Source organism: Nothoprocta perdicaria, unplaced genomic scaffold (assembly GCF_003342845.1).
Source record: "Nothoprocta perdicaria isolate Ctin4 unplaced genomic scaffold, notPer1 scaffold_25, whole genome shotgun sequence".
NCBI lineage: Eukaryota > Metazoa > Chordata > Aves > Tinamiformes > Tinamidae > Nothoprocta > Nothoprocta perdicaria.
The window spans coordinates 2,455,769-2,506,803 of record NW_020455477.1 but is presented as its reverse complement, the minus strand read 5'-3'; the positions used below and the strand labels follow the sequence as shown (position 1 = coordinate 2,506,803).

Below are 51,035 nucleotides of genomic sequence, written 5' to 3'. Positions count from 1 at the left end.
AAGAGAAGAGAAGAGAAGAGAAGAGAAGAGAAGAGAAGAGAAGAGAAGAGAAGAGAAGAGAAGAGAAGAGAAGAGAAGAGAAGAGAAGAGAAGAGGAGAGGAGAGAAGAGAAGAGAAGAGAGAAGAGGAGACATTTTGATTTTGTCTTTGCAATATTTACAATACGTAGAGGTATTTCTTTAGGGACGTAAAGAGAGCTAGAGAAGGAGAGGTTAATGGTTCCCTCTGCATCTATATGACTTTACAGACAGCAGCTCCTGATCCAGGAGAGAATAAGGGTGAGAAAAGAAAAGAAAAAGCTTGAAAAACCCCAGGAGGCTCCCAGAACCTTTATGACAGAGCTACGTTTGGACTCTAATTCAAAGGTAACTTATATCCTGTCCTTTTCAAAACTAAAAATACAGGAAACACAACTTTGTCTTTAAGAGGAATTTGAGAATATCTGTAACTCGATATTTTTGGCTTCCTAGTTCCAGAACGGCAGGGTAGATGGTTCCCTGTGACGAGGGAAGGCGGGAGCCCCGCTCCGCGGTCCCGCTCGGCCGAACGCAGGGCTCTGCAGCAAGTCCCGCCAGGCGAAGGGAGGACGGGCTGTGTCCTCGGGAGAACACCAGGCCAGAACAAACAAGCCTGGAGACAAATATTTAGCGCTGCGCAGAGGAGCGGATGGCGGCAGCGAGCGCTCTCCCGGGGGCGGCGCGGGACGTCCCAACGGCCACCTGCACCGCGTGGCACCGCTGCCTGCCCAACACCCCAAATAGTGCCTAAACGCCTAGGACAAACATCTACTGCCAGCCCCCTACGCCAGGGCCGCGTGCAGCTGCTTTAGCTCCAGGATGCAGCATGCTCAGAGCGAGCCCCGCGTTATCCAGACAGTGCCCATCCGAGAGCGTCGCTTGGACCAGCCCCTAAAACCAGCGGGGACAGCACGCTTTGAAACTACCGAGACTTGAGCTGACTGGCCTGGGAAGCGGAGAGCCGAGTTCAGGGTCCGGCCCTGAGCAGGACTGAGCGGAGCGCCCTGCTGAGGCACCAGGGCTCCCAGGGGAGCTGCCCGGCGGGGCCTTCCCGCCGCTGCCTCCCGGCTCCGCTCGGCATCGCGCGCTCGGGAACGCCGCCGGCTCACGGCATGTGGCACCGGCCGCGCTCCCCGAGGGGTCCCGAGCAGCACCCCCAGCGCCCCGCCACCGGGGACTCGCAGCAAGGCCACCCGCACGCAGGGAAAACGGGAAACGCAGGGAATTCCTCTGGAAAAAGGTAAGGCAGGGAGAGGTGCCGTGCAATCTAGACTCCTCAGAGGGCTTGCTCTAAGTGCTCCTGGATGTTTTCTTCTACAATATTCTCCTGTTTTTTTCCCATGTCCTCAGCTATATGATGAATGTGGGATAATTACGCTTCTTCCAAGCAAATGCAAAGAACTGTTGTTCTTTAGTAAGTAATAATGAAACTAACGTTGCTTCATTATACCCGGCCGTTCCACATGTGCCTTGGAATGAGAAAGAAAACCATCAGGCAATTTCAGGACCTGTTGGCTCTAACAAGAGCTCTCGGCCGAGCTGCTGCTAAAGAACAGACCAGAGAAGAGAGGCTGCAGCTGAATCAGCCAGGAGCGCTGCAAGCTGCAAAGGAGGCACAAGCACCACGTAACAAGCGTGTTCCCACAGCTACGGGCATGGCTTGGATGGCAAACGCATCTGTAACGTTAAGAGCAGAACTTAAAGCTAATCTTTGATGGGTCCAGTCACAGGAGAGAAACCCATTAGCATGGTCTTACGTGAAGAAACAAAAGGAAAATATAAAGGAACAGCTAGATTAATGCAAAGAAGGTGTACAGAGCCTCCAAGTAGCATCACAACATCCAATGGACTTGAACTTGTTCCCCATGGGCTTTTTACCCTACGCAGCCCAAGGGAACCAAAGACAAGCAGGTCACTGGACACACGACTGCAGGAGCGCTCTGGTATTAAGGTTCATCATCTTCACCTGGTTAAAGAAAGTTCATCTTGAAAACTCCTGGAAATAAAATGTACCTCTCTGGAGAGCAAGATGCACGAGGTATAGTACAAGCTATACAATGTATTAATTCCAGCGATTATGCATAATGCTAGCGCTTAATTATGTTTTTAAACAGTACTGGTTTTGAATCTTTATAAAACACTGAGAGCCACAGCTTCTACTGAGCATACATAAAACCTATGACTTTCTTAACTAGAAATTAAGCAATTCGTAATATCCCGAGTTGTGTCTCGGTGTCCAAGGTGCCCCCAAGTGCCCCGACATGCATCCTCACCTACACGATTACCCCAATTGTCCATGCGCTTGGAGCACCTCGGCTGCTTCTTCCCTGCAGGAAGCGCAGCTGATGCAACGCATAGTTCTTCATACACCTTGGCAAACTCTTCCTTAAAAAGGCTCTGCCAGGTAGTGTGCCTTCCAGGACATTTCAGAACTGATAAGTCTGTATCTTCTGGAAATTCTACGGTTTCTCAAAAAAAAAAAAAATCAGGGCTGATCTAATCATTAAAAAATTGAATTGAAAGGCTTATTTTGGCATATTTTCTAATGTGGCATTTTCTCTTTTAGAAAGAAGAAAAAAGTCAGAGAACCTGTGAAAGGACAGGGAGATGGATTCCCACCAAACACAGATTGCTCACTGCAATTTAATAATTTAGCATTTTCCACCTACCTTAGGTTTTCCAGTTAGTCCAAGCCATGCTTCTGCAAGAGCCCCTCATATTACAGAAATTTAAATGAACTGGATCCATGTGACACCAGAGCCACCTATCCAGAGCATGGCAATTTTCTGTACGTACCATTTTGGGAAAGGAGAGCAATTTTTTTTAAAAAAATCGATATGGAAATGCAGCAATGCTGCTCATGTGGCGCACGTCAGCAACTCCTTCTTCCCAGCACGTGTGATTCACGGAGGAGCCTGCCTGGCTGCCAGACTCACCGTTCAGGCAGATGCTCTCGCTGCTGCCCACACCAGCACCACTGGTGGAGGGACGGGAGCTACTGGTGGAGAAGGGAAGGGGTTTCAACAAGTGAAGCCTTCCCATGTGAGCACCGCTCCTGGTCCATCACACACCCTGCAAAGGCTCCGTTTCCAGCGCACGGACTGTCCCTGCTTGCTACGGTGGGAAGCAAGTCAGGAAGGTGACTAAACTGGCAGCACATGTTGCCAGTGCAGTCCAGAAACTGCGGGAATGAGATCGAGTGCTGGTTGCTGCAGGAAAGAGGGAAAAGTCTTTGCATTTTCACACCAAAACTGCTCTTCCCAAGCCTGTGCTGGGAAAGAGTGAAGCAATCCTGCAGAATGCCCAAATTCAACAAACGGACTCAAAGTGATACAGTTAGACTGCCCTCTACTTGCTAGAAACCTAGTTACATATTTTAGAGCAAAACGCGGTGGCAAAGTCTGTGCAGGGAACGTGGGGTGAGGCAGATGCTCAGGGCAGATCATCAGCACGCTCCGCTCCTGCAACAAGGCCGGAGCTCCGCTCAGAAACGGGAAGCAGCATCGGAAAACGCCAAACAACTCGGCCTTGGAAATCTCCGCTTAAGGAGGCAGACGAGGCGGGGGAAAAAAGGAAGCAGATCAGTCCTGCACTCTAAGAGATTCTGAGAGCAATGGGAGCAAGGCTGGTCCCTAGGGGAAAAGCCACCAGCACAAAAAAAAAAAACCAACCCACACAGAAAGCTGCAAGCTGGGAACGTCAGCAGCGTCCGCGTCCACGATGGTTCCTTCGGTTTGGGATCTAGAGGGAGTTACTCATGGAAAAGCCACTGCCAACACCCTGCCGCGTGTGCCGTAATCTAATGATACTAGTAAGATTAGGGAGTCAGAGGGATAATTACACGGGAGATATTCCCAAAGAAAACCACATATCAGGGCTTCAGACAAAAAAAGAAGTCTCAGAGTGAAGTATCAAAAGTTTAATTCACAATAGACATTGTGCATAGATAGAGGTGGTCTCGGTCACTATACCAGTGGTCTCAGTCACCCATTTATCAGCCTATTTTAACCTGTTTTTTAATGTGGAAATTAGTCTTGACTTTTATTTATTTATTTTTGTACGTGACTCACATGCAACTCAAGGAGGAAAGGGGAAGACTTCTGAGCAGGCCAGATTGCTCGCTGGAGTTCTCAGGTCCTTATTTATTTATTTATGAGTCTTCCTGATATTTTTGTTACACAACTGCAGCTGGAACAGACTGGTTAAGCCACAAGTCGCAACAAAACAAAGCAAAAAGATTAAATCCCCAAGAGCGCTGGCAGCAGCGCTCAGTAAACCCGGGTGAGAATCAAGAGAAACCAAACCACTGGACATAAATTTCATTATGATTTTCAGCAACTGGTTCCTTTACATTTTGCTATTTGCTTTGGACTCTATTCTTTGCAAATCATTTTAGACCTTATCAGTTAAACACTTCAGCTAGGGGGGAAATAAATAAATAAATAGCATCAAAAATAAGAATTTTGCAGCAAGATCTCTGATGTCATTCTTATGCAGAAAAACACTGAACTGCATCTGATCAGCGTCGCTAAGGAAAGTCTCTAAAACAACGCCCATAGTAATGCAAGGTAAATGCAAGCTATGACCTCCCCTCTTCTTTCATCCACAACTTTGTACTGGAGTGGGATTCAGAACAAAATCTTTTTGTTTCACACGAATTACAGTCACTGTCTGTAGGGCCTTTTCCAACAAGCAGTTACTACGATCACAGCTCAGCAGAAAGAAATGTGAAGTTTTCTGTTAAATACATTTATAATAAAAAAAAAATGGCATTCCAAATACACAGAAATAACAATAGTGTTACACTTTTGGACAAAAACTAAACTTGCTAAACTTGTGTAAGGGTTGCTGCATTAACCCGGAGCCTTAAAAAAGCCAAACGTTATGGAGAGGTGAGGGCTGAGCAGGCTTTTCCACTTACAGGAGCAATTAAACCCTTAATTCAAAGCAATACATTATGAAATCTGGGGTTCAAATCTCACAGACCTTTCCTGCTGAAAATGACCGATATTTCCTCTAATTCCTCTCAAATGGTAAAGCAGATGTTTTTGATGCTCTTTGGAAAAGGGGCTACCTTAAAGCACCTTGCCTGCGGGCGCGGCGCGCGGAGGAGCACGTACACAGGCCCCTGCAGACCAAGGCTGCCCCAGAAAGCTGGTTTGAATTAGCCAAACGCTAAAGCCATTTCCTGGTAACGCTCAGTGCTTTACCAAAAAAGGCCTGCCAATACAGTCATCCTCAGCTCTCCACTTGTCATCTCTGACATTATCTCCGTAAGTCGCCAGCAAGATTTAGCAGACATTTCCCACTGAAGAAAACTGGACAGAAAACGAGGACAGTCGTCTTAAGATGCCTGAGCAGAAGAGTGACACAGGTTAGAAGGACAAAGTAATGACATAAATATCTAAGAAAAACGCTATATAGGTTAAAATACTGAGCTGTTATCAAACATACGATGTTGCAGGCATAGATGTTCGCCAGGCAACTATTTATTACACAGTCCTGGGAAAGGCAGCTCGTTTGATTAGCAGCCTCTCCCTGCATCTTGCTGCTTTATCCAAGGGGCTGTTTTAACGGAAGCCCAGCTCCCTGAGACCTGCCTTGCCTGCAGAAATCAAAAGCAGCAATTGCTACTCTCGCTTCCTCAAAGGGCTTCTCTCTTCCCCACCACAAATGATGCAGGAACAGCTGGGAGTTATTTTTCCTCCTTGGAGGGGGGTCTAGGCTGGAGATGCAAGAAGCTGGAAGTCTCAGAGATAAGACATAAGATCCTAAGAGCCACTCCTTGACTGAGGGGGAGCTCCCTTTCCAGCAGCTCCCTTCTGCCACCTGCTCCTTATGTTCAAGATAATATTTGCAAATCGGCTTCCAAGATGGTGCTGTAAAGAGGCAGCTGTGGAGGAGAGCAGGTGACCAAGGAAGAGCTGCTTTGCAAAGATCAGGCAAACTGCAGTTGTGTTCTCTAAAGCTCACAATTCCATCAACGTTTTCTCCCTTACTGTATTCCTCTCAAAACCAAAACAATAACAACAATCAAGAGAATTACGGAAGTTATTACTAGAAGATCCCTTCACAAGGATCCCAACTAGTCTTCCTCTAAGGTTAGTTTTGTTTTCCTTTTCCTGTTTTCTAAGCATAGACTTGTGGGAAAAAAAAGCAGCTGAGGCAGCTAGGAAAGGATCACATGGATTTCACACAGCCAACTTGCACTTTTTTTTTTTTTTTTTTTTTTTTTAAATGAGCAGGGAGAGAAAAAGCTCTGGGCTTCTTTCCTGCCCATGTTCTGCTTGTTCCCGACTTGTATTCCCTGCCCTCAAATAAACCTCTCCTCTCCTCGGGCAGGAGCGGGAGCGCACAATTATTAGCAGATGCTTCTCTTGGAGAAGGGCCAGCTCTAGGGCAAAATAGATGAGAAAACCCAGGCTTTAGGCTGCGCTCTAAACTTGCATTGCTTTGCTCTATGTAATTCTGAGAGCTAACTCTGTCAAGATTGAACTTCAGCAAGAAATTTAATTTCAGCAAGAAATATGCTGGAAGCAAACATTGGAAGGTTTCAACTGACAGGTCATCTAGAGTAAATCTGCCTATGTCCAGTTGGAATATCCCCAAGGATGGAGACACCACAACCTTTTGGTGGACCTTTTCCAGTAACCCTCACATTGTATTTGATGGAATAAATTGGATCTTTTCAGTCTTCATTAGTCTTTGCCTGGGACAAATCTCTTTTGCAAAGCCTGCTAAAACATCAGATTTAACACCATCATTCCACTTGATCTTTGATAGAAGTGAGCGCGCACACACACAGGCTAAGCTTTGTTTATAAAATTAAAGAGAGGACTTCAGATTTTTTGGTTTTGCTGCAAACACGGTCAAGTCTATTGTAAATTCCAGGCTTTATGCTGCAGAGCCCTGAGCTGGCTCCTTCCTGCTGCATCTATAACTTAGCTTTGTCTGGCTCCCCCTGGACTAGCACAACCCTTCAGAAACAGAACAAGGATCAGACTTTGGCGTCCCAGCGCTTTCTTCTCTATAGTTTGGGTTGTCAGTTATCCCTGGCACCCCAGAAGTTAGGTGGAAACTGCTCATTCCTTTCCTCCTGAACCCAAAGAATTCCATTCACTACTCCTCCAGCCCCCAGGAAAGGCTGAGCATCACCTATTCCCACAGTTTGCCACGTGCAGATTTACCCATCTATGCACAAGATGTCTGGGAGAAAACAGAAGTAACTTTCCACAGCAATTTCCAAATCACTAATATAGGTTTGGCATATAAAATACAGCAATAGTTCTAAACATATAATACATGTCTTTCCTAGTTTAATTTTTACTGCCATTGTATTTTGGTGTATAAACAATTTCTGTTAAGGCTTTCAGAAATACTCTTTTAAGAAACAAAGGTACTCACTGTTTTTCAGCTCCTTAGAGGAGACAGCAGGAAAAGGAAAAACCTCCATTCTTCAGGTGTTGATAACCACAGCTATGCAGGTCTTCAACATTTAGCCACAGTTTTCGTGCAGCTGCTATTCGGACCCAATCCGCAAAATCATTTTCTGAAAACTAACATTCCTAAAAGAGTTACATATTCATTCTGAAATTAGCACTGCAATAGTTTAGAACTTCTCTTTATTTTATCCAAAGTCTCCTAAAGGGAATTTAGGAGCCACCCAGCTGTGGGTGCCTTAGGACAAATCAAGTATAATGTGCCATATTATCCTAAAAGGATTCAAAAAAAAACCATTTTCAGACTTTGAAAATGATTTTCTTGCTTCTGTCTTAGAAGCAAGAAAATCGAGTAACTTTGGACCCAACCAAAGAACAGGAGGAAGCTGAAGCCTTCTCATGACTGGTTACGGATATAAAAATAAAGACCGGCTATTGAGCAGGGAAGGCAGCCAGCACTAAACTGTATGGATCCAGGGAGCTTGTAAATAAAAATAAAGGGGACATATCTAGTAAACAAGAGATGTCAGCAGGTTGGGTTGCTATGAACAAGTTTGTGGGTTTGTAACCACAACCTTGAATTGAAGTGCCCAAGATATTAAAAAGCCGAATTACACACATATAGCATTAGTTGAGATCTTACCTCTCGTCCTACAAGCTCCATGAAAATCTAATGCTGAATGCCTGCGGTAGTATACTCCGATAGATAAAAATAAATAAAAATTAAAAAAAAAAAAAAAAAACTTATAGCTTTAAGCAAGATGTTGCCATAGTCGGTACCTTTAAAAAGAGTAAATAGTAGGTTAAATATGAAAAAAATAAACAAAGGAAAAAAAACCATAAACTCTACTGTAGTTGAAAACTAGACCCATCATATATCAACTTTCCCACATTCATCCTTAAATTGGCACATTTATCTTGATTTGACAAGATTTGACATCATAATTTCCGAGAAATGTCAGAGAAATAAATTGATTAATTTCCCACTATACTAGACAATTTTTTCTCTTCTTAAAACATGTGAATTGAGGAGCCTTACATGCAAAGGTGACTATTATCTAATCTGAATATATGAACTCACTATCAACAGCATTAACATACAGAAGCAACATCCCCATAGCAGGATTGACATAACACAAGCGGCCAAGTGGCATGTTGAGGACCTGGATCACACAAACCATTATTATTACTATTAGCACTATTATTATTACTATTACTACTTATTACTATTTTATTACTACTTATTACTATTATTACTATTAGCATAGCTAATTGCCTTCAGACCTTTATTGCCTTTGTGTTTTGGTGCATCAGACACACACAGTGCAGGATTGGAGCCATTTGCAAAAAGTGTCCCAGTAAAGTGAGACAGAAAGCAACATAAGGGCAAGTTCTGCCAAAATGATTCCTATGATAACATAGTACCTTGAATAACATTAATCCATGATCATTCTTAAAAATGGAATCATACGAATAGCTACATATAAGTTCAAGTCTACAGAAACTTACTAATTGACAAGTGTAAATTATCTAAATTCAGATTGCTAAGAAACACCATTTAAAATGAAGGTTAGGGCCCAATTTGTGAAATTAATTTTATTTTTGAAACAAGATGTCAAATTACAAATAAATAATTCATACAGTATAACTGAATTATGATATACAATGCTCAGGCAGGTCATAACAACAACCGAGTTTGCACCAAAAAGTAGTTTATGTTAAATAACCAATTACAATAAGAAACAACTGGTCATTCAATCAACTTTTGAGCCTGGTCCAAGCTGTGTATTATTTGAAGATGATTGTTCCTCTTACCAGTAAAGATACAGATGTACACGATTTTATAACAAGTCAAAGTATTTAATACATCACGTTAATAAAAAGTAAAAATGCTGCATCACACAGTCTAAATGCAATTTTAGTAAAGAATAAAAACTTGTGAATTTTAGCAGAATACAGGTCATTGCAAAGGAGTTTCACGTCCTATAGCAATTTCTACACAAATTTACAAGCTTTTTCGGACATTTTTATGTGTAGTTTCAATTCTGTACATTTCTTTGCATCCTATCTATAAAACCAGCATTTGACTGCTGAGAACAGTAAATATTTTACAGGTTCCCATTGAGGTACAGCCTTTCTCCTGTATGTAAACTGCAGCAGTAGGAGCATCAGTAAACTTGCAAGGTTTTTCTGGATTGTAATTATTGATTTCCTGACATATTCCAGAAATACTACTCTCTGAAAACTTATATGACATCCCGCTTGAAGTTGCTTGAACATTTTGGAATATTTTTAAAAATAATCCTACAAATTAAAAAGAGATTCAGTGCATCCTTGGAATTTCAGGTCAGTTTTTTTTTTTTTATATAGTGGAATACATTTTAATGCTATAAATTTTCACAACAGATTCAGGAGCTACAATTCCCAACGATTCCGAATCCCAGGAAGTCATATTTACAAGTGTCTTGTCAAAAAGCACCCTCCCCTTCGGGGTACAGTATATAACCTTTACTCTTATACTTGGAAAGTCTGTTTAAAAGCCACAGCTCTTTCCATTACGGAAGTCACCACATGATGGAGACTGCTACTTCTAACCATGCACTTCTTATAATTCAGTATACAGCTGCCCACAGCATTTGGGGGACACAAAATACCATGAGACTTTTTTGTTCTTTTTACACTGGAAGATGAGAAGAAAACTGGGAAGACACAAACAAAGATAACTGGCCAATTCCTGGCTATCCCGTCACGCATCCATGGGGCACTCTAGGATTTTGCACTTTCCTGAGTTTTGGAATTTGTGCTTTTTTCCAGAGCAGACTAGAACTCGAATATGGACTTCTAGCAGCAGCAACCTTGCAAGAGCACGACGTGAGAACACAGGGCCAAGGTACCGAATAGGCATAAGAGCCCACAGGGATAAGGCTGCCGGAAAAACTTTCCTCTTCGGAAAAGCACGGACACCCGCTGGACAAGCAGCCTCAACAGGACTTGAAAGTACCTACAATCTAACAAGATTCAATTCCATGTTTTGTTGTATTTTGAGAGAAATAAATACTTTCAAAAATGCTTTAAAGTCCATACCTATATTTTAAAGCTCTTCTTATCTCCAGCGGTGAGGCTAGAAATACTAAGCTTGCTTGATTTTCACATCATGTAGGAGAAATACATGCCCAAATGCATCTGAGGGCTAAAGGAGGAAATATCAATTCTAAATACATCAAAAACTGAGCTAAAAAATAAAAAAAAAAACCCTACAAATGCACAGTTAGACTGCAATTCTATCTTGAAATTGGGTCAGAAGGAAAATGAAAAGTATTTCCAAAACATTTTAAAATACCTATCTTTTATGTAATTCATCCAAAAATTCATCTACATCCTTAGCAGAATAGAATATTAATTTCAGATTCCTTCCAAATTTAGGGCAGATTTCTTTCAAATCTGCAGCAAAATGCACCAGGTGACATACACAGCAATTTACTAATTTTCACGAAAATTACAAGAAACATAACCATGCACATCCAGTGCTGAGTGCAAAACATTTATCAGAATTGATGGAGTGCAGATAAATATTTAAGCATTATCAATGCCTAGCACACTGTGTGATGACACCTCCCTACAGACTTGGCAGTTTCCACCTACTGATCCTTCAGTTATTTTCCAACGTTAGTTTTATCTCTACTTGCCAGACAGAAGGTTATGTTCATGATCTAAATATTTGAAGCCATTAATCTCATAAATGTGGTTCTGAATTCTGTTCATTGTTTAAATGCCATTTGACAAATTAAGCACAGGTTCCTCAAACGGTAATAGGTTTTCCATAGACAGCTGCAGAAGAAATGCACAAACAGTAGGTTCAATGACAATTTAACGTAAAAGACAGCAAAAACCCTCTCATTATTTTGCCACAAAAAAAGTAAACATAGGGAACCTACTTGATATAACTTTCATTTCCAACAGAACTGCTTTCTATCATCAATAATTTAAGTGATATTTCAGCATCTGTATTTTAATAAGAATTTCCTTACAAAAGCACCTCCCGAAATTCCCATGTCCAAGCTTCACAAACGTTAACAGTAGCAATTACTTCCTACAGCTAAAGCTTCTGCGCTATTTGGAATTACTGTATGTTATCATGGTCTAGCATTAAGACCTTGATTCTTAGTACTGCCAGTAAGTATATTACACATGACAGTCTGTCCAAATTAAAGCCCTTTACATTTACTCCAAAGTTCACTGATATATTCCTTTTCACATTCTCGTGTCACCCTGATTATTCTTTCTACACGTATTTTGAAAGTAAAATTCACATCTGAAACAAATCTAAAGGCTCTCACTTAAGACCTGAAGAGGCTCCATAGCTCTTGAAACAACATTCACATATCTATGGTAAAACAGAAATAGAGACGGCTCCCCAAAGAAAGTAATTAACAGATAAACCAAGAAACTTAAATATGACTGGTTAACAAATAATTCAAATAGGTTTTTAAAGCAAAAAATGCTGGACAAAACACAAAAGAGGGAGATTTTTAAAGGCACAAAGGGCAGCTAGGCACTGTGGAAGCTAAGAACATAACTGTCATTATGACTTTAAAAATCCCCTCCAAAGCATTTGGGTTGCAGCTAGAACAGGATTCTTATCACAGTTTTGGAAACAACTACGAAATTGGTGTGATGTCTAAATCTCGTGAAAAAGAGGCAATTTGTCACAGTTCCTCTGCTAAAAAGACATTGCCAAACTTCAGAGTTTTTACTAGCTCTGAAAAATTCAACAACTATATGAAATGGTCTTAGAAAAGTTCAAAGATTTCTGTATTCTGTCCTCCAAGGTGTAACTTCTGCTGTGTTAATAGCATCTTTCGCATTAAATAAGCTTGCTCACCTGCAAGAGTACCTGCCTTTCATGCAGAGCTGTGCCTTGACCATCTTTTCATTTCAGATGAAAGCAAAACCAACCACTAGGCACATAATGAGGGTGTATTACTCAAGCTGGAATGTCACACATTTTCTTTACTCCATTTTCTACAGAACAATGGCACAGCAGCAAACAACCTGGTCCTCTGTTCAGTGATCAAATTTATAAGCATGTTCAATTTACATAATTTCACAACATTTATACCTTCTTATATTTTAATAATAGGTAAAAACGCCCCCAGTATAACCATTTTTTTCTATAGCCAAGTTCTCTATATATACATCCAAACTTTAAAGATACAAACAAAACATTATACAGGATTTATAAACGTTTAAAAACTTGAGGCTTCAAAATCATAGCTTCCCAAAAAGACTTAGGAAAACCCACAGACTGACAAGATAGCAGAGAAAAATGGGGAAAAAAAGGAGACAGACACAAGTTTGCTGCCGTAACATTTTACTAAACTTGTCAGTCATAATGGTGGTGTTATCAGAAATAACAGTTTAAGCTGCAAATGAGGAATGGTGGTTTTCTGTGTTGATCTCAAGTGTTGAGACAGATGATTCAAGTATTTCCTATTTGATCCAAGCTCACTGTAGCAAAGTGGTGCAGAAAAGGAATTATTTTACATTTTTCCCATACATTCGATCAATGTCCACTTGGTAGTACGCTGTGAGCTCTTTGCGTTTTAGTTTGAACGCGTCTGTCACTAGACCAGTCTCTGGGGTCCAAGGTTCAGGGCTCAAACGAATTTTCACGGGTATTTCAAATTTTTCCAGATTAGCTGTAAAAACAAACATTTTGAACAAAAGGCTTAGAATGTAATAATTTTTTTTCCATAAATAACCATAAAGAGTAGGAATTATATTCTCACACAAAAAAAATACATGTTATGTTAACAATGTTAACACCACCAATGGATTGAGGGGGCTCTGCAAATCCCCCATGGCGAGCTCCAAAAACTACAGTTTTGCCACAAGTAGACACAGAATCTATCAGCAATTATTCTCCAGTTCCCACAGAACTACTAAAATAAATCACAGAGGTTTAGGTATTTATGTTGCTCCTATTTATATTGTCATCTATCTATCTATACAGATATTCAAACCATGCCTTAATTTTTTCCATGCACAAGTTTAATTCTGCATGGCACCCAGAGCATCCTCAGGGTACTGGTAGGTACACCACAGATCTCGAAAAGACTTAGGGATGACTGTTTTTAATGAGAAAATTCACTTCACATATAGGCTATGAACGTGTAAGGAAATATACATGCATCAGGCCATTTTTTAGAGCACGTGCTTCCCACACAGTACTCACTACAAGGCAAACACCAGCCACTTGGCTACTCACCTGCCATGGCGGCCTCAGCTAGCACCTTCAGTACCTCCTTCTCCATCTCGGGACTGTTACAGATCTCTTCCCAAGTTCCTTTAAATCCTTTCTTTCGAGCTAGTTCTACAAGCTCCTTTTGATTTGGCACAACAAATCCAATGACATAAGAATGGAAACTGAGAAGTATAATGTACTTTAGTATGAATTTTGCAAAATTAACAAAACTTCAGTAATAATATGTTATTATCCAACATAAATTGGAGGGTTTGCATTTCGCACAGAGATACTACTCTTTAGCAGCTGTCTTTTGTTCACCTGGTACTCTCTCCAAAAATCTCTCACAAAAATCACTTTTGCCTGCTTAAAATTAAGTGGAAAGACAAGTTACTTACCTTACAGCACCTGGATTGCTGCAAGGTGTGCTGTCCATATGCATATTCCACTGTGCCTCATGCTCAAAGCTTTGGGGAAAGCTTTTGCCCACACGATGGCAACAGGCCCTGCCTCTGCTCATGCTTTGCATCCTGGTATGAAGACTGGGGTGCAGCTTCCCTACCTCAGTTTCCTCTCAACTGCAGAATTCAATTACTGTAGAGGAATAGTGCACTGCAGCGAAGAGGAGTTGGAAAGCAGGTTGTGGAATGAGCATATGTACAGCGCATCTTAAAGCAAGCCTCTTTCTGTAAGGCAAGCAACTTCTCTCTCTCTCCCTTTCCCTTTCAAGTGAACGTGCATACACTCATTCAGCTGTTCATAATCTTGGCCTCATATGGCTAGAATAGATGGAGGTGTGATCTCAAAGCCTTTGCAAAACTGAAGGATAATTCACCCTGAAGCACATATTCAAAATTTGTCAAATGGCATAAAGTTCAGGGGAAAACTAAACAGAATCTCCCATGGAAACTCTACACGTATTAACGATGCAGATCATAATTTGGAGAGCTGAAAGGGATCTCGGATAATAACCTAAATCATTCAGCTGCCCTGAAGCTGGATGAGCTACATCTAACAGATGGCCTTCTGACATTCCACCCACCGTCAGACAAAGGCTAATGTTGATGCTTCGCTGCAGTGGGTGTTCCTCAGGGCTGTGGCTCACGCTCTCTGCAGTTTAAGTCAGGGGACTTTTCATATAGTCAACAATCAGATGTTGATGAAGATTACTTTAGCTCATTCTTTAAAGTTTCCAGTACGATTCTAAAATATTAACTCTACATACTCTCTAGGTTACACTGCAATTTTCTTCAGTGAAGTTTTCTTCAGTGTCAGTTGTATTAATTGCAATGGCATCTGAGAACATTGTTTTGCTTGAACAAAAGTCCGTTACAAATATAGGCTTTCTTCATACCACCTTTGGACAGGCCTGGCCCCTTTCCTAGCTCCCGGCCTTCCTCTTGCTATTAATAAACTTACAGAAAGATCTTCATATTAGCCTCAGTATTGCTTACTACTTGCATCTTACTCTTCGGTCTTTGCTTCTCTAATTTTTTTCTACTATTTTTCTAATTTTTATATTATTTTTAATCTATTTTTTCTGTTTTCTATTTTTTTTCCTAAGAAGTCTTGGTATCACTATCTCTGCAACCTTATATTTACCTCCAGAGCGTATCTGATCCTGACTCATCTGTATAAAGAACAGAAAGGACTCTAAGTCCTCCCTGCTGCTGTTGCTGCTGCAGATCTTGAACTTCATCGCTTCTCCAACCTTTGAAGTCTTAACAACAGCATGAGGGAGGCAATCTTCATCATTTTGGTTCTTAGTTATCTTCTCCATACAAAGAAACTTCAGTAAAAAATTTCTCCTGCAGAAGACATCCACTGAACAACCTTCCCTTGCTGTTCCTGGAAACCTACCCAAGCGCAGCCCTCAGACTGGCATAAGAGAGATCTAGGGTGACCCTGCGTGCAGGTATTATTTATTCTGTAAAGCCTAATCCTCAACGCTTTGTGACCCTCCCACTTCAAATTTCCTTGCTTTTCATCCTGCATTTACTCATTCCCTAAGTAACCAATCTAAGTTTCCGGAGGTGATGCTTGAGATCATGTGAGCATGTCTTGCATAGGAGAAATAGCGGATAAAGTTGCAGGAATCTCTTCTGAAATAGAGTTATGCCCTTTTATTAGGAAGCATTTTCTTCTTCAAGTGCTTTGCCTGAAGCAGTCAACACAGGTAACTTCTGGAGCAGTGATACTGCACAGACACCTTTGCTTTGCTGCTTCCATGCTCAGCCGAACTTGGCACCCCAAGCCAAGCTCTGGTCAAGCTTGACTTGACTTCTAAGGTCAAGTCACAGATTTAACCCACAAGTAGAAGAGCAGTCTGCTCCTTTTGCTTGCGGGAGTAAAACACCTAAGATGTACAAATGAACTACTCCTCCTGTACGAAAGATTCATCCAGGCAAAGTACAAGGAGAGACGGGATACAGGAGAGATTGTAGGCACTGCTAACCCAAAGTCTCTTGGCTCACATTGCTGAGGTAAATATATACCCACAATGAAGTGTGCATATGGACCATCATTCAGAGAACATATATTACTCAGTCACTTATACCAGATTATACACATGAAAGTATTAAAAATAAATAAAGCAGCAGCAGAGAAATCATCATGAATGCATTTGGGCTCTGTTTTTAAATTACCTCAAAAATGTCTAAAGGTTTTCCTATTTTTAATTAATATGCAAGACATGGACTATCAAAGATGAGCATCTCTGATGAGTACATTTTAATCTCCAAGTCTTTCCAAATACTGGACCATCACCATGACAGTACTGAGACAAGAGGACAAACTTGGCCAGGGCACTGTGTGTACACCCAGCTGCGTAAGTAGGAAGAACCCCGATCTGCAGGGTCCTCCTTCTGTATCTTTTGACCACACACTAGAGAAAATAAAAATACCTACAAAGTAGTAGTTCATTTTAAAGGTAGGGTAAGTCCAAAAATAAAAATAGCCTTTTAAAAGTCTCCACAATGCAGAACAGTTTTCTCTCCTAATTTCTACTGGAAGATGGATCAGAAGACTCTTCACTTCAGACACTCAGTGTACCAGATACAAGTTAGTGGGATATTTGCAGTAATGCAGAACCAGATTAAGCCACAAATTCATTATCTTTGTTATTGAGAAGGAGCTGTTCATTCAGTAAGTGGTTGACTTGTTTTAAGTTTTCAAGCTCTCAACAGGCACATACTCCAAATATGTGGAGTTGACTGTGCAAGTAATATAATAATTTTTTTTTTGTATGAAATACATATATATACATATATAAACAACAAACACTTAAAGTTTTGCAAAGGCAAATACAACTCTCAATAATATTTAAGCGCTATTAAGTGCTACTCTGCAGAGTAAAGCCACTAAAAGAGCTGAATTCTCCTGCTTACTCTAAATTAATACCCAGCTCTTGAATAGCCAATTTATTTCTCCAAGTTATGTTGAGAAGCGAATCAAAAAAATTGACACGTGTACCAGAATTTGAATTCTAGAGTAGCAGAAATCACGGTATGCAGCAAAAGCTCTCTCCACTAATAATACAGGGTAAACGACAATGAAAAACAAATTTAATGAAAGTTAAAACGTTCTGAGCAGCAGAATGTCCAGTGCATCTCCTGAAACTGTCAGAACTGTAAGCTTGTATGGTGACTACTAACAACTAAAATAAAACACAGAGAACCAGGTGAACAAAAAGTTACTTTTCTCCTTATTATGACTCCTGGCCTTCAGAGTTAAGTGGATGGTATTTTGGACACCCTATCAATTAGAATATTTCTGATAATTTGGAAGCTAAAAAATGACATTCTAAACAGGACAGCAAGGAAACAATAGTTTTTAAAATATATTTATACAATAAGTTACTGTCATATCTCTCTGTATAGCAAGCTAGGAAATTCTAGAAATAAAACACATGTTTGCATGTTAGCATAATCAGGAAATTTAAAGGACATTTGATTGCTGTTATTAATTGTGTTTAGTATTAGTATTTACATAGCATTTTGACTGTGTTTTATATCAAGCTTCATTGCTCCTGCTGCTAAAATACTTTTAATACACAATCCAGCTTCTGGACTGTTGAAAATTTTGCTCCTATCTCCTCAAAAGTACTTCCTCAAGAGCAGATCACAGCTAAAATGTGATCAAGCAACAAACAAAGTGTGCTTGCAGTTCTAAAGATAATATCATTCTTAAAGTGCTCGAGAGATGTCTCTTACAAGCACAATCAAAGCTAAAATATTTTTTAAATTGGGGAAATGCCAGTGAGGGAGACTCATTGTGAGCATTTTATAAAGGATGAAGGAAAAGTTGGAAAGGAAAAGTAAGTAAGATTCCAATTGCTTTACTTTTACCAAAAATTTGTTTCACTGTATTATAAATAATTTTTCAATCGGTAAAAAATATTCTTCCAAATTGATTGGTAAAATATTTTATGGCTTCAGTAGGACAGACAAAAGAATACAGCTGCCTCAAAACATCAGCTGTCTCTTACCTGCTTGCATAGACACAAATATTATCTACCAGTGGAAGATTCTTCAAAGCTGCTTCTACTTTGCCAAGAGAAACATATTCTCCTGCCTGGAGTTTTACAAGGTCTTTCTTACGATCTATGGGGGAGGGGGGGGGAAAAAAAAAAAGGAAAAAAAGTTTTTATGTTAATTTCAGAATAGAGACATTGACTTTATCCTTTTCTGAAAATCACCAAAATATATTTCCCAAACATGGGTCATCTTACATCAAGCAAATTTAATATCAAATTCCAACAATCTGTCCCCTAGGTAAGGGATACATGATCCACATTTGATTTACATGTATTTCTGACTTTAGAACAGCATCTTCCATATGATAACTCTAGTATATCAATAAAATTCAACTAGGATTATGTAAAAGGCAGTGTTTGTTTGGAAACATAAATTTTGTGATGTTTAGCTCAGATACTTAATACAGGAGACACAGCATCTGGTGACATTTTATTATTTACTCTTATGTTAAAACCCTATTTAAAGAGCATCTATCCATCTGTTATCTGAAACAGCGGCCAAATTTGAAAATTAAGCTTGAATTACTTGAGTTTATTGCTTTTCAGGGGGCTATGCACAAACAAAAGCACAGGGCTTTATCCAACCCGCTGTGATGGCAACTGGTCTACCTCTCCCTCGGCTCTAACACTGCTTGCTTCTCCCTGCAGCTAGGCAAGGTAGTTTTGCGATTGTCCTATCTTTTAGACCAGCACAAGGCAGCTATAACCACACCTAAAATCTGGCCCATTAAACAAAACAGAAAAGCTTAGGACTAAAAATTTTAGTTGCAGGTCTATTTTCAAGATTAATGATCACCCTGAATTACCCACTGACTTCAAGAAAGGCACACAGTAGTTATTAGGATATCTATTTTTTTGTGTCTACAAATGTCAGAGTATTAGGAGCTTAACTATATAAACTATATAGTTTATATATATATATATATATAAACATGTAGCTTATATATATATAAGCATATAGTTTTTATATATATAAACTATAAAAATTAAATACACCTCATCTAATTCAAGTCTGCCTACATTTCTTAACTTTCTAATTATTAATCTCACTAAATATTTGAGTCAGGGTTAGAGCTGTCTTATAAGAAAGCAGTTAGGGCAATTATCTTCAAAAAACAACTGAGATTACGTTAAGATATCAGTATTTTCATGGGAAGATATAGTAAAGCTTCTGACTGCATGTCAACATATGTACATTTCTGGATATTAACATTAATATCTCAGAAATGTGCATGTTTGCACATGTGCATGTATACTTTAAAATAAACACATGCACACACAAACACACACATATCTGAATTTCCCATAACTCACCAATAATTTTTAGACATCCATCTTGATGAAACTCTCCAACGTCTCCAGTATGGAGCCACCTCTGTCCATTCTCATCAACAAAGAAATCTTTTCTGGTTCTTTCTTCATCTTTGTAGTAGCCCACAGTTACATTTTGCCCTCCAATAAGAATCTCACCTCTAGGATACGGTTTATCAGTGTTGTAATATCCACCTAAAAATACAGGTTTAAGTTAATAAAAGCTAAAAACATAGTCCAAAGCCAGAATTCCTGTTATTTACATATTTAAATAATAAAAATAAACCACTTCAAGGAGTCCTTTGTCAATTGTACTGCTTGAAAATACTACATAAAATAGTTCAGTAAAAGCAAAGAAAGGTCTAATTCCTTTCAGCATATAGAGATTTAACATGTGTGTTTACTAACAGTGAATTTCTCTCTCACACACACAGGTCAAATACAACATCTGTGCAATCTTTCTACCAAGATTAACATTCTGTATCGAAGTCATGCAGCTTGAATATAAAGAATAACTTTACTTCATACATTTAGGGAAAAAAATAAAACAAAACAAAACTCTATATTTTGCAATTAGCCCCAAACTCCTCTAAGCTTTATGTAGTTCTACTCTCCAAAACATGAAAGTCTCAAGGAAAAGAAATTATCTAAAGACATTTCAAACCTAATCAAACAGTTTTGTAGAAAATCCAAATAGACAAGAGTCATCACATCCCCTCCTACAGGAATACTAGCCTGGATCAGAATGGGGAGGATGCTCTTTACATGTACGTGCATATACAATGACAGTGTGACTTGAAAGAAACAATACAGCAAAAAAGTCATAATAACCTATTCAAAATGTCATGTGTGTGTTGATACCTTCTGCCTAATTATATACAAATTTAAAAATTGCTGAGAAATTGATTTTATGCTCACCAGCCCATCTCACATCAAACTTGCATAGGTAAAAGACGGGGTTTAAAATAGTCTTTCAATTAGTACTACTGAAATGCAGCAGATTAACTTTATTCTATGGCGGAACAGCAAAACAGAATTGAACCAACCCCGTCATCTTTTTATCATCTCCGCCTAAAGCACGTGTATCAGTTTTCTGTCTTCAGATCTGAAGTTATCTAGACAACCTAGCCACTTCTTTTTCAATAAACAGAAGGCTTAAGCTTTCTGAAGTAAGTCTTCCACTTACCTTAACATCAGCTAGCTGTTCCTTCCTGGACCTAAGATGCATCACAAACTAACATCACAAGCAGCAATTTTAATTTACACATTAGACAAAGCCATTAAGAGAGCAAAGCCCAGTAAAAGGCTCTATAAAGTTCTTGCAAACACACTGGAATGTAATTGCATATAGAAATTCTCACCTTCTTCCCAATTCATTAATTTGATTTCACAGCAGACTAAAGGTGCTCCCACTCTCCCTGTAGTGTAGTCCCAAACTAGAATTCAAAAGGAAATTTTTTTCAGAAAAAAACTTTACCGAAACTGATTAGAAAAATCTTTATTATCATGCATTTCATCTAGCAAAAGCTAACTACTATTTACTTTAGTTTAATTCTTCCCACACATCTTTCAAAGTAAATAAAAGTGATTTACCAAAATAATGCAGATTAAGTCTGTATCTTATAAAGCTAGGAGCAATATTTTAATATGATACAATGATTCTGTATTTTAGTTCACCTTCTCATGTCTACGTCCTATATTTTAATATAACTTAGCATGGAGAAAAAAAATAAATGAGGGAATATTTAATAGTTCCACTACTGAGCAAAATAATTCCATCCTACCAAGAGAGACACATAAAAATTGTCTGCTTTAAGTTTCCCATTATCCAAAGAATAATGAAAACTAAGTGATCACAGTTCTGTGGTTATGAAAGACTTTTCCTTATATGCAGAATGGAGCTCATTTTTAAGAACATAATTGAATTAGCTAATCCTTAAAATCTGTGTTTTTAAACCTGGAGCTTCAGTATTTCGTGCTGTATTTCATTGTGACCAGTTTTCATTGATACTACTGAAACAGCGCAAAATGTCACTCAGATTCCCTGCACACATTGCAGATGGACAGGGAGAGGGAAAAAAAAAAAAGAGAGAAATCCTCAAATGTAAACACATTCTGGTTTTATTTATACTGTAAAGCAGGAAGTGGTGGGATGAAGAATGCTTCCTCAACGGTAAAGTTTTTCATTCCACCACAAACGAAGGAAATTATGCCCTATTTTTGTCATATACACTAAAAAAATATATATATATATATACACACTAGTATACTTATCCAAATTAAATTTTCAGTTTATTTCCTAAGTACAAGAATGCCAAAATCCCATTACAAATTTCTCCACCTCAAACGTGAAAATTGTCTTACATGCAGATCACCGGATCTAGCACAACGTGTCAAAATCAGCTCTCCTACAGATATGTAAATTTACGATTACAACAACTTCCCATGACTTCCTAATTATTTTGGTGACAAACAAAGCAAATAGAGCAAAGTTTCTGCCAGCAGAGCACTGAGCACAGATGACAGCACTCAGCAGGATGCAGCAGCACCAACCATCAGTGATCGTTCCGGCTCCAGCCGACTCGGTCAGTCCGTAGCCCTGTCCCACAGGGCAGCAGAAACAAATGTTCATAAATCGCTGAGTTGCTGCAGACAGTGGAGCTCCTCCGCAGAGCAGGATACGGATTTTTCCACCCAGCAGCATTCGGACTTTCCGGAAAATAAGGCTAAAACACAAAGAAAAGAATGTGCATTTGTGGCTTAAAATCAAAACAAGAGGCAAGCTAATTTCACATCCGAACTGAAAGTTCTCACCAACCTCAGATAAACTTTATGACATTTAAGGAAAACCTGGAAGCTTTCAAAAATACAGGCTCTGATCATGCGGTAAGGCTTAGATCTTTTTTCCTTTTTTTTGTGCCATTAAAATATAAAATTTAAGTTACCTATCACAGAGTGGGGTAGTGTAGCCTTTGGAAATCTGTTCCATTTTGTAATTGTAGGCCAATATAAATAGATTCCGCTGGAAAGTAGTCATTTCGTTCACTTTATTCATGACATTTTTGTAGATTCGGTCCATAATTTCCTAGTTACATAAAAGGATTAATTTCAACTTAAAGCATCAGTAATCTTAAATTCAATATAACAAAAAGGGAACACGACCTACAAATTCTGTATATTTCAAATGACAAATTGCTCCCAGATGCTGCTTAGTCCATTGCTAAAGGACAGCAAAATCAACAGGGAAACTGAGGAAAACAAGTATATAAAGTCCTATGGAGTACTATATGAGTGAGAGTCCATACATCTCCCAATTAGCCCTTTGCACTCCACTGAAATTACTGTGAAATGCTGCCTGCTGCTAAATCAATAGCTATCATCTTCAAGATGCTATGAGGTTTAAAAAGTATTTTCTCTTCCCGCAAAAGGTCTAATCAGGTTGTCTCTAGTGCTCCTTAAATCATCAAAAAAAGAAGGAAAGTGTATGCCATGAGCCATCTTCATCATGGCACAAGGGTTGCATTTAAATTCTGTTTACACATATATACACATATGTGCACACATAGTGTTTACTGCCACAAACATTTAATTGATGTGTCAATCTAAAACCTGTAGCTATTTTTTTTTCCAAATTAGATATTCACATAGCAATTTATGCCTACATATATATATTTTTTTTTTTTTCAAGCAGAAAATATGGTTCTAGGCTAACAACTTCCAGGACTCTACCTTTTCATTTTTGTTGATAATTGCATTCATTTTGTTGTTTGAATTATGAATTTGAATTATGAATTATATTTTAAAAGTGATTCATTGTTAAGTTACTTACTGGGACAGCTGCCATCAGTGTTGGTCTAAGTGTAGTAACATCACCTTTGCTTCCTTTCTTTATTTTAGAAGACTGAAGAATAAGTTAAGAGAAGGTCATATTCAAGTTTATTAACATATAAAGCAAAATTACACAGTATATCTTGCAAGTTATCCTTTACATTTATCTTTTAGCAGTTAAAACTAGTTCACAGTAATAGTTATAAATACCAAAATTCCTTTTCATAAATTGTAAAATAATAATAATAAGTTAGAAAGAAATATTATCTCTAAGCTGACTAATATTTTACTAAATGGACTTAGCGTACATCAGCAACATACCTGGTCAGCTAATGTCTGAGGGGACGAGTAGCCGATGCAGCACCCATGGGACAGACAGACAAGCTCAGCGCTCAGCTCCAGAACATGAGCAAGGGGCAAATAGCCAATATAGATGTCTTTTTCCCTGTGAAGAATTGTTAAAAAAGAGACCGATTAGAGTCCTCAGGGAAGTCAGTGTGCTGAATTCACACAGAGCTTACCAAAGAACTAGAAAAAGTGAAAGATGCCCTTTGAGCTGAAGAATTTAGGTCAAGTACCGGTAAAGAGTTAAATTAAATAAACAGCAGATATTGAATACTTTAAAATATTCAATATTGCACTTGATATTAAAAAAATAACACACAGAAAAAAAAATCACATAATTTAACACTAAGGGATGTAAGTACTATGTAGAGTCGTTTGCAATTCCCTTTGTGCACTGGCTTTAGTTCTTATATTCTCAAAGTTACTCCGAACGGAACATTGCCATTTGTCTTTCAGTTCTCTCTCAGTGAGGTAATATTTTCAACTGAAAGGTAAAAATACTCTACAGATAAGCAAGTAACCTATAGTAATTCCTCTGAAAAATGTGGAAGAGCTCATAGCAGGAGTGCTTTGGGAACAGCTTGCATTTCTGACATTGAGGAGCCACTTAACTAGACAAGACTATGAGGATGACTTATTTTCCTCAAATTGCAATCTGAGAACGTAAACCAGACCAAGGGGCAGGGAGATAGAGAGTTCAACTGCGTGTTTTCTTAGCAAACTCATCCAAAACAAAGCACTCCAAAGACAAGCACTCAGAAAGATGAGGGAAAAAGCAGCACATGGAAAAATGATGTCATCCAACGCAGTACTTGGAGATGCTCAGACAGCGTGTAGCAGTGTGGTGTCACAGACAAAGCTTTATAAAACAGATAATCTAAAATTATATCCAAGTACACAGAAGCATTGTTGGTACGTACCCCAAATTAGGAATCCTTTCAGCCATTCCAGTTATACCAGCAATTATGTTGCAATGGGAGATCATAACTCCCTTGGGAATTCCTGTGGATCCACTTGTGTACATGATCACTGCAATATCTGAAGGAACAGGCCTCGCCGGCTGCTTGTTTCCTGTAATTTCCAATAATCTTTATTGTAAAAGAGAATGTGTGGAAAACCTTTCAAATCAGAAAATATTAAATACTAGGACTGCAATTGTTCTGGTATATAACTATGTAACCATCGCTATTAAGTTTTGCTTTCAGTTTAAAAGATTATGGTTGAGTTTAAGTGCCTTCTTTGCATTAGCTTTGAGTGACTTGGGATAGAAAAATTGGTCTCTGCAGACCTCCATGCTTCCTGTGTTCCTGCAGAGGAGAGTGAAAATGGGACAGAGCTTTCACTTCTCCTCCAGAACCACTGAGCTTCCCACCTTTCAGGCAGGTTACACTAATTTCAGCAAGCTCTAGGTAAATCCTCATTTAGAGAGCTATTTCATCCTGAGCTTCCCCAGCAGAGTGGCAACACTCTGGCTCATTCACAGCACACGTGGCAGGGAGCTACTGAGCCAACTGGAGATCCCAAATCTGGAAATATTTAAGAAAAGTTCAATAGCTTTAAAAGGGATTAAAGCATTTACGTACTTTATGTAAAAATAACTATAAAGTGCTTTTTTTTCTTTTCATTCTTACACCAAGAGGAAGAAAATAAGAGAATCATTATGCAAACTCTCCTCTGGCCATACACCATGTGCAATGCTTGTGGCACAACATACCCACTAAAGGAGAACAGAGAAAATACTGCTAATAGTTTCCCACTCACTGAGCCACGAAATTCCATATAAAAAATAAGGGGAGGGGGAAGTATAAAATGATCACATTTACTTATTATAATACTAACTGAAAATATTTGACCATGAGCAATTTTAACTGTAGTACTCCGTAATTTCCAAAATACACATATTCCAAATTATGGCATTCCAAAAAATGGGTGACTTGACAAATGTAATGTTCCTTTATTACAGTTTAGAGTGTGCAATATTTAAAAGGCTGAAGAAGAATTATATCTCATTTTACACAGCACTCGGATCAACAAATCTTGAGCTACTCATAAATTAGAGTGGTAATTTGTTCTTCGGCTTTTGTCTGAAAGAGTTTTATAAGTACAGAGAACTGGCACATCAAAAAGGGGAAGACAATCTTCTAAAGAAGCAGAGAGCTAAAGAACCCCCATGTGGGGAACATGTGGACTTTTCCCTGAAATCAATAGATGGATTAACCCCCCACCAGCTTCTACAAGAGAATTACATGGGATATTTACATGCCTTCAGTGATTAAAAGATTCTGAAAACACATAGAACAAGAAAGCAACCCCTGAATAAAACTAAATCTTAAAACACTAGTTTTAGCAACTTTAGAGACAAAATTAAATTCTTACTGACAATTAATTTCTAATTCTAAAAAGTTTGATCAATTGAAAATAGAATTAAATAATTTTACATAGCAATGATATTTTCAGAAATGTAATAAAAGAAAGTGAGTTCTGAATCTATCTAGATTTAAATAGCTATTTTACATTTTCTTTGTGAATTTAACAAGATCTAAAACAGCTGCAAATTACTCATGTCATTCACCACAGAACTGTAAATGTCTATCCCAACCCAAAGCTTATCCTAAAAATTATTTTTCAAGCTTGTTTATAGAGAAGTCAGTTTTCATTAAATCATGACTCCAGTTTACTGGGTTTTTTTGTTTGTTTGTTTGTTTTTTGTAAACTATAAATAAAGTATATCAGAAAGGGTCAATCATTGCACAGTTTTCCAAGCCCTGCAATCTCCCCAGATCTACTCAACAGGGTCAGAGAGAGATGATGATGATGATGATGATGATCCCCTTGGGAAGCAGGGGACGCACCGCTGTCAGCTTTGGCGCCCATGGCTTGCACAGAAGCCATGGTGTGAACGATGACGCCCTTGGGGAACTCGGCCCACGTGGTTGGCTTCCCGTCCACCGTGATGATGTGTCGCAGCCGCGGAACTTGGGAAACGATTTCCTGCAGAAAGGAGCGTTTATTCAGAAAGCACATGAAGGTGGGGCCATCAAGAAAAACGGTATCTCTACTGCATGCAACCAAAACGCTGATTTGAAACGTCAGTGGATTTAAAATACTGGGTAACAACCTCATCTAGGTCAGACAGTTGTCAGGTTGGAAGCTTTCTGCCCTTAGGTGTGCGAGACTAGCTGAACTCAGCACTTAGAATTCCTGAAGTTTTTTTTCCCCAAGTATTTACCAATCTGAGGTTTACTTCAAGAAACACCTACAAATAAGACAGGCAAGATTTGTAGAGGTGATTGACCTTCCACTTTTGTACAACACGGACAAAAGATGTCCTGGGCAACCCTGAGCTCCCATAATGCCTATGTGGCTTCTTGATTACTGGGCTGTTTAAAATATGCAGCAGTTAATACAGAAAATGATCACTTAAGGCGCAGTTAAGCATTATGAGCAAAACATAACTTCTAAAACAACTATGGACACTCAAGTCAAAGGCAGTTATTGCCTCTGGTAGAGGAAACACAGTTTCTCATAATGCAAATTTATTTTTATTTATTTTTTAAACACATTTTTGACTACTTTATTCTATTTTCTTTTTAACTAACATGCTATGTGTAATATGCATACCAATAATAAAACAGGAAGGTCTTTAAACTACTTCAATGAAAGTATTTAATAAGCTATCCTCAATGCTGGAGAACAGTACTACCTATTCAAGCATCAGTCTTCAGATTTAAGAATTACTTTTCTGCCAGGAAGACACCCAACAATCAGTCAAGAGTATTACCACGGTTAGCTGTTCATATGCAGTTTATATGCCTTGTTCCAGACAGTGCTGCATTTCTTCAACAGTGCAACCACTCCAACCTGCTCTCAGGAGGCTTTCAGGAGCCCAAATCCAACTGAAGCCTAATGATGCCTTTGGTACGTGAAGACTAGACTATATAAAACTTGTTTTAAGTGCCTGCACTATAAAAGGGCAAGAAAGTCATTGCTCCCTACAGCTCCCTACACTGCTCCCTACACTGCTCCCTACACTGCTCCCTACACTGCTCCCTACAGCTACACAGACCATTTAACAGCAATGAATCAGGTACACTAGAGAAAGATTCACAAATAAATAACATTTTTCTGACCTTCAGTTTTGTTTGCATCAGCTCTTTACTGGTAATGATGGTGGTCACCTCCGTTTCATTTAACCCATGTACTATTGCTGGGCCTCCCAGCGTAGCGTACAGTGTAACAACTGAAAGAAAGGTAAGGAAAAAAAGGAAAATTGTTTTTTCAATTGCTCACAAAACAAATAACATATATTGTCCCTATGATCATTTACTATCCGTTGAAACCCACATTATTCTCTGTAATTCTCTTCTGAACCTACTCTCTTATCTTCATGGCCTTTATTTTAAATGCAAGTATCTGTTCTCAATTTAATACATACTTCACCTGCTTAACAACCCTCTTCTCCACAGGAAAAAGAGCCTGATTTCTTGATTTCTCTTTTTAGAATTCATTTTGTTTCACACTGCTTAGAAACAATTCCATGTAAGAAGCTATTAAAACACTGCAATACATGTTATCAAGAGATGAATTCCCACACTCAGTAATACATCTTTGACTGCCACATTCTCTTATCTATTTAAAGTGAGTTAATAAAGGTTTAATCACCACAACCACTAGAGACAGAACTAACATTGTGGAAACAATCTCACAAGGAAAGTAAATATTTTTTTTCTAACAGTCTATTCCTTAAAAACTTTGTATTCTTTTATATTAACCATTTTAAACCCAAATTCCATTTCCTGCTATTCTTATGAGAACTGCACGAGGAAAGAGAGGAAGTTGCACACAGGACTGAAGAAAGCAAGCAGTTAAGGAAGGGAGATATCTTAAAAACGAAGGTACTTATCCACTTTCCAAGCACAACACAAAATAAGACTATAGCAATTTAGTATAGCTCACATCTTGAGGGAGTTGAGATTAATTACTATAATCATTAAAAATTATAACAGCAATGCTGGAAATTCTGTCTCACAAAATATCTGCACTTCTTTTGTACTTCAATCCGCACAGTTCACTGAAGATTTAAGCATGACAATGATTAAAACAAAAGACCCTACTGAAAGTTAGAGCTTTGGCTGCAGTACCTTTACTGCAGAGAAAGATAATAGCCCATTGTGGGCAACGACTCAAAATCCAAAGAGCTACTAACTCAGGGCGGCAAACGCAGCAGCCAGTTTCCTTGCACGAAGAAGCAAACAGTCGACCTCTACTTTATTTTCTCCCCTTGTTCAAGCAGCCTGTGACGGTTCAGAACTGTGGCAGGGCAAAGACACACGCCCAGTGTCTGCTTTGCGTCGGCGGGAGCCGAGCGGAGCGGAGCGCCTCGAGCAGTTCCCACGAGCTGCCGCGACTTGCTGGGGTGACCTCTGCTACACAAGCAGCTCGCAGAAACCCAGCTCCCCCGGCCGGCAAGCGCCCCCGAGACACCACGTTAGCCACGCCAGGCTAATATCGCAAATAACCGCTTATATAATTACTCGTCTGCAAGATAAATACATCAAAAACAACTCACAGTTACACGATAGGAACAGAGGAATTGGGAGAGACACCATCTATAAAACAGTGTACTGATGTCATGCAGAGGGAGAGAGAAAAGTGAGCAATCATTCTGACCTGGGGAACCCTCTTTTCTCTAACACCTAAAACCCTCTTGGTACTGAAAAGGTCTGAGAGGGGGCTAGGTAATTACTTCCCCCCCCCCCCCCCCTTTACTACTGCGGTCATACTGAGTAGGATTTCTTTTCTTTGTCTTTACAAAAGCAATATTATGAATAAGATGTAAATTCAAAATTTGAATTCATGCTAGGAATACTGCTCCAGGGAATTTCTTAAAGAAATCTGCTAAGAAATTATGCAAGAACAAAGCCTTGCCCTGCAAAAAGAAAAGCTGAAAACAAAACACGAGTATTTCATCCTGCCTCACGTATCAACCAGGAGAGGGGAAGCAAACTGCTGAAGGTCTCGGTGTATTCCATCCTGAGAACAGCCCTTCTGCTGAGGCTGCAGTCATTGGACAACAGACCCAAACCCTTCCCAAGTTATTCCATGATTTAATTACGTTCTCAGGGGTTCTAGTTGCTCACGCTGGTGCAACAATTCACACAGGGGAAGACGAGACACTTTGGACGCAATGTCTCTGTCAGTCTTCCCCTATCCCTGCTCCTTCGCCTGTCTCGGAGACCATCAGTCCTTCCTGCAAGGCTTTCTTAGCTTCCAACCATGTGCGCAGGACTGCGGTGCTCACAGCTATTTCATTTATCTGCACACATGGTACCTACCACAAAAATGATTTTCCCCAGGTTAATACTACAGTACAAAAGGCCTTCTTTCCAAAGCAAGGTATGAAGCCTCTGTAGCTTATGTTGGCATAAGTTCTGCACGCCTACAATAAAATGTAATACGTTCCACATTCTGAAAGAACGTCACAACACTATCAGAACAGTTTGCTCTCACAAAGCTTGAAAACTGAAAAAAGCTAATATTAATAAGCTACTTAGCAATGCTTGGCCACGCTACTCCATTAAAAGAAAAATAAAGGCGAATTTTGTAATTTGCTCGGCAAGATGGCTACGGGAACACTGATGATAGTCTCATCAGCTGCCAACACACGAGTCAGCCAAGTTCATGTAAGATCACATACAGCTAAGACACTAACTATCACGTCAGGCAGTGCGCTGAAGCACGTCTCAAAAAGGGAATTTAAAACATTAGTCCAGCTAAACCAGAAACACATGCATACCGTTCTAAACACGATATCCATGCAATCACTATGTCAGATGTTTTCAAATTACGAAATATTCCTAGAATTTGCAAGTATCGTTCACTTCCAAAGATAAAATAAATGAGGCATTTTTGTTTTATTCCCAGGAATAAATCACTAGGAATTTAAGAGAACCCAAAAGTGATAACAGGGAACTGACAGAAATATATTGTGAGAATTGTAATTAAAAGACAAGGCAGACATCTCATCTGAGAACAGCTTGTGCAAATCTCTGTTCCAGGAGAAAAGTCGCTCACAGAATAAAGGGCAAAAACTACAAGTGAATTTAGGCTGGAAAGCACCTATGGAAGCCACATAGCCCTCCCCTCTGCTCAAAGCAGGCCACCAGTTCAGGGCCATGTCAAGCTCTGTGCATCTCCAAGGACAGAAATTCCGTAAAAACTCTAGGCTCTGGAATTTAATTACCCTCACAGGGAAAAAAGTCCTCCTAATAACCATGCAGATTTTCCTGCATTTGAACTTGGGTCAGTTACCTCCTGTCCTACCAAACACGTACCTCATGTTCTCCAACCGCCTGTCCTTCCCAGCAGGCCTCCGCTGGACTCTCTCCAGCATGAACCATCTCGAACTCTTAAGACCCAAACTGGACACACGGCTCCAGACGTGGTCTCACCAGCACCCAGCCAGAGGGGAAGGATGGCTTCCCTGAACCTACCTTGCTGCAGTCATGCCACTACAGCCCAGGACTCTGCTGGTCACCTCCACTGCATGGGGGCACTGCTGACACACGTTTAACTTTCTGTCCACCAACAAGTCCTGACTCCCTTGCTGCAGAGCTGCTCTCCATCTACCTATCTCCCAGCCTGTACTGGTGCAAGGGGTTATCCCAGAGCACACACAGCAATCTCCATCTGCTTTGGTTGAACTTCATCAGGTTTCTATTAGCTCATTTAAACAGGATGGGCTCATAGAGAAGTGAATTAGAAATCAGGAAGTGAAAATGAGATGGGTATTTAAAAATACATCCCCCTACAGCACTGAGACCATCACTCAGAAGGTTTCTCAAGGGACAAATTAGGCTTAGGGCTCCTATGCACATACTTGTGCATAAGATCAGCCTAGGTAAGAGACACAGCAAGCTTTCTCACCACCACTGAGATGCACCCTGGACAGTCAGGTCAATCTACATTACTCAATTAAGGAAAAGGAGTGGGTTTGGTCCTGCATTTGTCTGTCTCTTGTTCTGAAGAGTTAGACTTCATGGGATTAAGGGTGTCATTAGAAAAAAATGACACATTTCTTTTATAGTCAATCCATAAGAAAATGAGTATCATTCCAGCAGATATCAAGAAAATCCCACCTCAGTCCACTGCTAGGGTTAAAGATTCAATTAATGTATGATGACCTAGACACTGTGCATCACTGGGAAACTGCCTACTGACAGTTCACCCAACCTAAACGCGGTAGGTAGTCAGCCACCAAGAAGCACTAATGGCACTGACATGTGAACATATTCCTGGCAGTAAGAAGAGAATCCATAGATTTCTCAGTGGAGGAGGATGAATAAATAAGCAAATAAATCAGGACCAGACTAAGGTTTGGGTTAAGGAACAGCTTAGGGTTCTGGCAGAGCAGGAGTTACTGAACAATGCTATACAGAAAGAGTCCAGGACTTGCTCAATCTTCTTCATTTTGAGTATGATAAACTCTAATTCCAATCAAAATTGAAGAACTGACACAATTTCCACTTAAAATAAAACTTGGAGACATAGATGAAGGTTTGATGTCAACTCCTTAAATTGAATCAATGAATTCATGCGTGATTTTTGTTTGGTTTTAGAGACCTGGTAATCTGTACTGATGTAAGAGTAATGAGAAAGTAAAGTGCCCTGTCACAAACTCATTGAGCAAGATACATTTACTGAAGCCAGCTGCAAACAGACACAGGATTTTCTGTGAAATATCACAATGTACGGAGTCACTACCTTGTGCAATAAGGATTGGCAATTTTATATGTTTTATATCCTGATTCCAATTCATATGCACTTTTCCTACTGCCTAAAATGAAGAAAAAGGCCTTTTTTCAGATTGCACTATAAAAGTCATCAAACTTGAAGAAAGGATGCATACTTACGCTGGTAGTTGCACATGAAGCAAGCCTGTGCTGCAATCATCCACTCAGCTCTAGTCTCACAGAAGATAGCAATGTTAGTCTTTGGTTGCTGACCCAATACTGCTAAGCCATTTCCAAAATTAACAGCTTTAATGTATACATCCTCATATGAAAGCCAGGTGTACTTGCCCAGGATAACCTAAAAAGGATAATGAATTCAGTTTAGAAAACAGAAAGCCTCAATGCATGCCATACTACCTCTCTAAGTATGTGAGCAAAATACAGAAGTTTGAAATTAAACTCACTTTAGTTTTAACAGTTTATTCAAGAAAATAAGTAGTATCACAAAGTATGGAAGTTACACAACACACACACCCCATCATCATTTCCAACATGTTACCACTTCATTTTCTGTTCTCACATCAGGGACACACACCATTCCCACCACACTTTTCGACTTTGGAAGCACGCTAAAAAGCCCTGACTCATATGCTTTTATTTTTTTACAAACATTTATTTTATTTTGAATGAAGGATGAAAAAAGCTAGCTGGTACAAAACAACCTTTGTATCTGCTTTCTTGGACTTAGCATGCAATATAAATGTTGTTAGGTGCTCATTCCTATGAAAAATACTGAGAAAAGGGGAGTCCAGACAGCATTAAGTGAATGGCTTCTCCATCAAAACTTAGGAAATTCCCTTTCCTTTGTTTGTTCTTCCTCCTTCGACATTTGTTTCTCAGAACAATCTTTTTGCCATATTTTACTGATAGACAAAAGCAAGACAGAAAACCTGAACAGAATTTACTGATCAATTCCCGTCTCTGAAGAGTCACATGGAAAAAGTTAAACAATCTCACTTTTCTTCCACAAGTGGAAGCTGTGCACAATAAACATGGATGTGAATTTACTGTTCACTATCTACCTTATCATAGATTTCCATGTATACACTTGTACCTTACATTACTGTTTTTTTTAACTGATAAGCTATTTCTTTGAAGATTATTTGACAAATTCATATGCAGATCAGCAAAAGCTTTTACACTGAAAATTCAGATCCTAAATTATTATACCTTACCTGTGTAGTTATACAAGCACCTTGACAAATTTGAAAAGCAAACAGTCTTATTGGCCAAATATCTCAAAGCTTTCCTCTGTCTACACAACTTTATTTATAAATGTAAGCTAAAACTAAAGGGAAAAAAAAGGAAAAAAGTCCTCTCACTTCCCCCACTCTGTTTTCCAGACATCATTTACCTAGTTTAAATGAGTTTCAAATTTGTGGGTCATAAAAACTTTTTGGTAGGTACATAACTACATTTCTAACGATTACACATTTTGAGGGTAATTTTGTCAACAAAATGGATTTCAAAAACCTCTCTCAAGTTTTAACAGAATAGAAAATTCTAGCAATTTCTGCTATCAAAGCATGTCCAAATTGCAGAAGTTTGCAGGTTTTAGTAGCTGTCTCCTAACCCATTTCCCTTTTTGGCCATTCTCTCAGCAGCTTTTCAAAAATACAGTTCCTAGTATGCAGTTTTCTACTAAAAGCAGTCATTAAACTTCATTTGAAGTGTCATAATCTTTTAAACTGTCCTATACATGCATAATTTTATGATTTGAACAACATCCTCCTTCTAGATAACTACTCCTATGTGTAAAGTCTGGGAAAAGTCCAAATGTTTGCTGGAGAAGGGCCCAAGATAGAGAATTAAACAGACGCCTAAAAATCAAGCAGTGAATCAGGAAAGAGGAGAACCTAGAAATATTTTTTCTTAATAAATAAATTCAGATAAATACTGCCCTCTAGTGTATTAGCTTTCAACATACTTAAAACTCCAATTTACGAAAAGCATTTGAATTACTTATTTTATTCCTGGTCATAGCCTTCCAAAATAACAGACCTGAAAAGATCATTTTTGCCTATCAAAATTATATCTACTTTTCCCCACGTTTCCCCATGTATATTTTTCTCCAGTGTCTCGACTAATTCTATTCTTGCTTTTAAAACCTTAAAACAAACAAACAAAACCCCACAGAATGGCAACAACAAAGCAAAATCCACATATTAAACAAACACATAAAAATATAATCTATAGCTAACATCACACAAAGCAACTCGCAAAATCAAGTTCACCTTCTGGGCAAAGGGAGACAAAGGCTATTTCATTTTTTATACTAATTTCCATTAAAAAATGTATGTTCTTCTGAATGAACTTTATGCCCTTCTTTATGCACTTCCTTTTTTCCAATTAAGTCTTACATTGTGGAATACTTTCAACATTGATTTCATAAAACTAATAGCAATTATGCTCTCTCATCCAAATATTAAAGGTCATTAAGACAGAAAGAGCTACGTAAGAAATACTATAAAATGCAAAGAAGGAAGCAAAAATAAGTATTTTTACTAAATGTCTACTAATTTCTGTTACTTTGGTAAATTAAACTCGACAACTACAACAGAACAGATCTTTCAAACAATACAGCAGCATTTAAAAAAAGAAATTACAGATTTTTTGGCTCATCAGTAGTTTTTAACTGACAGTAAATTATAGTAGTATCTGATCTTAAATGTGTGATCTTAATCATCTGGCTTTAAACAAATCTATCTAGACTTGTGACTACCCTTAGCTCTGCTAAGCACTACAGGGCTCACCTTTGATGGATATTGATTTAACCTATCAATATGTTAATGATCTATTAGTTAATCTAGCCCAATGGAGTCTGCACAACAGACCTCTTCTAGTCAGTAATGCAACTGAATACACAGACCCACGATCTACAGTCAGACCTGCCACGAACTTGCAGGTGACCTTGAAAATATATCAATCATTCTCATTACTGTGTGTTCAAGTTATGAAATGGAAAAAATAATTAACAAGTCTTGCTTATATCTTTGAGGTATGCAAATTATATGTAAAGATTTGGAACTATCATATAGCTTTTTAAGAAGTTTCACCAAACAAACCTTGGCTGGTTGACTTTACAAGCAATAAAAGACGCATGGTAGAAAATGTATAAATTCACAGAATCCTGACATTTTTAATCAACAAGGAATCTTGAAAACCTTCAGATTTATTCACTTGCTACAATATTTTGTGAGATATTGATAAAACATCGCATTCCTTAATGGAGAAAAAAATTCAAAAGTAAATTTCAAAAGTAAATTTACACAACGATGCCACCAGCTGGAACCAAATAATACACCGGCAATTACGGCAATCAACCATAATGAACTGTTTTGTCAAGCTTAGTCAGAATTACCTAACTGAAGACTTAGAAACAAGCAATTCAAGAAAATCAACATTCTCCAGCTTTTCATCATTCAAAATACTTTACTTGCATTATGCAAGAGGCTAAGACTCCTAAGTGCTTAAGCTTTATACCACTAATTAGAAAAAACAGAACAAAGTTTACTGGCAGCCAAACAAACAACAAAAAAGGAAAACCTAGTTTGTGTTCAACATCACCTTAGTTTTATTTCTTTTCAGGTCAACGAGACAGCAAAATGTGCATCAAAAAAGTCTGAATATCCCTTTCTCTCTCCCAAAGACATGCGGTTCTGAGCAGAAATTCATTTTCACCGAGAAATTAACTCCAGAACTAGCAGGAATCTTAACTAAAAACTGAAGTTGCTATAAAGATTTTAACAGAACAAATCTCTCTCATATTAAACCTAATCGTGATGCTAACCCAATTCTACTTTAAAAATAACACTCAAAATACCAGAATTAAAATTTGTATTATTTAAGGAATTCTTATTATATGAAGAAGTGCTTCTCTTGCAGGAAAATTGATTTTATCCAAAAATTATTTTAACATGAAGACAGCAAGCTCTTCTAATAGAGAAGGGCTGAACTTTAACACACATCTGCACGTATATTCTCTTAATGAAATCTGATTTGCTCCTTCAGGCAAAACTACATTACTAAGTGCCTCTGAACAGATATAAATCATCAACCAACAACACAGACCTGAACTTAAAAGAGTCTCAATCCTCAAAACAACATAAATTTTTTTATTGTTTAAATTACTTCTGCCCCTTATGATCATAGATTTTAGAAGATGTAGTTTGCCTTAAACAAGGATAGAAAAAAATCTTCCAATGAAAGTTTCTGCAATCTTTATTTCAAACCAGAACATGTCCTAGATTGAAGGACTATGTTGAAATTGTAAATCACTGATTTACTGGTAAGTTCACTAGAAAAGCACATTTAAGTATAAGCATCCACTCATTCTTTTTTCCACATATATTACAGCTCACAGTAATAGAGAGTATTTTATTCATCCAAAATGAAAATAAAACTTTGTATCTGCTTGCCTATCTAGAAAGTATTTATAAATAAATAATATTTGTGTGTATATATATAAATAAATACTTATTTCCCCACTGTAACAAAGAATACATACCCAAGAATGCAAAACGAACATTACAATTTGTTTTAAATGCTGGTTGATGAGTTAAATGCTCTAATTCTCATTCTTTGCATGACTATTTAAATTAAGCAATTTACTTTGTGTCCAGTTTTTTTTTTTTGCTGAATTGAACCCTTGTATCTATATATATAGTGTGTATATATACACACACAGACTTTTTATATACATATATATATATATATATATATATATATATGGAGAAAGAGGGAGAGAGAAATCTAGCAGGTAGACTTACCTTTTTAAAAATTTTTCCTGATGGCTGGATTTCATCCTCCTCTTTTAATATTTCACGTGTTCCCAAGAGTTTTTTGTCCTTATATTTAGTTTTAGCATACTTAAAAACTTTGTCAAGTGTATCACATCCAGGATATAAAACTGAAGCTAAGCAGTGTTGACTGTTAACAGACCTGTATGCACCCCCAGGCTTGTTATTCACAGGTTTAGCCTTAACCTGCTTGGATTTTGCTATAGCCTCCCTTGATCCTGAGAGTAGGTACCATGGAATATATGTTATGAAGGAGTACACCAAGATTATAAAGTTTATAAACTGTAGAAGAATGGGGTTGATGTCATGCTTCAACTTCATTTTGGCTTCTTGTGAAGCTTTCGGAAGCGAGTTTGAAAACATGTGTCAATTAGATGGAGATCCAAAAAGATCTGGAAAAAGAAACAAAAAGTTAGAAATCAGCTGTACAGCTATTGCATATATGGTGTCAATATCAGAGTATTTCATGCAGTTACAATATTCTTATTTTACAACATTAATTTATTTTTTAAAAACCTAACAAAAAGATTTTTAATAGGAAAAAATGTGTTTAAAACTTTAAGCTCCTTTATTCGTGATGGAAAGAGACCTTTCTTCTTTAATTTTAGAACTCTACATCCTTTTCAGAACAAATACATACTTCATATTTGTACGACCAGATTAATTCCATCCTTGTCTAAATCACCAATTTTTAAAAAAACTCCAAACAAAGGTGTCTTGGTTTCAACCCCTTGCTAAAAAAGTTGCTGTAACCAAAGGACTCTTTGTAACACTCGATCATGAGAGCCACATGGAAGGACTTGAATGAACCAACCAATGTCAAGACCTGTTCTGCAAAGTACCCACAGACATATCTAAATAAAGCCTGTGAGCTCTTCCGTGAAGGGAATTACTGGATCAGGCAGCACAGGAAAAAAAGGAAATAAAAACGGAACTGTCTAAATTTTAATATTCAAATCAAAAGCAAAGAAGCAATGGTAAATTAAAGAAAAAAAACTTAAGTAGGTTAACAAGCAAATTCAATAATCAGTTGAAGAGACTTATGTTCTTAGTCTGTCACTGGAAGATACTTAATAAAAATAATCATATGCTGGTCAATAAGCTACTTTTGACAGTGACACAGAACATGATGTTTTGAAGCTGAATCCAGAGCTCACATAAAAAATTTACCCATTTTTCCAGAAAGTTGGCCTGCAATCCACGTTTCTCCAGCATGGGTCCCTTGCATTCACAGTGAGGCGCACAGGTATTTATGGTTTCCCAAAGAGGAAATACTTGATATTTCCTCAATCTCAAGTGCAAGGTACAGCAAGTGGCTCTTACTGAGCTGCCTGCCTACTTTCTAAGCTAAGAGAAAACAGGGATGTGCTTCATCACACGCCTAGGAAGCTGCCACCCAAACAAGATGCAATGGAAAATGCCATGGCCTAACCGGTCATCTAAACCAAAAGAGGAGACAGAAAGCCTGAACATTTTCAGAGCACACATCACTCTGTTTTAACCTGATACCAGGACATATTTCTTGTGTTTTCTGCAAGTGGAATAAAGATTCAACTCCTGATGACAATGTAAAAGGAGAACTCAACCCCAAATCAAGCATAGAAGGCTAGCATTCTTCTAAGCAAATATGATGACATCTGTGTTTGTCTGTAGTAGTTGATATTTCTATCCTGTCAAAGCGATCCTAAAAACTCAGCAAGAAGATATAACATTCAATTAGCAAAGCTACTCAAAGAAAATGAAAAGGTTTCATAGAAATTCCCAAACTTTCAAAGTTACTTCAATTTTTAAAGGCTTGGAAGGGATACACTGTTTAATATATTTCACTTTTAAAACTACCAGACTGAACAAAATATATTATCTAGGCTTATATTTCATTGACATTACAACTTCTGGCCACTTTATTAGTTTTGGAAGTAGCTGATGACTTTTGATCTTAAAAAGAGAATAAGTAAGCCTAATTTTTGGGTTACAGAACACAAGCTAGAGGGGAAAGGGATCCTACAGCTTTACCATGTATTAAGTGAGAAAGCCCATAGCCTGCACAAGTTTGTTCTTGCTTTCACATTTTCTCCAAACCAATTAATAACAAATAAAAACATAAAACCACACATGACATGAAAATATCTTTAGCTACCCGGTGCAGTCTGCATCAGGTTAGCGGGAAATGCTCTAGGTTTTAAAATATGTATCCATTTTGATAACCTTTCACATAGTAGTGTTAGGGTTTTTGAGGAATCAGCGTTCAAACCCTGAGTGGTGATGCAAGAAAGGTTAGCAGATTAAAATAAATCCTGGATGAAAGAGCTGCTAATTCATGCAAGAACATCCCTCATTTATAAAATATATATATACACACCAGAGAAATGGATGCGTTCTGCATATGAATAATACCTGTTCAATTTGCAATTGCGTTTCATGAAGCAGTCACTAAATGGGAAGCAGTAAAAGCCCAAGTAAAAACTCACCCCACAAGGGCAAAGAGAAAGCAGCACACACACACTCAAGAGCTTGGGAGAAGTAAACCGGTAGTTTTCAGCACTAATCTTACTTAGGACATAATCAGTGATTTAGCCCTGTATACTTCTTAGACTAATACTGCTCTGCTCTTCAGTTTTAGAAACAAACTTTTGTTAAATGAGAAAGGAAAAAATCCTTATAGGAATGTGTTTGCTAATTGACCTGCTTATAACAAGCACTTTACAATAGAAGAATAAATTAACAAGAAAAAGAAACCTTATGCAACTTCTCATTGTGGCAGGTACGGGTGCAAGAGCTGATACAAGAAGTTCTCTCAGTTTACTCAACAGGAGCTGTCACAGGTAACTGTGCTGAAATCTAAAAGGGAAAATCCCAGTTATACAGAGCAACTATAATATACATCCTCTGTGCTTTCACCTGTCTAATAAATACAGCATTTTTTTCTCTCCGTCTAATAAATACAGCATTTTTTTCTCTCCACAAGACTGCATACATATCACATAAAAACCAACTGATTAATAAGACTTTTCCCTTCCAAGAAATCTATATGTATTCAATTATAGTAATCACAAAATACATAAAAACTCTCTTATCTAGCTCAACATAGCAACAGTCCATTGCAATAAGGGACAAGATAAAAAAATCTAAGGTGTTTTGCAGGTTGCTGCTTCATTGACTGTTGTACTAGCACCTAGATAACGTGATAACCCTAATAACATGGGCACAGTTGGAGGGGGCAGGAAGCGGGACACGTCGGCTGCAGCCTTTCACGGAGCCAGCCCGGCCTTGAGGAGTCAGTCCTAGGCTGCAGGTAACACACCTGCCCATAACATACATCTCACGAGCATACAGCTCATAGCTGCATTAAATTACACAAACAAAATCGCAAGATGCATTTAATCTACGGCTGCCCATACATACATGGTCTCCATCATATGCTCAAAAGGCATGTGAACTCTGGATATTTTCATGAATAAAACTATGGAGAAAAAAAATCACTTTTAATTAACTAATTCTGCTACTTCTACTGCAATTAACTCAAACCTTTGTGATTCTGTGGTCTTTCCAAGTTCACTGGGCAGCTGTAAAAACAAAGTTTCTGAACAGTGAAACTACTGAACAGCCAAATCTTGGCCACATATTCCTGCTGTTTATTTGCTGGGACAAACAAACAAGCTAATACCACTGGATATGGTATGTTGGGCTCCACCACTACAGGAATACAGGGCTAACAGGAGCGTTACAAAGCGGTGACCAATGCTCACCTGCACAGAACCACTCCCAATAATGGATATTCCTAAAAAAGATGATGCTGTAACCTTTTAAAAAGAAAAAACCCTCAGATAACTTGTTAGGAGTATGAACCAATTACAAGTGCATGAAGATGTACTGCTGCTAAGAGAAACGGTACCATTTCTACCTGCTGCATCCTCTGTGGTACCATCGTGTTCCCGTGAGCTGACCACGGGGAGGCTTTGCCCAACAGAACGTGCTCACGAGTCACCCTGTCACTAACCACCTATTAAATAGAAGCAAAATGATGAACCAATTTGTTCACATTTGCTTCCATATGGCATCATCAGAAAAAAAGAGAAATATATTGTAAAAAGGGAAGGGAGAAGCACGTGAAAAACCTCTTCAGCTGTTTGGCCTAATGGTTGACTGTTGGCCATCGTCAACGAACTACTGAGCTAATCAATCCTTCACATATGATGTTCTGCAAATGCTTCACAGGCAGGAATGAAAAAAAGTTCAGTAGACAAATGTTTTTCAAAATAAAACCTAGCAGATATCTGAAGTTAGTGTAGACCAAGTAATTACTTAGAACAAGGAAAAACAGTTTGCAGCATGAAGAAAACCAAGGAAGGTATTGGTGTTAATGAAGATAAATAATTTGCAAGGTGGATGTTTATTACCAGTAACAAAGCATAGAATCCGGCAGCATCACGAGGCCTCAAAAACAAAAGAGGCGCCAAACGGTTTCCAAGGAGGCAGGAACCAGCCCTTTGGTCGCTTTGGAGCGGCCTTCCTGCCCGGGCAGCCCGCAGCCCCCGCGAGTCACCCCATGCCGCCGCGGGCCTGGCCGAGTGGCACCGCGTGCGTGGGGGCCCCGAGGGACAGGCGGGGCCGCGGGGGCTGCCGCCGCGGCGACCGGGCCGCTCTGTGAGGCGACACGGGGCTCCGTGGCCCAGCCCGGCCCGCTCCGCCGGCCTCACGGCCCTCATGGCCCTCACGAGGCCAGCACCCACCTTCACTTCAGTAACAAGCCCGTGGCAGGGCCGCACCAAAGGAGTTTTGCTTGCTAATAAGAAATAAATGAAAAGGAAAAATGGAATGATCCCTGCTCGTGCTGCTCCCATCCCGAGTTATCAGCAGACGCCGGGAATCACAAACCTACCGCAGCAGCTCTCTGTCAGCAGCACATGCTCGGACATCTCTGCGTGACCAGATGTGGCTTCTTAAGGTTATTAAAAAGCCTTTGCTACAGAAAGATGAGTAAGAGCAGGGTTGTGCAGCTGTAATAATCTTACTACTGTGGAGGTTTGCTCATCTTTCAAGGTAGGTAGAGCAGGAACAAAATCAACTCCCACATCATCTCTGCTCCTTCATTTTCCATTCTAAATGCTGAACATGAGATTTTCAATCTCTCCTTGGACTTTGCCCTCCTTGCCTCCACGTGCTGTAGAATTCTATTAGTGTGCAAAGAAAAAAAAGCTGTAGAAAGAGATGAAAAATACTACTCATTGCATTTATTCTCTCAAAAAGACACAGATTTTCTCCCAGATGGGTAGCAAGCACGGAGAAGCTACGACTCCTCTTTGTAAACACATCTAGGCTCATTTTGAACTACCTTGCTCAGACCCCGCCGAGAGATTCCAGCTCTCTACGTATCTCACACACAGCCCTGGACGAATTACTCAGATTCTCTAAATATTTCTATTCCTCTCTGGGTGCTAGTGTTTGCGATACTGAACAGATTCCCTACGCGCTCCCACTCCTCTGTACACAACTAAGCCTCTTTGCAAGGCTCAAACATAAGCAAACCCCAAACTAAACTCCATTTCCGATGGCAACTCAGGCACATGTTGCCTGTAACATGAAACAAAACGGCTTAGAGGAGAGGTATTTGACAGCCTGTTTGGGCCAGCCAGGGTGGTTCTCCAAGTACATGGCTCGAGGGCCCAGTTTCTGCGGCAGATTTAACACTCTGCTGCCATTAAAGAGGCCGCCCACCTCTGCAACCTAATCCTGCACTTTCCCTGGGTTGCACTGATCCACTCATGCTTGCATGGCTAGGAATGAGTCACATTAACTTGTTTACCCAGTTTAAGCCTTCTCTTTCTTGAGCATGGAGGGTTAGTTTTTTCTTTTATCAACTTTGGTGCTCCCTTGAGCCTGGGGTGAATCATTTCAGGCACCTAAATCAACAGAAATTAACACTACACAAAGGAATTTTTCCGCCATCTAAACAGGATAACCCCAGCGTGGGGCAGGGAGCACAGAGCTGGCAAGGAGGGAGATGCAGCCCTGCTGTGAGCGGGATCTCGTGTGTAGGACTGCCTCACGCTCCCAACACCAACCAGGAACGTTACTTTTCCTGGGATCCCACCCTTTAGGGTTGCAGGTGCTGGAGCCTAAATACCTTTAAACTTCAGACCTAAGCAATAAAGCCTCCTATTAACACAAGAGGTTTTAATTGATGGCACTGACACCTCTGTTCCAGCTGTACACCCTGGTTTCCCTTTCCTCAGGAGGTGGCCAGAAGCCGTGCTATTAGCAGAGATACAGCAGGCACTTAAGGCATAAAAACACTGTAAGGGCAAGAGTTGCAGCAGCATTAAAAAGCCTGGATTCTAAGGAGAGACTTCCCCACTAAAGCTTTGGAATATGGAAAGAGACCCTAACAAATGAAACCAAGTTTCTTCAAGGGTACTGCCCTGCTTTAAACACAACTACAAACCAAACACGGCAGTACAAGACCACTGATACAAGTGAATTTCCAACGTGCAAAATTTATGCATAAAAATAAACGAATAAAATAACACAAGGTTCATCCTTATTCATAATGTGCAGCTCCTAGAGAAGCAAACAGGAGCTCAGCTCTCACTTTCAGTTCAGTGCTCTGAATTTCTAAAGTCATTTTTATAAACCTTTGAGACAACCCTTCGGAACACTTCCACTGGGAGGCACGCTCTGCTTTCATCTGAACAGAAAGAAACTACCAGAATGGCTTTATGTGCCATTTTCTACTACAAAACACATCCTTGAATGAGTTTTCTAATTTCAGGGAAATCTGAACTGCTAAATATAAAAAAAAAACAGGTTTGCTGTGCTTTTTTCTCTCCTCTTTAAAATCCAAATTGCATTTTCAGTCTAGTTGTATACTGTATTTTAGATATCTATTTGTTAAATCAAAACAAAGACAAAAAAATTCTTAGCGAAAAAGGTGTTTCCTGTCTTTTCTCCAGTAGAAGTTATATAAGCATAAAAATGTTCTCATGTAGTTTTAGATGAATTACAATTCATGTAGTGGCAGTAAGAATTATTACTCACTACCCTATATTCATTTTTAAAATGCCAGGCGCCCTACTCCAACATCTGGTAGCTCCATGCATTGACATTATGTCTTTTCTCTCTTTCTGAAAGACTTCTTTATTTTGGTTAGCTTTTGCTAGGGATAACTTCAAACTAGAGCCCCTTTAAAGAATAAGCAGCAAATGAAAATATTTGAGTTAAAAAATAAAGCAAATGGTTCCCCCAAATAGTCCCCAAACAAGAAGATTTTGCAGATTTCAGAGGAAAGATCAAAGGATTTTGTCCAAGTCTTCAGAGAGGCTTTAGTTTCTTAAAACTTTTCTCGAAAACTTACTCTTCTGCTTATTAGACTGCTAATTTTAACGTAATTTCTGAAAAAACACATCCGAAACATCAAGGTACAGTGTTAATGATGGTTACCCTCGACTCCTAAGTTGTGCTTTTACAGACAGAATTCACTTATATTTGAATATTGAGAACATACACGTGGATTATACTGCAAGTCATAAAAACTGCTTATATCCCATTTTTCAGGCCCTATATTAAAAAAACCACTTGGCTTATTTAACTCAAAATTCCATAAAAAGATTTTCAGCATGAAGCAAGCCTTTGTCAAAATAAACCCAACTGTTTTGCAAGACGCTTACAAGGCTGCACATAGCTAAGGAGGAGAAATAGGGCCTAGGCAAACAACGTGTTTTATAGACACTATTTGGGCACCCCAAACACACCTGGAGCCCCGTTAGGAACCCCGCTGCCTGTCCCAGCTGCACATCCCTGTTCTCAGCAGCATCCTGGTGCCTAAAAGCAGTTCCTAATTAAGCACCTCACCACACCTGCTACAAGGCCACCACAGAAGAGGTTTTCATTGCTACACTGTTTCCCCCTCTTTCTCCAGGCCCTAAGCCCATGTATTTTTCAGAGCAGACAAAGTCCTTTCTTTGCAGGAAAACACTGGGCATGGAGGTGGAGGAGGGTGGGGAGGAGAAGCACACACAAAAGCTTCAATTACAGAATGACTAACTAGTAGTAGGGCGACGTTGCTGCAGCCCACTTCATACAGACATTTCTTGGCTGCTCTGGAATTCTAAGGGTAGCTGGAACAAGCTATTAACCTTACAATACTGCAAAATAAAGGAAATCAGGAAATTCAATGTTTTCCTAAAGAGCTACTTTATTTAGGTTTTACACCTATTTACACCTACGGATTGGGGAAAGGACTCTCCTTTGTTCAAAATCAAGCACTGAAATCTCCCTGTGCAAGGTACAAGGTTGCCCAACCTGTTCACTGGAAATTACTTTCTATTTTCTAACCTTAAAATAACAGAACAACAAGACAACCTTCCTCCACAGCTGCATCAGAATATCTTCTGATATTTTTGAGTTTTCTGGTATCTTCTGAGTTCTTGTCAAAGAAAGGGAAAACAGACAGACCCTTAGACACCAGTTGTATCAAAAGATTTAAAAAAAAAAAAAAACAGTATCAGATTGAGTCTCCATGACTAAGGTTTTAGATCAAGAAAGAAAAGTGCTATAGAACTAACAACCCTTGCAGAAATTATGTGAACATTCTCAGGAAAAAATATTTTGCCTGTATTACATGGAAGATTAGATTAATATCCTAGGTATCTTTCATCAGTTTAGCATTTTAAAAAACAAATGAATTATCTGTCTTTCATTAAAAAAAAACTTCACAAGAATCACTAATGATGACGGTAACTTAAATGAAATACACACCATTTAAACCATTGTACTCTTAGATAAACTCCTAAGGATATACAGGGAAAATGAGGGAAAATAAAAAAAATCAGCTCACACCATTCTACCATATCCTGAACCTGGCTGTGACACTGAATTCATGGCACAGGATGTGAATGACATTATAGATAATATATATATAAATACATTTATAAATATTAAATATGACCTTCTATTGGTAAATTACAGATTTTTGCAGGATAAAATTCAGGTTTCTCTATGAACTTGATGTTGGCATTCCTGATCAAAACCTTCATGCTGCCTTCCAACACCAACTTACAGCTTGGGGTGGGCAACAGGTCTATGACTGGGACACTCAAATACGGGTTCACAGCCCTACTACCCTTGACTGGGAACCACATTTGTACTTCGTGGATGCCTGGAACCTCCTTAGGTTAATCTATTTACACAGACTGCCACAGAACTAGATAAGGACTTTCATAAGCATCTTTTTCTGCAAGGAAAACCTACACAGTTACCACCACTGCAAAACTGGGAAATTATTTTAGGAGGAAAGCAGATGTGCTGTACATCTCTTGCACACAGTCACATCAAAAATGCTCCCAGAAAAGCCCTCATAACCTCCAGCTTCTCCCCCCTTTCCTTCCATCTTTCACACATACACTTAAGATACAGACTGCAGGCATCCCCTTTACACAAACTACATACACGTGTATCTTTGAAAAACATTTATGAAGTATTCACCACACATGCTTCTCTTTCCAGCTTTTTGGGAGGTTCTTGCAGAATTAACATATAAATTTTAGTATGAGTTTGTGGAACAAGTGCAGACCATGCTGCAGTTTCACAGAACATTTTCAGGAACTGCCTTTGAATTTTGCTTCCCAGAAATGATGCCATAAGTCCGAGAAAACAAACCTTACATCATCATGTACAACGATGCATGATATTGCATAAATCTAGTGAATCCACATTAAATCTTCCCATGGATGGCCTAAGTTTCTCATATGTCTCTGAGTAATCAGCCTGAGCAAAACGCGCTAGATGTCACTTTTTATTCTGGACACAGAAAGGGAAAGGCAGAAAATTCTTTCCTTTAGAGATGCAGAAAAATGTTGCTAGATAATGTTTTCTTTTCAGAATATCCCTACGAGTTTATCCCAGGAGGAGTATTATGTTCTACAAGTACATACTAAATGATGGGGAACAGGAGCTGAAAGAGCAGTTCTGCTATTCTGTTGCTTATCCTTCAGCAAGTGACATCTCCCCTTTATCTCAGTCTTACATTGCCTTCACTTAATGGAACCCAACATTCAGGGTAAGGATGATATTTATACAACGCACAACAAAAATGAGACACTCCATTTGCAATTTTCAAGTGAAACCAAAAAGGCTGCTGAGGTGCTTTAAAAAACTGTATTCGGTAACCTGGGATAACCTGGCCATCTTCCCTGCCTTTCAGGAAATCCACGAAAGGCAGAGGGCAGCTTGGCCCACACCTGACACTGTAATTAACGAGCACATCCTGGAAATTAACACCCCGTGGGAACCCCAGGGAAACCCAGCTCCACAATGCACAGATATTGACACGTTGCTTCCTCTTCTTCCCAGGAGATTACGGGCAGAAAATCAGTATCTTGGCTTCCACTTAGCTGTAGACTTGCTTAGGGCACATGACAAGGTGTGAGAATAACTCCTTCTCAAAGGTCAGGACAGACCTTTGCAAGTTTTAAAATAGGCTGATTCTAAAACAATTGCGGTTGAGTAGGTCGGATTTTCTTCATCTGATATTAACAACTGCTGCAGTTTGTAACCTCAGCTTCTTTAGGAGACCTGAACTTTATTTTCTTCCTGCAGTTTTGCATTTAATAACAGTCATTCAGGAGATATGGATAAGGGTGTTGACTAAGGTAAGGGATTTCTTTCAGTGTCCTCAAAATAGATCCCAACTGGCATCATGAAGGTGGTTTGTGAATACTCCAAGAGAGATTTTCAGGTCCTACTACACTGCAAACCACGATGCAGCTCAGATCTCAGGAAGCAGGGAACTTCTTTCAACTCCAGGTGCAAAACTAAACAAGTCTTGACATCGGACAGCTTCTTAAGATTGGCTCAAATACTTGCTACATTCCTCCAAGTATGATCAATCAACCTGCCTTAAACTCCATCTTGCAACTGCTGCACTGCACTCAGTTCCAAATTAGCTGTCTCAGAAACTTCCAGGCAATGTGAAAACTCCGTGCGCGGCATCCAAACAGAACAACAGAATAATTCCAGTGGGAAGGACCTCACAAGGTCTCCAGTGCAAATTCGTGCTCTGAATACGGTCAGCTCTGACATCAGATCCAGTTAGGTCTTGAAAATCAACACGGATGGAAACAACACAACTGTTCTGGATGACTGTCCTCCTTACATCCAAGAACCTCTCATTTCAGTATCTGCCTCCTGCCTCTGTCCTACCACCACTCAACAGCCCGGCTCCACTCCAACAGTCGCCCCATGGATATTAGAAGGCTGCTCTTAGGTTCCCCGCAAAATGCTACAATCCCAAAGCCCCACAGCCTCTGAGCACAGCAGAACAGGCCCAGCTCCCTCTGAGGGCAGGCGCTCCAGCTCCAAAACCCGCTCAGACAACTCGCTGCCCAACTCCCCGCCGATACCAACATCTGTCCTGCGGCGGCTGCTGGGGGCAGCACAGCTGGACGCCGCACTCTGCACCCCGGGACCCCCGGCCCCACTGCACGGACGCTCTGCCCAAAAACACGGCCAGCAGCCCCGACCCCCACAGCTTGAATTCAAATGGCAAATTTGCTTAGTAATCAGCGGCGCACAAAATGGATAGAAATCGAAGCCAAGACTTCTTAGTGTTAATACACCTTACTTAGTCGTACTAAGTCGCATCTTAGGGCCATATTCAGATGGCCTAAATTCCACATAAATCCTTCTGCCTACTATTTCTTATTAGCTGGCTTCCAGGCAGCTCCCCGTTCAGCACCTTATGTAAACTCCGACTTACTCTCCAAAAACACCTAGACATCTCCATAGACTGGAAGAGGGTCTTGAGGGGAATTCAGGCTGTCAGAATTTAGTCTTCAAGGCAAAATAAAGTTGCAGCTTCAGATACTTTTTTTTTTTTTTTTTGGCCTATCATTGTGACAACAGGCAAGAGCTTGCTCAGTAGGATAGAATTTGAGTTACTCTTCCTCCAGAAAAAAAAAGATATGTATTTAAGAAAATGCAGAATCCAATCTTCCTGCTCCCTTATGGAAATGGGTGCCACAGTCAGACCTCCTCAGCAAGGAGGATTTATGTCCAGTTCCCTCACGTTTTGTCCAGTGCCACATGTGCTGCTTTTGTTCTTAAAGATTCACTGATAAAGAACTGGTCCTTAACATGATTATGGCTCAAACCATCCATTGGCCTGTTGAAAGCAGGTATAAAAGCCCCAAATTAGCACTAAATGTGGGCAGGGAATAAATGGCTTTAATGTTGACCAGTCCAGGGAGAGCAAAGTGCTTTTGGTCAAGCATCAAGACATCTCCTGTAGTTCTTCAAAATGAATCATTTTTCCAGTAAGTATCAGTCTTATGTTTGGGAGGTCCAGGCGGAATCAAATCACTTCATTAAATAAATGTACTTAACTATTATAACACCAGAACGTCTATGAGACATAACAGCATAATAGTGACACAAACTGGAAAGTTGCATAGATCAATATCCAGACTATCTGCTGATGCCACGTCTGGTTGGGGTTTATCAATCTCACCATCACATTGAGCAGAATGGGAATCTTGGAGATGGGACAACTTTCAGGAGCACACAGCCCCTCTCAGGCATCCAACAAAATACAGTATTTGACAACAAATTTGGTAGGCTGGCTTCTCTCCAAGGGAGACACTTCCACAAGCAAGAAGCTCCCTCTCCCGAGCGGTCAGCACGGAGCACATGGATCATCAGATCCATCAGATTCACCCACGGTTGTCCGGCAGCCATCAAAACTGAACGGACAAAGCACCAAATTCGGACCTACCTCTATTTTCCAGGGACTAGCAACAGAAAATGTGCTGAACGACTGCAAAGTGAAGCTCCTCATGCACAATGCTGGGCTCCGACTGCTTCCGAAGCACAAGCCTCGGGACAAAGAGGAATCCCCAGACTCAGTAACGTCTCCCCTTAATTTTTCAGGGCACACAGAGCAGGCAGATGCCACGATGCTCTCGCAGCGGTGCAGATGGTTACGAGCATAAGGTTATGAGCACAATATGAGCCCACCGTGGCGATTATCCTCCTCCTAGGGCATAATCCAGACCTGGGACTGCAGCCACCGTGTCTGATTTTTACTTTTTACGTCCCAAAAACAGTCACCTGTTTTACACAGTGAGATGTTAAGCCCACCATGGGGACAGAATCAAAAATCTCACCAACTCCAGGCAAGTCTTATTGGTTTCATTCGGCAATTTTTCTTTACGTGGTTTTGTGCAGTATTATAAAAACTTCAGGGTCACTCAAATATTCCTAAAGACTTCCAGAACATTCTAAAATATTCCAAATAAAACTTAACATCCTTACCCTTCACAGACTTTTAAAAACCCTGAAAACCACCTATCACGAGAAATGCCCCAAATCCACGTGCAGTTTCCATTTTGGCTTTCAGCAAAAACACCCGTGCTTAGCGGGATCGCCCTGTTTCGGGGACCTGCGTGGACAAAACCACGTTTCCAGCCGGAGAGCTCGGCTTTACCTCACCTCTGCTCCTGGGCAGCCCTCGGCCCAGGCCTCAGGGCGGGCTTTGCGGCGCGGTACGGGAACACGACGCGACTCCCTCTCTCCAAAACACAGACACAGGGACGCGCTGGGAGCCGGAGCGTCACCGTCACCGCCGTCTGCCCGCACGGCCGCCGCGGGGGCGCAAAGCGCCGCCTTCCCCTCCACAACGCCCGGGGCCCGAGGGGGGCACGCGCCGCCCAGGCCCCGTTTAACGGCGCCGCTC

The 51,035-nt window shown here is 39.6% G+C and overlaps 1 protein-coding gene across 1 annotated transcript; it reads right to left on the bottom strand.

Annotated features, from left to right (window-relative positions):
- Positions 1 to 12,145: 12,145 nt before the first annotated feature.
- Positions 12,146 to 40,102, bottom strand: ACSL3 (acyl-CoA synthetase long chain family member 3). The gene is made up of 15 exons (XM_026040084.1): positions 40,046 to 40,102; positions 37,280 to 37,701; positions 32,631 to 32,808; positions 27,849 to 27,958; positions 26,571 to 26,709; positions 24,639 to 24,789; positions 23,695 to 23,818; positions 23,375 to 23,446; positions 22,491 to 22,630; positions 22,099 to 22,271; positions 20,907 to 20,981; positions 19,549 to 19,740; positions 18,187 to 18,301; positions 13,725 to 13,882; positions 12,146 to 13,155 (listed from the first exon to the last, which is right to left on the bottom strand). Exons 2-15 carry the CDS (start codon positions 37,670 to 37,672, stop codon positions 12,992 to 12,994), a joined length of 2,184 nt encoding a protein of 727 aa, XP_025895869.1. The 5' UTR covers positions 37,673 to 37,701; positions 40,046 to 40,102; the 3' UTR covers positions 12,146 to 12,991.
- Positions 40,103 to 51,035: the final 10,933 nt, after the last annotated feature.

Coding starts and splice junctions, on each gene's coding strand:
- ACSL3 (XM_026040084.1), bottom strand. CDS start 37,672: ATGTTTTCAAACTCGCTTCCGAAAGCTTCACAAGAAGCCAAAATGAAG. Junction 19,741..20,906: donor ATTAATGAATTGGGAAGAAG/GTGAGAATTTCT, acceptor CTGTATTTTTAG/GTGGATATTACAACACTGAT. Junction 13,883..18,186: donor ATTTGTGTCTATGCAAGCAG/GTAAGAGACAGC, acceptor TATACTTCTCAG/TTTCCATTCTTATGTCATTG.